Consider the following 72,089-nt stretch of genomic DNA (forward strand, 5'->3'; position numbering starts at 1 on the left):
GCATGCAGGGTCTGGTGTCCTCCGGGTTTCCATTTCACTTTAGTCTGCATGTTTCTCTTTCTGGTCTGTGGCGGTCCCCTTTCCTGTATTAGGTAAGGCTCTTCTGCGTGGTGACAAAGCAGAGGGAGTCTGCTGCGTGTAGTTTCTGGGACGGGATCTGGAGTGGTCCGACTTCTCTATTTCCAGTAAAAAGTGCGATGGTGTTCCAGGACCCAGCGTAATATTTGCAGTGCTGGCCTTTTCATAGGGAGGGCTGTTGCTGTTTCAGTCCTGGGAGTTAGTGCTATCTTGGCATGGGTAAATTTGCTAGGCTTCTGCGTGTCTCTTTTGCAGGGTTATATGCGTTATTTCATGAGGTGTCTGGCAGCGGAAGGGATGTCGTGTTGCCGATACTGAGGTGATAGCATAATTTGAATATGCATTTTGTATGCTGAGCTCTAAGGGGAAATAGCCCAGCTCTGCTTTGGGTGGAGGTAGTGGGGAATTGAGGCAAGGGCAGATTGAGCGGGGGGGGGGGGGGGGGTAGCACGGGAGAGGTTAAAAAGGGGGGAGGGGGAACTTGGGAATAGGGGACAGGAACAATAGGAGCTTAGGGTTTGGACAGCAGAATGGGGGAGAGCAGGAACCTTGAGTGAGGATTGGGGAAAAGTGGAAACTGGGAGACTGAGTGGGGGGGGGGGGGTTCATTGGGCTAGAAAATGGGAATAAGAAGGGCGGGGAGGAGTCGGGAGGTAAGGTTGAGGGGGTCAGGTAAGAAAGTAGAAAACCTATATCTCAGCTGCCCCTGTTGGGAAAGATCTCTGGGCCTCTGCCCCAGATCTTTTAAGTACCTAGTAATGCCCCTGGTGGTCTGCAGACTCTTCCTGGACTACTGAAATCCCTGGATTAATTTTTACTATGCTCCCTGGATTGAGAAATCCCTTTTACTGGCTCTGTTCATAAAATATGTACAAGTTGGCTTTTATTCTATAACACATTTACATGGAAATCGAAGGGAAAAAAACGACTCCTGAGAAAGATAACCTGCTGATTAAACATAAAAAATGATTCATGTGTCTTCTGAGTCATCTTACATATGAACATAAGACATGCCGTACTGGGTCAGACCAAAAGTCCTTCAAGATCTCCGACAGTGGCCAATCCAGGTTACAAGTACCTAGCAGGATCCCAATGCAACATCTTTATAACAACAACAAAAAAAAAGCTGCAGTTACTGTTGAACATTATTATCAAGGTAGCTCGAACTTCTATGCTCTCTTCCAAGATTTCTAAATGTCCTGAAAGATTTAAACTATCCGCTGAGAGATGTGTGTCCTCACAGCCTCTTCCCCACCCCTGCTGCACAATCTTTGCTACAGGCAGCTGGAACAACCTAGTTATGGGAGGGATCCACTCTGTTGGAAACGACAGGATTTCTGTGAAATACCTCCTAAACATATTTCCTGAGTAATCAATGGAGATTTAGGGAAGTTGAAGAGATACAGATTTAACCATCTTCCCTGATTTTCCAAGGCCTCCAACTTCCCTATACATTTCCTACTTGTCTTTAATAAAATCAGCATTTCATTTCTGCATATCCAAAATCTATTGCCTCATATAATCCAGTCTATTCCTGTGTTTTCCCAAGGCATGCTCATGATGCTGGCCGTGCTTTTTCAACTCCCCAGATAAACTTAAAACCTTATCAGTTCTCAGGATTAAAAAAGGCTGCTCCAGAAAGGAAATGGCAAACCATAGAGTTTGCAGTGAAGCCACCTAAAGCAGAGTAGTACTTAATGCTTCTTCCTCTCCCCTTTACCTCCAGTGAATCAACTGTACTAGGTATCTTTAGTTTTATTAAAATTTGTTAATCGCTTAAAACCTAAGCACGTTCCATCAGACAGCATGCACAATTCAAAAAGCAAGCAATCGACACAAATCATGAAACATCAAATAAGACAATATGTAAAATATCATTTAGTAAAACTAGAATAACCAAAACAGATAGAGTGAAATAGCAGGTCATAACATCTCTTTAATTATAAATAAGCCTGCTGGTATAAAAATGTTTTTAGCAGCGATTTGAAGGAAGTAACACATTTCCATAGACAAATCTCCTCAGCGAGAGAGGAGCAGCCACCGAAACAGTACACTCTCTTGTCTCTGAAAGACGGGCATGTTTGACAGAAGGCACATCTAATAAGCCACAATGAGAAGATCTCAACGAACGTGTTGGTTGTTAAATTCTCAAAAGGGCATTAGCCCATGGACAAGACTCAGCATTAATAAGTTTAAAAGCCATGGTAGCAACTTTATATTCAATATATTGCAGCATGGACAACCAATGAAGATCCATGAGAATAGGTGTAATGTGGTCATTATGACGTGCTCCTGATATCAAATGAGCTGCAGAGATTTAACAACAACTTCAATGGCTTCAGTGAGGAGGCAGGTAGGCCCAAATATATTGCATTGCAGCAGTGACTAATGGTAGTCCGAAAGTCAGCCTTTTCTAGCAAGTGTTTCAGTCCAGATTCGCTATAAGTATAGTCCCAAGTTCCTTTATTTTATTTTGAGAGGGGGGAATGTTATTTAGGACCCGTTATTCAGTGCCACCTAGCTGGATAAATAGCGGCTTAGCCAACTAAGTGGCAGCCATTGAATACCTGGCTGCGTTTGGTTAAGTTAATCGGATAAGTTCGGTTAAGTCGATCACTAAACGGCAATTTTGAGGAGGATATGCAGCCGCATAGCCGTGCTGCTGACCATCCCATATAAGTTAGCCGGATACGTTTTATTTGGCTAACTTACCTAGCCGTTTTATTTTGAATATCTATCTCTGAATGTTTTTATTTTGGTTTAACAAATGAGTTGAACTGAAATAAACATTAAACCAAACAAATCCCAAAAACAAAATGAAAAAACAAAACAAACAAAAATTTCCCCCCTGCTCATCCCTAGCAACTAAAGGAAAAAATTAAGTAGATCCCCTCAGTCAAATCAGTACAAAAGAGAACAGTGGGCACTCAGTCTAAATACTATGAAAGCTTTAGTCTTTTACCTGGATATTTCTTCTTGCTCCTTTGAGCATCCAGCTGAGACGTTACCAGGGCTGGGATCCCAGCACCATGAGCCTTCTTTCACAACTCCCCAGGGAATTTTCCCCCTATTTTATATCTCCCACCAACCCTCTGCCCCCTGCATCCCTAATCTGGTCATTGTAGTGGAGGTCCTGAGCCCAGGAGCCATGCACTGCCTTCCAAAAACCCTGAAATCGAGGCCACTGAATCTGGCCACAAGGTGCCATCTTAAGCAATGATCATCGCTCCCCCTCCTTCCTCCCCCCTCCCTGCCATGTAAATTGCCTTATTTCACAACAGAGATTGTATACCAAGTATAGAACTTCTATACCACAATCACTACTTGGTAATAATATTTTAACTTAGATATTCACTGAAAAACAACACAATTTTTATTTTTATATTTTTCAATTAATCAAAAAAAAATTTTTAGGAGATGGAGATGGTTTCATATAATGTATATACGGCAACAATACATTATATGAAACCATCCCCATCTCCTAAAAAAAATTTTTTGATTAATTGAAAAATATAAAAATAAAAATTGTGTTGTTTTTCAGTGAATATCTAAGTTAAAATATTATTACCAAGTAATGTAAATTGCCTTGTCAGAAACTTTCCCTCCCCGAATACAGCTAAACATGCCCACGTTGTTCCAGTTGAGTCAAGACAAGGTGGAAGAAAAGAAAGCAGGGACGGTAACTTTCAAACCGGCAAATGAGTGGACTTTGGTGCGTGCGCGTGGGCACACCGAGATACGCGGCCATTTTATTACTTGTGCATGTATGCTTGTGCATGTTATAAAATACCCTCACCACGCGTACATGTGCCTCCAAATTTAATTGGGCGTGTGATTCTGCGTGAAAGTCGGGGAATTTTAAAAGGGGCACATATCCATGCCATTGCCAGATTTACCAGTTCATCCACCAGTTTACCCAGTTAAACAGCTAGGACCTCCAAACCCCCCTGGTTGAATAGCTTACACTCCCCCCAGTTACCCCAGACCCTTAAACCCCCTCAGGTATGGCTAGTGTTTTATTTTTTAAACTTACACCTCGTCCCTAGCAGAAGTAAACTTACGTGGCAGGGGATCTGGGCACGTGCCCAGGCGTGTAAGAATTTATGCACCCATCTCTTGACCACGCCCCAAAATGCCCATATCCCACCCTGACCACGCCCATGCCCCACCTCTTATTGTAAACTTTTGAGCTGTGCATGCAGCAGAAGATACGCGTGCATCAGAGCGGCTTTTAAAATTTAGTGGGTGCGTGCGAGTCCAACTTGTGCACGTATTTCCCAATTTCGGCCCACATTGGCGGGCCAAAATTGTCACCTTACTTTACCTCAGAGGCGGTAAAGTAAGGTGACAATCTTTTTACAGGTATATCAATGAAAGGAGGAAGGACAAAGAAAGGATTATAAGACTGAGAAGAGAAAAGGAAGACTGTGGCAGTGATGAGGAAAAAGCAGAAATGCTACACAAATCCTTCTGTATTCCCTGAAGAAGTGATTTGAGCAGGGGCCGCTCAGTGGTGGCGGGGGCGCATATGGTAGAGAATTAGATGCCACACTATTTGTGGAAGAGAAAGTGTGTGAGAAACTGGCAGAGTTAAACATGGAGAAAGCTATGGGGCTGGATGGGATACATCCTAGGATACGAAGGGAGGTTAGGGAGGTACTGGGAGGTCCACGAAGGATCTGTTCAGTAGATCTTTGGAGACAGGAGTGCTTATAAGCGACTGGAGAAAGGCGGATGTTGTCCGTCTTCAACAGGAGTGGTAACTGAGAGGAGTTTAGAAACACTAAGGAACGTAGCAAAATGTCTAGTATCAGGCCGTAGGACTCAAGGCAATGTCATTTTACCAGAGGGCGATCATGTCAAACAAATCTGATCAATTTCTTTGATTGGATGACTAGAGAAATAGATCAAAGGCATTAGCTGAATGTGGAATACTCAGATTTGAGGGAAACTTTATATAATGCCCCACATGAAAGGCTCATAAATAAAATGAGCAGCCCTGGGGTGGACTCCCAAGAAGGTGGGCCAGATCAGAAACCGGCGGAGTGGCAGAAGACGGCAGTACATGGAATTCACTGGGGGGAAAGAAGGGACCAGTTCTAGGACCAGTCTATTTAACCTCTTTTGGGACGATACTGCAGACAGGTTAGAAGGAAAAGTTTGCCTTTTTGAAGATGACACCCCTGAGGGAGCAGACAGAATGAGAGGTGGCCTACGAAAGCCTGAGGAATGGGGCTTGATAGTTAAGATTCAGCTTCAAAAAGTGAAAAATCATGCAGTTGGGGTGCAGGAATCCAACAGAGCAGTGCATGGTTGGGTGGTAGGGGGGGGGCTGAGAAGCAATGAAGAAGGAAACCAACGAGCTTGGATGAAGAGTGATCATAGTGCATGCGGTCAAACCTCTACGGCTTGCAGTGCGGACAGGAATAACTGGGCAGACTGCATGGTCCAACTACCATCATCTCCTATGTTACCATGTCCTAATTGCAATTCACTTCAAATAAAGTTCTTTCATATTCCTGCCAAAAATTCTCAGCAGAATATATTTTGGATGGCTAGGGTATGGCCACTGAGAAATTATAGCTTGAGTACTGGCAGCACAGGGCTGCTTATAGCTTTCAACAAGCCATTGCTTCCCTTACTAAGAAAACAATGCGATGGAATCCGTAAGGAGCGCGTTTCTCAGTGGCAAAACGAGAACTTCTTGGTGTCCTTTAAAAGCAGGCTAGGATTTAAATAGCACACATCAGCAGAAAAGAATGGGGGAAACCTACAGTCCACTGACTTCATTGATACCCCATTTATCAGCAATTACTGACTCCATTAAAGGCAGAGTTTACAGCAGACGGAGAAACAGAGCCTGAAATATGTCCCAGCAGATGGACGGAGAGTGTCAGTGATGCCGTATTTCAAAGGCATTTGCAGCGTTGTTATCATTTTACATGGAGTCAGAGAGACAGCAACAACACAGTGGACTTAGGGCCAGCAAATGATTTACTTGACCCTCCATGGTCAGAGCTGACAGCAGAAACCTCATTAATTCCTCGGGTCATTCTGGAAGACATTAATTTGGTTTGGAATCAGAATGAGTGGAGATTTCCCAGACATCCACCAGGAGTTATGAAATCTCTATGGCCAGAGGAAAGTATGTTCAAATCACTTTTTTCATAAATCAAACTGACTTTCCAAAGAAGGATAATGTGCTTAATCAGGGGAGTTATGGAACTTCTTGTACTTATTTAAATAGAAATTATTACTATTTTTTATTTGATTATCGGCTATGGAAGTTTTTTGGGTTTTTTTTTTCTTTTCACTGCTGTTAGCCATTGCCAACATGCCACAGACGTCAGCAGCTTTTGAAAAAAATATATTGAATGCATGCAATTTTGGAACGCACTGTTATTACAGTAAATTAGACAAATTATATATTGCTCTGTCTTTTCTACAAATTGCTTCAGATTGCCAACTACCTTTCCTCTTCATTATCTGTTACTTTATCCTACTGAAAACATCTCTATAAATAATACTGCACGTAGAGTGGTGTTTTTATTATCTATGGTTTTATTACTTGGACCAAAATCTGAAACCCTGGGCAAGAAGCCAGCAGCTAAACTCTATACCAAAAAAAAAAAAATCCTTGCATGCAAGGATTGCCAGCTTTCCATATTTAGGAGGGAGACCCTCCTTTTTTTTGGCCAAAATGGTTATGTGGGGTGTTTTTACATTTGTCTTCCCTCTATAATGTCTCTTCTAAAGCGTTTCAGTTGGGGATTGACACACCTCTCTTTGTGTCTCCCAGCGCACCTCTCTATTGAGAACTTTCCATCCCTGGCCTCTGTGTCCGAAGAACTGCCACAATGCGGACAGCAGACTCTTAATCTGTGCTCCTCTGGGTTGTTCATTCTGCTTATGCACTGTCTTAGAGCGACTCTTCGAACAGACCGACTCAAACAGCCTTCTCCCACTCACACACCCACCACAAAAGTAGAGTGCAAGATACTCCTCAACAGAGGAAAATCATTTTTTCAAAATTGAAAAAAATATATATATTTCCTGTGTAGTCCGGAGCAAAGTGCGCACCAAGGGGACTCTTCTCTCGCTTGAATCATCACAATAAACTACTGAACCTATCAGAGAGCATCTTGGTCCTACTGCAGCTCTTTGAGAGGCTCAGGGGGTTAGAGGCAGTCCAATGCTATCTAACTGCAAGAAGAACCTGAACTATAGATGAAATAACTTTCCACCAAAGAGTTATGTTCTCTGCAAAGAAACCAGCAGGAAGACACCAATTCAGCTTGGCCAAGTTTTATGTTAGTCAAGTTGAAGAGATTTTTTTTTTCATACTTGTATCATGATGAAATCCAAAGATTGCATAAACATGAGATCATGAATACATTTAAACTAGAAATATATGCACATAAAATCAATAATCACAAAACATAAGCATAAAATCATACCTAACATCAAGATTTAAAGCAAATATCCAAGGATAGGTATCAATGTTTTCTAGAGGTGAAACCGTACAATGTTCATCATCCGAAGCCCTGACAATTTGTGCTATTGCTCTGCTCACAAGTTTCAGACTTGTACTCAATGAAACCCTTTTTGTGCCTGTTACCATGTGTCCAATATCGGGGTAATTTTCAGAAAGATTTACACACATAAACCCCAGTTTTATACACACAGATCTGTTTTTGAAAATCAATAAGGGGCCAGTGTGTGCAAAAGTACGTCCAAAACTTAGTATGCACACTGAGCAGAGGCCTTTCGAGGGGGAGGGGGGGGGAGACCAGAGTTGGGACAGAGTCAGCACGTAACACACAGGAGAACCTAACATTCAAACCTATCCGTGGTACATCATTTACGCTCATAAGTGGATGCCCGGAGATTACTACTCATATTTTATAAACTGCGGCGAGAGCTGCAATTTATAAAATGACACATATTTCTGCTTTGAAAGTACATGCGTATGTTTCAGTATGCGAGAATTTTTCCAATGCAAGAAAACACTTAGGGGGTCATTTTCAAATGCTTATCGCATGCGATAAGCCTCTATCGCACGCGAAAAGGGCCTTTTTGCTTGCGATAGCATGCTGGGGGCGGAATCAGGGTGGCGAGGGGAGGAGTCGGGACAGCGAGGGGAGGAGTCGGGGCAGCGAGGAGGCGGACTCGGCAGTGTCTTCGCTGGTGGTGATAAGGTTAGTAACGTTATCATCGCCGGTGGCGCTATTGGGTGCGAAAGCCGGCAGCGAAAACACTGTGGTGGTGCGAAGGCTGCCGACTTTCGCAGGCCCCCCCCCCCCCCCCCGTTTTCACTGGATTCACCATTCTGTGATAGAATGGTGACTCCAGGCCTTAATTCCTCTTCCCATTTTATAAACATGCGTGCATATATTTTGCGCATGAAATAATTGTGACACTTCAAACACCCAGAATTAAGCGCAGCGGAATCTATTTTATAAAGTTTGTCCATGTACCATTTTGAAAATGATTACTTGCATGCATACTTGGAATCCCCAGTTCAATGATATCTCCGCCAGTTCACTCAATCTTTCTCTAGTTCATTTAGACCGAGTCTAGCACTTCATCCTGAGCCCCACTATTTCATGCAGACCTCCCATCCAAAAAGTGCAAACAACAGACAAGCTCAATTTCACTTGCACAAGTCAATTAAGAGGCATAAAAGAGCATGAATAAGTTCAGTAGGGTATACGCATATCCCTCTTACAAAATAGCAACTGCTACACATACTTCAGAACCCTGCTCTGGAATGCCCCAGACTGCCTTTTCCCCCCAGTAAGATGTACACACTTATAAAATAGCATATATGCGCGTACATGCTACTTGCACGCATATATGCTGTTTTTACGCATGGTACACATTTGAAAAATCATTCCATAATTTTTTTATTTTGGAGCAAGTATAACTTTGTGTGAAGTACAAGCGCATGAATCTATGCACCTAAGTCTGCTTTGAAAATCCTCAGTAAAATCCACGTATACAATAATGTACATGCAGACTTTCTCTCTATGCGAGCTGTTTGAACATTACCCTCTATATGCACACAGATGTTTCTGTGTAATTACGGTTAAGTGTATTTTGCACATGTGCTGAGGATACTTTCTTCACAGGTCCGGGGAAATAGATCCCCTCAGCAGCTGAGATCATCAGTTGGCTGTGAGAGTGGAAGGAAATGTACATTTTATTAAATCTGACGGTCTAAAACCTTAAACAGAATTAGACAAGCTTGGAAATTTATCTAGGGAGAGGGTGAGGGTCCTGGCAGAATCCGTGGCAATGTATGATTCTTGATTCTTACTAACAGGCCGATGCAAGACCATGCGCTGGCTGCAGCGCACAGCTCAACACACGATTGGTTGCGCATTTTGGACGTGCATCCTTACCCCCCCCCCCCCCCGATGCAAAACGGTGGTTAGCATGTCCAAAACATGCAGCCAATAGAGCGCGTAACTAATAGCACTCATCACATGCAAATTCGTGTTGATAAGAACTGTCCAAAAAAAAATAAAAAGTGTGCTGGCGGTCAGGTTAGGAAAAGGGACGCTCAATTAACGAGCATCCGTTTTCCTAACCGGCTGTCAGCCACCTGTCCTGGGCGCTCGCTGCTGAGGAGGCGCTAGGGGTGCACAATTTCCCTCAGCACCTCCTTTTTACCAGGGCAGCCCATTTGCAAATTGCATCAGGCTGCCCGGAGAGCTCGATCGATGCACTAATATTGCATCGGCCTGTATATTTGCTGTGATTTGAGGTTCAATCCCTAAGTCAAAATCCAAACTACTTTTTTTTTTTTTTTAGAGAGAGTAATCATGAGCAGACCACATAATGGCTAAAAATGGCCTGCTTTCAAAAATTCCCAAGTTCTGCTGGTACATGCAAACGCATTTGCACAGAAAGTTATACCTGATCCTAAGCAGGTTGGTTTAATTTTCTGCATGTGCATTTACATTCAACAACTGAAAATCAAAAGTATACGCGTAAAAGCTTTCCCTGTCCGAGCTCTGACCCCTGGAACACTTACCGCGAGTCTAGGGAGAAATAGATGCGTGATCCAGTTATGTACATACTTTTCCCTACAATTCCCCTCAACCCCTCAGATAATTTTCAAATGCCAATGTACATGCATAAACTAGGGTTTAGGCACATAAATCCTTTTGAAATTATCCTCAGGGAGCCCAATTTTCAATAATCCACATAAGTCACCAAATGGTCACGTAAGAGGTCCACAGAGACTTATGCTAGTATTTTATGAATGGCGTGGCAGGATATGCACCGTTTATAAAATACTGTAGCAAAAATGATAGAAGTCGAGTGGAACCTTATAGACAAACCAATTTATTAAAGCATGAGCTTTCAAGGAGTCTACTTCATCAGATGCCATTGTTGCTACACCAGACCAACACAGCTATCCCTCTGAAGATTTTTCACCATATAAAATATGTGTATTTCTGCTCTGAACGTATGTGATTAAGTTCCATTACGCATAGAGGGGCGGATTTTAAGAGCCCTGCTCGCGTAAATCCGCCTGGATTTACGCGAGCAGGGCCTTGTGCGCCGGCGCGCCTATTTTCCATAGGCCTGCCGGCGCACGCAGAGCCCCGGGACTCACGTAAGTCCCGGGGTTTTTTGAGGGGGCGTGTCGTGGGTGGGGCCGATCGGCGCGGCGTTTTGGGGACGGGACGCGGCATTTCGGGGGCGGGCCGGGGGGCGTGGTTTCGGCCCGGGTTTCGGCCCGGGGCGGGCCGAAACCACGCCCCCAGACGTTCGCGTTCGCGTACTTTTGTTGGCGCACCAGTCGCAAACAAAAGTATGCTGGATTTTAGTAGATACGCGCATAGCCGCGCGTATCTGCTAAAATCCAGGATCGGTGCACGCAAGGCTGCCGATTTTGGGCAGCCGACGCACCTATCTAAACCCCCCCCCTACCTTTGTCGACGGATTTACGTGTGCCAGCGGGCCGCTGGTGCGCCAAGACGCAACCCGGGTGCGGTTCCGGAGGGCGCGGCCACGCCCCCGGACCGCCCCGGGCTGAAACCACGCCCCCAGGCCCGCCCCCGAAATGCCGCGTCCCGCCCCCAAAACGCTGCATCGATAGGCCCCTCCCCCGACAAAAAACCCCGGGACTTACGCGAGTCCCGGGGCTCTGCACGCACCGGCAGGTCTATGGAAAATAGGCGCGCCGGCGCGCAAGGCCCTGCTCGCGTAAATCCGGGCGGATTTACGCGAGCAGGGCTCTTTAAATCCGCCCCATATTTTACACCTATACTAATTATAGTATAAAAGCATGTATTTTATAAAGAATGTGTATACTTCACTCCCGACAATACATATGTGCTGCTTCAAATCAGCCATTCACTGACACCTCCACCAGTTCACCCTGACCCTCCATCACGTCACCCTAATGCCCCACCATTTCACCCAGATCTGCTATCCAAAAACCGCAGACAGAAAACAAGGAAATAAATGTAACTTTCTATTTATACCACTGTAAGAGGGAGTACTTTTAACTCGGTGTGGGGTTTGGAAGTGGGGGAGGTTTACATACACAGTCAGAGGTACAAGCAGCATTGCTGACATCACTGAAGATTTTTTGCCATTTGAATCAATGAAAAGTACAAGAGGAGTTGATTTGTGCAATGCATTCTCTACCTAACTTCAAACAAGCTAGGTAGAGAGTGCATCAAGCACTCATGCATCGTGAGATGAGAATACAGGACGTGCTAGCACCGCGAGTGTTCAATACCGCGGGGCCAGAACATGAGGAGGAGTTGCCGGATGGGCCTCCTCTTCTGCTGTGGCCTCCTGCTTCTTCTGACGCCGGTGGGATCGGCGGCACCACTAGCCTCTCCCTGCTCCCGATGCCAGCTCACCGGGTGTGCCGCCCTGTGCAATTGCACAGTTTGCACACCCGGTGGTAGGCCTGGGTGTGCGCGCACACACACACACACACCCTTAATGAAGGCCCCATGGCAGTAAATGGAGTGGAGGAGCAGCCTAGTGATTAGAGCAGTGGGCTACGAACCAGGAAACCAGCGTTCGAGTCCTGCTGTCGCTCCTTGTGACCTTGGGCAAGTCACTTTACCCTCCATTGCCTCAGGAACAAACTTAGAGGGTTATTTACTAAAGGTTTATTGCATGCAAAAAGGGCCTTTTCACAGGCGATAGGATTTAAATTAGGGGGAAGAGGTGGCACCGTTGCTGGTGATAATATGAGGAATGTTATTGCTGGCAGTAGCGCAGTGAATAGCTACACCTTTTATGGTGTCGCTATTTGCTGCGAAAGGCTGCAGCCGGCCACACCGCGGCTGGCAAAATCGCAGCGCCGTGGTGTGAACGGCTGTGGCCTTTCGCAGGCCCGCCCCATTTTTCATGGGATTCATCATCCTGTGAGGAATAATGAATCCTGCCCTTAGATTGTAAGTCCTTTGGGGATAGGGAAATACCTACAGTACCTGAATGTAATCCGCTTTGAAGAGCTGAAAAAAGTACAAAAAGCGGACTATAAATCTAAATAAAGTAAATCTAAATAAAGTAACTCCCACACAGCGCTCCCGGATGACTTCAGCCCAGCCGAGCTATTTCAAAATGAGTGCACTTCCAGTCCTCACCTCAGCAATGGGTCTCTGCATACTGCAGCGTGTGTTGCTCCTATGTACTTCTGTTCCTGTGTCTCACATTCCTTGTTCCTGTCTCCTGGTATTCCTATCTCGTCCAGCCTTATCTTACGCAGCCTGTCTCATCCAATACAGTTTCATCTCTGTCTCGTCCAGTGTCTCTCATGTGTCTTCGTCCATCCTCAGCCTGACTTTCTGGTCTTGACCTCTTGCATTGTACCTGACCATGATAGCCTGCTTCCTGGACATGACCTCTTGCATTGGACCTGATTCACCTGTCTTCCCCCTGCCTCGACCTTGGCCTGTCTCCGGCTTCTCCAATCTGCTGCCTGTCCTGACCCCCACATGACTTCAGACTCTTGCTCTTTCTACCACTCAAGGGATCCACCTAAGTCCTGCCAGCCGCTGAACCCAAGGGCTCAACCTGCAGGGAGGCAGCTGGTGTAGGTGAAGCTCCAGTCTGTCCCACTTCAGGGTGCATTCGCCAGCTGTCTCCTCCCAAAATGGCCTTCATCTCTTGTCCCACCTGTTTCCAGACGTTCTCCACTAAGGGACATGCCCACCATATGTGTAGGTACGTACCCACTTGCCCACGTCCTCTCCAACACAAATTAATGCCCCCCACTGAGAATTTGGAATAATATACCAGAAACTTATATGCCCTGTGAATAAGTTTCACCATTAGTTCTATTCTCTTACTGCACAAGGAGATATTGTGGGCCTTTTTCCATATTTCCTTCCATTGAATCACATTCATTTTTATGTGGAGATCCCTGTTCCACAGCACTTCCAAACTAAGCGGGGGATCCCTTGCCATCTGACACTCCATCACTGCCCTATAAAACTTTGAGATTCCCCCCTTGGCATATCCTCTCAGGCAATAACTTGGTCTACAGGGTTAAGTACCTGTTTTTCCCATCCCCTTCTCTTCATAAGTCTCCAGCTCCAGCAATCTTTGATAAAAAGTCTCTGTCTCCCTCAGAACCTGATGATCTTCCTTAAGATCTAGGAATGATCTCATTTCAGTGTCTCATGTTTTTAGTCAGCTCTGGTCATTCTATGTGATTCAGCAGCTAACCTGACCAAACCTACAGAATTATTCTCATTTTACCTAGCCTTATTTCTGTGAGCCAGACTACATAGGTTGCTGTTATCTTCAGTTTATGTACAGAAAGTCTCTGTTAATTGTTTTATCTGTTAATAAAGTTTGGAGTTGAAGAAGCAGCCTCTGTCTACAAGTAAAGATCAAGTAAAGATATCGGTTTAAGTTGCATATAGAGAACACATGATGGTGACAGAATAGTAAAATGAGGGATTTAACCAGAGGTTAGTAAAAAAGCAGCACTCCAGTGGCTCCCACAGCATATTAACTCCAGCGCTTATGTCTCTACAGCCAGGCCTCTCCTTATGGCCATGCTTCAGACATACAGTCAGATCCAGGAGTGGAGCACAGGCTCCAAACATGCTGTTCTCTGACCACTGTGACTTTTCTTGGTCTCCAGCTGATCCACACTAGACTCTAAGTAGTGCCATCTGAACTCTGTCAGTTTTCATCCCTGCTGCAAGATAATTATGGTACCTTGAAGCTTATTACCAGTGCTACAGACACTTAAGCTCTGCATCATAGCAGAGTCTGTGCCTACAGTCAGCATTATCCTGCCTACAGAAACTCCAGAGGTTGAAATCCCACCTCAGCAAATTCAGGAAAGTGGAAGGCCTAAGTAGACTGTGACTCTCATACAGAAGGCCAGAGAAAACTATGGAGCTGTCAGAGATCATTATCATGTTAAATTAGATAAAGCCTGGGAAAAGATTTAGAGTAGCATGTATAATATTACAAGCACAGCAAGTAAACAAGCTGTGAGCCAGCTTAGGTCCACATACAAAAGCTACCACCTCCTATCACAAGCATACCTCACTTTCCTAAAATGGATCAATTCAGACAATAGCTTGCAGGATGATCTTCAGCAATCCATTGATCAGAGGCATGGCAGTTTGATCAGAGAGATTATAGCGGAAGTAGAATTTCAAATGGAATGTTCAAAAGAAACTACATCACAGTGTTCGAGGTCCTCTAGATGCACCACAAAATACTCAAAATCAGTGCTCTCAAGCCTATCTTCAACAAATGCAGCTGCCACCAGAGCACATGCTAAAGCAGAAGCTGCACAGATACATGTATCTTATAGCAGGAAAGAGGCAGCCTTATCACTACAACAAACTAGAGTGGAAGAGCAGGAGCAGATTGTGGCCACTGCTGCAGCATTCAAGAAAGCTGATCTGGAAGAGCAGGAAGGGATTGCTGCTGCCACTACTGCCACTGCGGCTGAACACAAGAAAGCCGAGTTGGAGGCTAACTTAGAAGTGTTAAAACAAGAAAAGAAAGAAGCTGCAGCTAAAGCCCAGGCTGAAATCCTTGAAATGGCTGCAGGACAGGATGGTGGGGATAACTGGATTAGTTGAATTGCCTAAGAGGATCCAGCCCAGTATACCAGAGACTATGTACTAAGCCATTCCACTAGGAATTCCAGATTGCCCTCCCAATACGACAAGGAAGTAACTGATGTTGAGCCAACACAGTCTTCTCATGAAGTAAATGTTGCTCCTGACAGAGACCATCTCAACTCATGCCCTACCATGGATGCATTACCTCTGGCTCCAGATCCAGGTATGTCTGCATGGTGACACACACTACCTCATGCCCAACTCAACTACCCCACATGAACTGAGGTCATGATATAGCTGCAGCCTTGCCTCCACCGAGGGTACCTGAAACACACCCTTCGCACTGCCAGAGTGCACCTGACCAAACTCACCCTACCTTAGGATTCAGACCTACATGCCAGGGGCTGAACAAAGATCCATAATTTCCCAGAGTATCCCACAAGTATTTCATCAGACAGAGGCTGAGGCCTTGGACATGTCAGAACTTGCTAAATACATAATTCATCGCGAGCTTGTCAATACAGGGCTCACTTTTGATGGCCGCCTGGAAAATTATAAAGCATGGAAATCTCTATTCAAGGCTGTCATCTCAGAACTGAACATTACGCCAGGCGAGGAGATTAACCTGTTGGTGAAATGTATCTTCAGAACACGCAAAGCAATTAAGGTCAATGCACATACATAATCCCTCAGTGGGCCTGAATATAATGTGGCAAAGACTTGAACAATGGGTATCCCAGAAGCAATTGAGAGTGCTCTGTTCAAGAGGACTGAGAACTACTGGAACTCGAGGCAGCTAAAGCTGACCAATATCTTCCAGGCCTCAGCTATCTAGACATCTTATATAGAGTAAAGCCAAGCATGAAAAAAAACTGCCATACACCCTGCAGGAAAAATAGGTTTACCAAGGGTCAAAATATAAAATGGTCAATAATGTTGCTTCTCCCCTTTTCGCGATTTCCTTCAGGTTCATGCGGGACTCAGTGGTGATGAGAAATGATCCAAGTTTTATGCTTGATGCATCAGATGTGAGCAGCCCAAGCCATCCCTGGGATGAACAGCCAACTAAAAAGTATGGAAACAAAAAAAAAAACCTGTTGCAGTGCTCAAAACAGAAGTTTCACCTATGGTTTCCACCTTTCCTACTGCCACAAACAAGAAGGTATAAGATCCAGAGAGACACAATGTTCTTTACACAAGGACCCTCTCCCTCCAAAGAAATGGCATGGCTTGAGAAAAAAAGGGTGAACATGCTCGGGGAATTAGGAAGCCTACTTCAGATGCTGATCTTCCACAAATCAACTTTTTTAAAGAATGTAAAGCAGCTATTAAGTGCACAAGAGTGTGAGAATGACAAACGTCTCTGCCCTGCATCCAGATACTGCAAATCTCAACTCCCCCAAAGCTTCTACCCCTGTCCCAAAGGACAGAGGGGAGGGAAATGAACAACTGACAGCATTCCCAGAAGTCATTTCCAAATTCACTTAAGTACATCTTAAGGGACACGCTGAGAGATCAGGAAGGATGGCCAGGTCTGAGTTCTTCACCTTGTTTAACACACTGAGAACACGCGCAGCAACAGTAGAGTCCACTGGGAGGAGGCTGACTTGTTATGTGATAAAAGCTTTAGATGGCAGCATTGATCTACCTCTCCCTACTTTATTGAATACAACCAGATACCAGGCAACAGAAATGAATTACCTATGCCAGAGGCTGCATGTTAACGGCTCCACTTGAAAGCTATAGCCAATCGAATCCCATCTTTAGACCACAATGCGCAGATCCTGCTCCTACTTGGGATATGCTAAGGATTTACAAAGTTCCTCACAACATGCCTGATGCCAAAAGGCATGTTGTGAGGAACTTTGTAAATCTCGGTTAGATTATTTATTTATTTATTTGATAAATTTGTAGTAGATGATGTTTGCTTTGATAGAGTACATAAGCCACGTGGTGCTGATGCTTTTACTATCAGTGTGCTAGAAAATGGACGTACATCTTTTTGCAAACCTTGTCCTAATCATTTCTTCATTAAAGAAATACCTGTCTACAGAGAACAAGCAGGCCATGCTGCACAAACCTACTCGAACACTTTCTCAACCGAGAACTGTGATGAGGATCTTGGCAGGACAGTGTTCCAGGCTACAAGAAATGATAATAAACCTGCTCTTTCCATGGAAGACAAAGTATTTCTGAAGGTAATGAATGAGGAGTTCTTCAGAGATGAGTCAAACAGCTGGGTGGCGCTACTTCCATTCTGAATGATCAGGCCTTGGCATCCTAATAACAGAGAACAGGCCTTGTCCCGGCTTGCTTCCCTGCATCAGACTCTGGAAGGAAAACCAGAGACAAAGGATAATTTTGTGGCCTTCATGAAAATATATATGACTATGGTCATGCAGAGCCAGCTCCACCGCTGAAGGAAGGGGAAGAATGCTGATATCTTCCTACCTTTGTCATATACCATCCTCAGAAACCTGGTCAAATCAGGAATGTATTTGATTCAAGCACTCAGTTTCAAACAGTTGCTCTGAATGATGTGCTTCTTATTGGACCAGGCTTAACAATCTTATAGGAAAGATTCAGAAAAGAGCCTGTTGCTGTAACCGCTGATATCCAACAGATGTTCTACTGTTGTATGGTCCAAGAAGACAATAGAAATTACTTAAAATTCCTATAGTAAAGTTGCAATAACAACAGCAGTAACATTACTGAATACTGTATCAGCGTGCATGTCTTTGTCAACAGCACATCATTGGCCATGGCTACCTATGGATTCAGAAGAACAGCACAAGAAGGAGAAATGGCATATGGTACAGATGCCAGAGAGTTTGTGGAAAAGGACTTTTATGTAGATGATGGACTCAAGATTATGCCTGTAGAGTAAGAGGCCATTGACCTGTTGAAAAGGACATAATAGATGTTAGCCGTCGCTAATCTGAGACTGCACAAAATAGCTTCCAGCAGTGCCAAGGTAATGAAAACATTCTCTTTGGAAGACCATGCAAATGATCTAAAGAATTTAGACCCAAAAGTTGACATACCATCAATTCAGCAAAACCTTGGTCTCAACTGGGATCTCAAGAAAGACACCATCACCATTCAGAATTCAGGAAAAAGCTATATATTAGATGTAGGATCCTATCGACAGTTAACAACGTATATGAATCACTTGGATTTGTAGCCCTATTCACTGTACAAGGGAAATCTTTGCTAAGACAGTTTTCAGCAGAGACATGAGAATGGGACAACCTACTGCCACTAAGCAAGAAAGAGGAGTGGGAGACATGGAAATCTCCCCACAACCCCATATGTGACACCAGGGTCACAAGACATTCAGCTGGTGTCACATATGCCTCAAAGGACAATGCTCTTCTGGCAACAGCAATAACATTAGTAGAGGACGTCAGTGTGGAGCCTATGAGTCAGCACACAATTACAGGCCCTGCCCTTGCACGAGTTTCTATGGTGAAAATAAGCTCTGCATGAGGAGGGATCGAGGCTGCTGCAGGGCTTGTGAGCTTGCACTGGCACCGAGGCTCTGTGTGGACTTTCATCACTAATGCCGTTGCTACTTGCAGATCATTGTCAGGCTTTGGCCTACCCATGAGGGCAAGGGTTTGGCTGAGTGTACTTGGGCCAGTGAAGTGGCCACTGCTCCTTACCTCACCCACCACTGACCTTATCCAAGAGAAAAAATGTTGCCCCTGTCATTGCTCTGCCCTTTCTTCTCACCAGTTGTCATCCAACTTTGGCCTGGGGTCCAAAGGATAATGTTGCTGCTGCTGACCATGGCTAGGGAGATGTTTGGAGGAAGGGCTATTTGAAGGCAGGGATCAGATGCAGGACAGATTTGAGGGATTAGCTGTAGAGGGTGAGAATGGGAATGACAGAAGATCAACTGGGGGATGTAAGCAAGGAGATGAGAGTAAGAGGGGATCAACTGGGGGGATGTGAGAGTTTGAAGAGGAGGAGTTGAGGCTGGGATGTGAGAGAGAAGAGAGATAACAGAAGCTCAATTGGGGTTTATAAAATGGCTTGGAGGTGAAGAGAGGATAGGCTTAGAGGAAGGTCAGAGGAGATGGATGATGTAAGATGGGACCAACTGGATGGGATGGAGGTTGAGAGAGAGGGGATCAGCAGGAATGAAGGGGAGTGAGAGTGAGGTGATTGTTGGAGGGAGACCATACTTCTGGCAATTTGGTCATCCTCTAGGGTCATGTGAATTTTCAAGTGCCAGAATAGGGTCTCAATAGCTAAAAGTATGGGAAGCCCTGCCCTACAAGCTCTTGATCAGTTCCAGATTCCATGTGCACTGTTTCTCTCACTGCAGCACAATACAGGGAAATCTGTGTCTTTTCAGATGCCTCAGTGAAAGTCATAGCTGCAGTGGCCAACTTGAAGAAATTAGGCAAATAAGGTAAGCCCCATGTAGATAAGGCTAAATTAGCTCCATAGAATAGCCACATCATCCCGAGACTTGAATTGTGTGAGGCAGTGCTAGCAGTGGAAATTGCTGAACTGGTGCTAAATGAAATAGCCTTACAACCTGAAATGGTTAAATTCTACACTGTCGATAAGTGGTTTTGAGTCATATATACTATCAGAGCTGGAGATTTTATTTATATGTATGTATGGTCCAAGAAGACAATATATGTATAGCTGTTAGCTATGTTGGACATATCCACAGCGTTCGACACTGTCAATCACAACATACTTATCAAAACTCTTATCACTATCGGTATTTCAGGATTGCACTATCCTGGATTAAGTCCTACCTTCAAAATAGACACTACACAGTAATCATTGATAACAATAAATCCGACCCAATTAGCCTTGACCGAGGTGACCCCAGGGTTCCTCCCTTTCCTCAACCTTATTTAACATATATATGCTCCCTCTTTCCAATCTCCTCACCAATCTTAACATCAAGCACTTCATCTACGCAGATGACATGCAAATTCTTCTACCTTTTACTAACACCCTACAATCTGCTCTTCTAAAGTGGGAATCATGCCTTAACTCTATTAACCACCTACTCACTAACTTAAACTTAGCTCTCAACCCACAAAAAATGGAACTACTCATCATATCCAACAACCTACATCCCCCATCCCCCTATCCCACCCCTCCTCCACCTTCCCCACTCACACTCGCAGCCTAGGCATCAGGATTGACAACCAGCTCAACCTGAAATCTTTTATTAAATCTATCCTAAGTGACTGTTACTTCAAGCTGCAAACAATTAAAAAACTCAGGCCTCTACTTCACTTCACAAATTTCCGCACTGTCGTACAGGCCATCATTTTCTCTAAAATTGATTACTGTAACTCTCTTTTCCTTGGCCTCCCCGCCTCACACATCAAACCTTTACAACTTTTACAAAACGCCTCAGCCCGCATCCTTACTAATTAAAAAAAAAGAGATCATATCACACCCACTCTCATTGACTTACATTGGCTACCAATAAAATCAAGAATCTTATACAAAACCTTATCCCTCATTCACAAAAGTATTCTAAATGAAAACCTCCACTGGATCAACCCTCCTTTCATACCATATACATCCACAAGACCAATTCGATACATCCTTCAAGGAACGCTCCGCCCCTGCCCCCCCCCCCCCCCCCCAATCAAATCCACCAGATTCACTTCCACAACAAAAAGAGCTTTCTCTCTCGCAGGCCCCAATCTATGGAACTCCATGCCCCTCGAACTACGAACAGAAACTTCTACCCCTAAATTTAAAAAAAAACTGAAAACCTGGCTGTTTTCATAAGCCTTTCCCGCAAATTCCTCCCACTGATAACTGTAAATACTCAGAACTGTAAATACCATGACATCAATACTCGTCCTCATGTATATTTCTAATCTTCGATCTCCTCTTGCCTCTATTATTTATCCAGTTATACAATCTTTATCTTTTTTATTCAGTTATACAATCTTTATCTTTTTTCTTTCTTCCGTCACTCCTCAACGTCAAATGTAAATATCGTCTCCTTACATATTCAATCTTTGTTCCATGTTCCTCATATAAGCTTATGTAATCCAATTTGTTGTTCCATGTTCCTTGTAAAGGCCTCACCTTGTTATTTGGTGTCGCTCTCTTTGTTCTATGTAAACCTATACGATGTGCAAACGGATATTGGTGTATAGAAAATTCTAAATAAAAATAAATAAATAAATAAAATATGTGAGCAACAATGTTGATTGCATTAGAAAATCAATCCAGCTAGAGCAGTGGCACTACATTCCCATTCAATTGAATCCTGTTGACTAAGCCACAAGGGCCGACTCTGCAGCTCACCTAAAGCAGACTAAGTGGATGACAGAACCAGAATTTCTTTGGAGCTGTAGTGAGACAGCACTAAACAGTTTGCTTTGAACCGGTAAATCCTGAACTGGATGCAGAGATCTGTCCTCAGGTATCTATTCTGATTACCAGTTTCCAGTTAAAAAGTAGGAACAATTAGATATCAAGTAGGGCAATGCTCATTCTGCCCATTCTGATGGTTTACTCTCAGACCCTTATTTCCTGAATCAACAGATCTGGATTCTCCAACCATACAGACTCTAGCTACCATCTTTATCCAAAAGCCTAATGTGAATCTGGCAGCGCCTGAAGAGCTCATCACCGAGATGATGCCCAGCAAAGGAGGGAAGATCCATACAGTTGAAATAGGGACTACCAGACAAGGGTCTGTAAAAAACTTTGTTAGACCTGTCTCTGAAACACTGCTTTTCTTGGCTCATGGAGAAGCATGAGCACTTTGGACTCCTTACATTACTGCAGTGCTGTTAGTGTTTAGTTAAAGAAAAGCTAATTGTGGAATCTTACGATTCCAGGCAAGTAGTGTGCTATCTCCACAGGTGTCTTTCTGATTATTCGCTGTTGTCCTGCTTTCACAGTGTCCTGCGTCCACAGCAACCATTCTGTTTCTGTTCCTAATGCTGTGTTCATTCTTTATTCTGCATAGTTTCTTGTTTTCTGTTATTTTGCCAACTGGTGGTCAGCCTGCATGTTACACAGCTTCTGCTATATTCAGTGCAGCTAGCTCTAAAGGGTTACCCTCTGACTGGGAAGCAGGGGTGCCTCAGAGTTTTCCTCATATTTTCAGTCAGCTCTGGTCAGTTTATGTGATTCAGTAGCTAATCTAGCCAACCCTGCAGAATTATCCTCATTTTACCTGCTTTGGGCCTGATTCATCAAGGTATTTTCCCATAGACACAGAATGGGAGAAAAGCCTTAATGAATCTGGCCCTTTATTTGTGTGACTTAGACAGTGCTGATTGCTGTTATCTTCAGTTTATGCTCAGTAAGACTCTGTGAATTATTTTCCCTGTTAATAAAGTTTGCAGCTGAAAAAGCAGCCTCCTCTGTCTGTAAGTAAAGACTAAGTTATCTGTTCAAGTTGTGCATAGTAGGGATAGGCATTTGGGAGAAACAAGATAGGAAATGAGATGAAATTTCCTATTTCATTTCGGATCATTTTCAAAAACAGAATGAGTTAAATTCCAAAGAAATTTTGTCGAGATCTCATTGTATTTTGAAAACCTATTTAAGAAAAAAAAAAAGGTTACCGTTGGGCCTAGGCTTAAGCCCAAAGCTGGGACCTCGCCTAAGGAGTAGACCGAGACCCAAAGCAGGGGTCCCAATGTACGTCCAAGCGCGACTCCAGCGCCTAGGCCAAGGCCCAAGGTCTGGGCCTCGTCTAGGTATAGGCCATGACCCAACAAAGGGCCCTTGGCCTATACCTGATTGAGATAAAAGATTCCAAATTATCCTTGTCAACTACTAAGGAAATTGTATATACAAATAAAAATTGTTCTAATGCCAGAATCTAAAAAGTAAGATGGGAAAGTTAGTATAGCACTGAATGAAGAGATAGACTTAATTGGCTTCTCAGTAGCCTGGTGGAAGAAGGCTAACCAATGTGACAGTGCTATACCAGGTTATAATTATATCACAACGATAGGGTGGATCAACTTTGCACTATATGTTAGGAATGGCATAAAGTCCAACATGATAATGACCCTGCAGGACACTAAATACAAAGTAGAATCTTCATGGGCAGAAATTCCATGTGTGACGGGGAAGAGTAAACTGGTAGGGGTTTACCACATTCACCTGGCCAAAATAAACAGACGGACGATGAAATGCTAAAGGAAATTAAGGAAGCTAATAAATTTGGCAGCACAGTAATAATGAGAGATTTCAATTACCCCAATATTGACTGGGTAAATATCACATCAAGACATGCTAGGGAGCTGAAGTTTCTAGATGAAATAAATGCTTCGTGGAACAGCTGGTCTAGGAACCAATGAGAGGAGGAGCCATTTTAGACCTAATTCTTATTGGAGCACAGGATTTGGTGCAAGAGGTAATGGTAGAGGGGGCCACTTGGCAACAGTGATCATATTGCGATCAAATTTGAACTAATGACTGGAGGGAGGACATTAAGCAAATTCACTGCTCTAGAACTTAATATGCAAAAGGGAGACTATGATAAAATGAAGAAAATAGAAAAAAACTAAAAGGCATAGCTACAAAGGTGAAAAGTTTTTATCAGGCATGGACATTGTTTAACAATACCATCTTGGAAGCTCAGACCAGATGTATTCCATGCATTAGAAAAGGCAGAAGGAAGGCCAAACGACTGCTGGCATGGTTAAAAGGTAAGGTAAAAGTGGCTATTTTAGTTAAAAGAACTTCTTTAAAAAATTGGGAAAAGGATCCAAATGGAAAATGCATAAGAATTGCCAAGTTAGATGTAAAACATTGATACGGCAGGCAAAAAGAAAATTTGAAAAGAAGCTGGATGTAGAGGCAAAAACTCATTATAAAACTTTTTTTTTTAAATATATCCCCAGCAGAAAGCCTGTGAAGGAGTCAGTTGGACAGTTAGATGTTCAAGAGTTTAAAGAAGCACGTAGGGAAGACAAGCCCTTAACCATGCCTTTTGTATATAGCATTTAATTTGTATATTGTTTAACCATTTCTATTCTTTCCTCTCTCTTCCTCCTTTCTCCAAGTTCTGCTACCCTTGTTAAATGTAACTGCACCTTCGGTCACCACAGTTCTAGTTTGATGTATATTCTGCACTCCCGTTTTATGTAAACCAGCAAGATATGTTTTCATGATTGCCGGTATATAAAAACCTTAAATAAATAAAATAAATAAATAAAGATCATAGTGGAAAGACTAAATCAATTCTTTGCTTTGGTGTTTACTGAAGAAGATGTTGAAGAGATACCTTTGCTGGAAATGGTATTTAATGGCAATGATTCAGAAGAATTAAAACAAATCACGGTGAACCTGGATGATGTATTAGGGCACAGTGACAAACTGAAAAGTAGCAACTCGCCTAGACCGGATCGCTTACACCCCAGTGTTCTGAAAGAACTAAAAAATGAAATTGCAGATCTATTACTAGTAATTTGTAACCTATCATTAAAATCATATATTGTACCTGAAGACTGGAGGATGGCCAATGTGATGCCGATCTTTAAAAAGGGCTCCATGGGTGAGCTGGGAAACTATAGACCAGTGAGTTTGACATTGGTGCTTGGAAAAATTGTAAAAACTATTCTAAAGAATAAGAATAAAATCACAAAACATATAAAAAGGCATGGTTTGTTTGGACATAGCCAGCATAGATTTACACAAGGGAATTCTTGTCTCACCGATCTGCTACATTTTTTTGAAGGCTTTAAAAATCATGTGAATAATGGTGATCCAGTGGATATAGTATATTTAATTTTCAGAAGACATTTGACAAAGTTTCCCATGAGAGACTCCTAAGAAACTTAAATGTCATGGCATAGGAGGAAATGTTCTGTCGTGGACTGCAAACTGGTTAAAAGATAGGAAATAGAGAGTAGGAATAAATGGTCAGTTTTCTAGGTCGCGATTCCTGAACAACTAGGTCTGTCACCTGAATTATGAGCACATACATAGAGTCAGTGCTCTGTCAGACTCCAGCAACCAATGTTACCCAGTTATTGCCCGCTTCTTAAATTATGTTAATAAAATCAAGCTACTCTGGGCATACCAGATTGTTGCGGTCCTGGCCGCGAGCACCGTGGCCAAGCCCTTACCTCCTTGTCCCCGGACCTGCTTCCTCCTCCGGAGCCCTGGCTTGCGGCCTGTTTGGCGGCATCTCCGCTGGAGCTGCACCGCCGGGAAGGTGCCTGAGGACGCCCTGCTCCAAGGCGCGCGCTCGCGCCACTTGGGCGCCTTTCTAGCCTGTTTCCCACCAGTGGTGACTCCGCCCAGTTCCTGACGACAGTTTTGAATGTCCGGTTCCACTAACGCCGATGGGAATACTTGCTTGCCTGGGAGGGTTGCGGACCCGAGGATAACTCTTGGGAACCGGCCCGTAATATCCTCGACAAGGACTTATTACGGCAGTTCCATCTGGAGCACCCAAGTAAACCTGGACCGGCTAAGAGGGGGCGTAAGAGGGGAGGTACTGTTGCGGTCCTGGCCGCGAGCACCGCAGCCATGCCCTTACCTCCTTGTTCCCGGACCTGCTTCCTCCTCCGGAGCCCTGGCTTGCGGCCTGTTTGGCGGCATCTCCGCTGGAGCTGCACCGCCGGGAAGGTGCCTGAGGACGCCCTGCTCCAAGGCGCGCGCTCGCGCCACTTGGGCGCCTTTCTAGCCTGTTTCCCACCAGTGGTGACTCCGCCCAGTTCCTGACGACAGTTTTGAATGTCCGGTTCCACTAACGCCGATGGGAATACTTGCTTGCCTGGGAGGGTTGCGGACCCGAGGATAACTCTTGGGAACCGGCCCGTAATATCCTCGACAAGGACTTATTACGGCAGTTCCATCTGGAGCACCCAAGTAAACCTGGACTGGCTAAGAGGGGGCGTAAGAGGGGAGGTACTGTTGCGGTCCTGGCCGCGAGCACCGCAGCCATGCCCTTACCTCCTTGTTCCCGGACCTGCTTCCGCCTCCAGAGCCCTGGCTTGCGGCCTGTTTGGCGGCTTCCCCACTGGGGCTGCGCCGCCGGGAAGGTGCCTGAGGATGCCCTGCTCCTAGGCGCACGCGCGCGCCACTTGGGCGCCTTTCTAGCCAGTTTCCTGCCAGTGGTGACTCCGCCCAGTTCCTGGCGTCAGACACCGCGGCCTTGATAAGCTGGCCGCGGCCATTCATTCCTCACCTTGCAACGGGTTAGCTTCCCGGTTTCCTGTTGCGCTGTGCCCCGGAGTGACTCGCTTGGCTTCGTCGCTCCGTTCCTGCTACAGTACCTGCTTGGTTCCTGTTTACCTGCTACAGTTCCTGCCTGGTTCCAGAACCCGTACCCAGTTACAGTATTGCTACTGTCTTAGTCTGGTTCCAGTCCTGATCCACGACCCGCCTAAGTCCCAGCGGCCGGGCCCCTATGGGCTTCTTCCGGGGGGGCTTTGGGTTCCAAGGGTGAAGCCACCTAAGTCCCAGCGGTTGGGCTCCTACGGGCTCCTCCCGGGGGAGCACCAGCTTCCAGGGTGAAGAGCATCTATGTCCCGCCTGAACATCTGCCTCACGGCCTGTTTTCCATTAGAGACATTGACCATCTTTCCCAGTCTCCAGCAGGTCGGCCCAAGGGTCCACTAAACTGAGACTCCCACAACACCAGATATCAAAAAACCATACCTGGGAACTCTGCGGATTTAGCCCGGAGACTCCGGAAATTTGTCTAAATTCCCGGGTCTCCGGGCAGGACAATAAAATCTCCAGGCTGCTGCTATTTCCGCACCTCTCGCAGCACACATGCTGGATCGAGAGAGAGGGGGGGGGGGGGGGGGGGGGGGGGGGGCAAACACAATGACTGTATGTACACCACAGTAAGAGCACACCTTCAACTCAGGGTGCATGGGTTGGGCAGGGATTCATTGGTCTGCCTGATGAATTGATGATTAATATTAAATATTGCTACTGATTATATGAATTGAATAATAGTGATGAATTGGTGATTAAAACAATGATTATGAATATATGAATGATAATTAATGATGGTGATAAATGGCCTGGGGAGGGGCCTGGATCAATGCCTTTTCTATGAGCGAGTGCACAGGTTGGGGATGGCAACTGTGGGGAGAAGCTGGGTCAAAGCTCTTGGTCAATGTGGCACAAGTGAATGGGGAGCATTGCTAGGGAAGATATAGGAAAAAGACTGGAGAGCCGAGGATCAGGCAGGGGTTAGCATACCTGGGAACTCTCCGGATTTGGCCCAAAGACTCCGGAATTTGAAAAGAATTGCTGGGTCTCTGGGCCAATACCGGAAATCTCCGGGTGCTGCAGAAAAACCAATCTGCTTGGACCCGGAAAGAAGAAAGGAACGTCATTGGTCTTGCGCAGCTGAAAAAGGAGGAACTCGACAGTGATTTCTACCATTTCCGGACCTTTTTAACTCTTAACTTCGCTTCCTCGTGACACCACCTGCTCCTGCACAGCCTGTTTCCTGTATCCAGCCACTTGCCTGCCCCATCCTGTTTGCCTTGGCCAATTGACATTGCGATTTCCTGCCCGTGCATCAAACGAGAAGTAAGAAACAGGCAGTGTCCACTTCCGCAGCACAGGAAGAGAAGGCAGAGGCTGCTGCAGCTCCAGGAGCCCAAGTTAGAGTCTGCTGTTGCTAGTGTGTTTTGAAAGGGGGGGAGAGAGAATGAATGAGCATGCCTGTGAGAGTGAGTGAGTGAGTGTGTATTTGTGTAGGAAGAAGAGATCTGAGAGTGTATGTAGGTGAGTAGGAGAGAGCTGAGTGCAAGTGAGCATGGGTGTGAAAGTGAGTGGGCATGTGTTTATGGAAGAGGGAGAGACGTGAGTGAGTGAGTAGTAGAGGAAGGATCAGGGCTGCTGCAAGGCCCATGAGCTTTTACTACCCACAGACTCTTACTGACTTTAATTAGTAATGCTGCTGCCACTTGCAGATCACAGACTGGCTTGGGACTAGCCATGAGGGGAAGGGAGGGTTGACTGTTCATGGGTTGGTTGAAATTGCCACTGCTTCTCTCTCCTCACTCATCACTGAAACTATCCAAGGAAAAAATGTTGCCTTTGTCATCAGCCTGCCCTTTCTTCTCACCAAATATCATCCACCTTTGGCCCAAAGAAAAATCTTTCACTGAACCTGGCTAGGGGAATGTTTGAAGAAGAGGCTATTTTAAGGGAGAGATGAGATGCAGGAGAGGTTTGAGGATAAGATAAGGTGGAGAGGAATTGTCTATGGAGTTTAAGAGAGTAGAATGACAGAAAGGGGATGTAAGAGGAAAGGGGATCAGCTGGGGGAATGTGAGAGAAGGGGTGACGGGGAGGAGATGAAATTGAGAGGAGAGAGAGAGGGGATAGGAGATGATAGAAGATTCGTTGAGGATTATAAGAAGGGCATGGGGTGAGAGAGGATCAACTGGGGGATCTGAAAAGGGCTGGAAAGGATGGGCTGGGGAGATGATAGGAGCAGAGGTTGAGAGAGGAGGTATGCTGGAAGGGAGGAGATCCTCTGGAAGGGATGGACATTGAAAAAGTGGACCAGCTGGAATGCAGAAAGCGTGAGAAGGAATGATTATTGGACAGGGACTGCACCCCTGCTGATTTATGTGGGTCATCCTTTTGGGGTCATGTGAATTTTCAAGTGCTAAATGGGGACATAATGACTAAACGTTGGGAAGCCCTGTTGTAGACCATCTTAACCAGAGAGAACCTTTAAAGAATCGACAACTCCAGAGAAAATAAAAGAAAGGGATCAGAGAATTACCTCTCTACCTGGATAGTGATGGCCCAGATCCTTTTGTGCCCTCTGTGCGGGAAACGGATATAGAAAAGTCTATTGCCCCTATGATAGTAAAAGTCTTCGAGCAATTCAGGGAAAAGCAATGAGGGCAATGTGAAAGAAGCGCTCCAGGAATGCTCCTCTTGTAAGACTACAGAGCATACAGGTGATGCGGGTCTATAACTGGAAGATCTGGAATGGGAACGCCGCCTAGCAATCAACTGCAATCAACCAAGGGAAGGGAAAGATGAACCCTTGGTGGGCATGGTTGAATGTAAAGCAAATAAGCATGTTGACAAGGGTGACTCTCACTTTGAGAATGAAGAGTGGGAATGGGAGTGGCCCATATTGTTGTGAACCTGCAAAGTTGTAACCTGGTGGATGGTCCACACCTGAGATTGGCAGACTTTGTGGTCCCAGTTGAGTTAAATGAAGTCTCCATCCAAGCTTTAATAAATTCAGAGTATGGCAAGACACTTGTGAGAAAAGAGCTAAGTAGACGAATAGGGGTTATCCATAAGAGAAAGGCAACCCTTGCATGTGTATACAGAGATCAACAACAGATTCCTACTTTTCCAGTGGTAATGATAACTGCAGGACAGGCCTCAAATCCCATATCCAGTGGTAATAGGATGGGATTACCCCCAATTTGAGACATTTTGGGACCATCGTCAGGACTAGCCCAAACAGTACAGACTATAAAGGATATCGTAACAAAATAAGGTGCTTGGACCTCGGAAAAATCAGGAAAGAAGGAGCCTTAACCTAGTCCAGGCAAGGATTGTGGGGAGTAAGATTCCCATGGAGAGGGACAAAGAGTCTCGCTTGCTTAAAGAAAGGGGGGGTCAGTAGTGGTTAAGTGAACCTCTAGACCCACAAGTAGAGTAAAAGGGCTTTCTTACCCCAGGGAAGTAGTCCTGGCACAGATAAATGCTCAACCCTATAAGGGTGAGCTGAGGAAAATGGTATGTGACAGGTGGACTACCTGTCACATACCCAGGAACCCCAGAATATCTTAGTACAGGGCTTAGCTCTCTGGACCCAGTCCACCTTAAGAAAGGGAATTCTGGGTAAAGGCTGTTTCCCCTGGCTTGGGGATATAATGTAGACTGAGAGGAGAGCAACGGGAGGCCCCAGACTACAGGAACGAAGTAAGAAGGAATAGGCAGCCCCTTAACAATAACTGACCTGTTTGTGTTTTTGTGTAAAATGGGAGAAGGTCTTTCTTTTGCATAGCTGCCTGAATCTGTGTTGTGTGAACTGTGAATAATGGTGGTTTTGTTGGACTTTAAAAATAAAGCACTTATAAAAAGAAAAAAAGCCTTGACCACTCATTTCTGCGCCACACCAAGGTCTGTTGGAAAGGATCAACTTGTTTCACTCCTACTTTCAGAAGTAGTCACTGTCCGCTTACATTCTGCAGTGTGCCTTTTATTAAAGAAAAGCATGCCATGCCATGCAAACTTTAGAAATAGTTCCCTGCTACACTGTGAGCAAGGGTCTCTGCTCGTGTTAGATAAATATTCATAAAGGTTCCTCTAAAGTTAGATTTGCTAGCTTCAAATGCAGACCTTCCTCTCATGAATACTTCTAAATGCATGACCTGGTTCCTTTACTGCTGGCAATGAATGTATTATAATTTATCAATGATTGCATTAAATTTACTTTTCCAAGGATTGGGATGGTTCATAAGAGCATAAGAAAATGCCATACTGGGTCAGACCAAGGGTCCATCAAGCCCAGCATCCTGTTTCCAACAGTGGCCAATCCAGGCCATAAGAACCTGGCAATTACCCAAAAACTAAGTCTATTCCATGTTACATTGATAATGGCAGTGACTATTCTCTAAGTGAACTTAATAGCAGGTAATGGACTTCTCCTTTCACTCTAAGGTCATTGATTTGACTTTGGACCAGGTCATTGTAGACTTGCCATCTGATGATTGTCCAATAACCTACTGTACATGAAATGAGTTTGGGGGGGGGGGGGATCCTTCATCCAACTCCTAATTACCAAAGCCATTTTCACAATCTACCCTGTTAGTTGACAGCCTCTGCATCAAAGCTCAGTCTTGAATGAGCGTGGAAAATGAACTATCCTCTCACTGCCGATCTTGGTTGAGAGATGCCCTAGGCCTCTGCCACTGCTTTATTTGTACTACGGATGCTAAATGGAGGACTCTGGTTGACAGATCTGCCAGTTTAGCACCTCTCATGAGCACTAAGTTCAAAAGAGTTTATGTCAGAAAAGAAATACATCTTCCAAGAACATAAATGAAGCTGTCCTGTCGTGCAAAGTTCATGTTTGCTTCTACTTCGTGCAGGGGTATACAGTGAACTCATATACAAAAAGCTAAGAACAGAGGGGACATCACTCCAAGGAAAGTAGATAACTTTTGCCCCTGGAAGTAGAAGGATTACTTGTTTAGATTATCTTCCTTTTCCCTCCCGAAAAGCCCTTTCCCAACCGTGATATGTTACTGAATGAAGTAACCACTTCACAATTAACTGGTCGCAGGGCTCCTTACTTTACCTACCCGGGTGTAGCATCCTGTTTTTCTCTTAACAGTATTTAATCTTGACTCCCTAGTACAAGGCTTCCAGCAATGAAAACAAATAGTGAAAGGGGAATTATGTTTTCTCTTTTTTTTTTTCTTTCCAGTCCAGAGACACAGCTGAGTAAAACATTTAAAAAAAAAAAAAATGCATTTATCATGTTCTAGAAAGGGTTATCTCTTTCCAAATAGACCATGCATTAGTACTTTTTAGTCATTCAACACTGGACACTCCCTATCAACAATAGTCTGCTTAAAGAGGAGAAAAAAAAGCTCATTAATCACCAAAAGAAGCATTTTAAGGGAGTTGGACCATAAAAATAGTTCATTAGTAGGCCATAAACTATTACTACCTAACCGGTCATGTCTTCTATCTCCTGCTAGTTATACCCTCCCCTGACCCCGCCAACATAGTCAAAAGGCCGTCTACTTTCCTACTACAGTACACGGTTTAAATACTTGAAAAATATTTTAGTCCTAGAAAATGCTATATCATTTCCTACTTTGCGGCAGTAAGATTATAGGCCACATGTAACTAAGTAGTTTCCTACATTTTTGCTGGCCAGCACTTTAAAAAAAAAAAAAAGCCTGGTTGATTGCAGTATGCCAATAAACACACTTACTAGCAAAATGCTATAGAATGAAAAAAAATAAAATGGGGCTGTAATTGATGGCGCCTAATACTCTTGTTTTGTTCTTCACCTTTGAAGTCTAAAGGCACACCCAAAACAGCATTAGCAAATCGACCCCATGCTCCTACATTCTTCTTTCTTCACCAGCTCTGTCATAAACCTATATGATAATGGAGGCGCTGACGACCGGTCATAGTTTCCTTTTTAATCTACCTCCTCTCCAACCCCCTGCCCTGTTCACTGGAGGGAATGCATAACTGTGCTACCACTAGGTGAGCTTCCTGTGAAATGGCACTGGAAGATGCCGGAGATGCTGACGGTTCAAAAAGAGGCGCCTGGGTGAGTCTCTTATCAAACATGCTTGGTAGAAAGCACAGAATTGCCAGCTTTCCAAGTTTAGGAGACTGGTTCTCTCTTGTAAGATGAAAGCTTGCCATTTCTCCTAAAAAAAAAAAAAAAGAGTATAAATCAAATAAAATTAATTTAGCATTCATGTTCAAGACTGAGAGCAATCACAGAGCTATAAATTGGGATGGCATTAATATCTATCGAGGGGTAATTTTCGAAAGGATTTGCACATGTAAAAGTAGCATATGTCATAGCAATTTTTAAAAGCTCATTTACACATTAAGAGGTGAATTTTAAAAGCCGGGAACGTGCCAGAATCAGGAGATACACGTGTATGTAGGGCGTGTGCACGAGCGCCGGATTTTAAAAGCCACCGACATGTGCGCGCATCTCCCACTACGCAAATTCCTCAATCTGCCTCAAAAAGGGGCGTGGTGTGGGGGGGCATGTGGTTTGGGCAGGTCCAAGAGATCTGCCCCCAAATACGTATGTGCTTCGGCAAGCACCCAGGTCCAGTGCCGCGTAAGGATACTTTTGCTATGGAGGAGGTGTAAGTTAAAAAAAAAAAATCCAGCCGTCCATGAGAGGTTTAAAGGGTCTGGGATAACTAGGGGGGTGCAGGCTATTAAATCAGGGAGGGGGGTTGGAGGACCTATCTCTAACCTGAGCAAACCGGTGGATGAACGAGTGAAACTGGTCACGGTGTGGACACGCGCCTGTGATAAAATTCCCAATGTGTGCAGCTGTGTGCGCGCCCAGTTGCAAAATAGGGCGCAGACGTATGTGCGCCTACGCCATTTTATAACATACGCGCCTACGTGCTCGTGTTGCAAATAGCCGCGACCCTTGGCATGCGCCAAAGCACGCGCATCGATGTGCACCCCTTTGAAAGTTACCGTACCTAAGTGCACTTTCATGTTTGAAACCTATTCACAATTCAATGGCATAAGCACGGCAATTTTCCACATCCCACTTACACGTGTAAAGTACATTTACACTCATAAAACCCAGTTCTAAGTGCGTAAATCCTTCTACAAATTACCTCCTAATTTAGCATTAAACATGTGTTGAAGCAGCTTGAAAATGCAAACATGTTTATATTACCAGGAACACTGTGTTTGTTTCCAGTAAAATGGATTTTGCATTAAAATTTCCGTGGGTTGATAAAAATGCAAAATTCTGCTAATCAACTCTCTTATATATAGCATGGTTTGCGATAATGCAAAAATCTGTGGGAATGCTTCCGTTAACTACATGCATTGTGTTCGATTTTCAGGCCCAGGATTTCAGTGCATTTAATGCGCTATTCACTTACAGGGTAATGTTATAAAAGCATACTTAGAGGTAAAGTCTGTAGCAGATATTTTATAAAAAAAAAATATGTGCATACGGTGCTTATGAAAACATTTATTTGTCCACATCCATCTAATCACCAGTTCGCTGACACCTCCAGCAGGTCACCCACACTTTCACTGGCTCACTTAGACCCTGCAGCATTTCACCTTGACTCCCTCCCCCACCACTTATGCCGACCTCTCGACCAAAAACTGCAGAAAAAAGACAAGTGCAATTGTAATTTCTGCAACTGAACTAGCAAGGGTAAAAGCATGTGTATAAATCTGGCAGTGTCGGTGTGTATACCGCTTACAAAACGCTAACTTGTTCGGGAACTACCGAACCCCAAAATTCTCTACTCTGCTCCTTTTTTCATTTAAGTTTGTACGCGATGCTGCTAGTGCATGAATACCTGGGGATTTTACAAAATAACATTTGTGCGCGTGCATGCTACTCACGTGCCTAACTAAAAATCTGCAGTAATAACATGGGTTAAAAGTGCACATTATCATGCGCGTTTATTGTATTTTGCTAACTGGGCTTCGGCGTGTCTCCTTATTAGGCCAGAGAGCCTTATCACAGCCCTGATGATGAAGATCGCACTTCTGGAACAAGAAAAGGTTGGGGGCAAGGTAAGAGGTCAAAATGGGTGCCCATGAAAAATGAGCGTGCCCTCGGTTCATATGAATCCCAACCTTTATCACAGGGAGATCTTAATGGCAAGGATGTGGCTTAAAGGGAATTCCTAACCTCATCCTCCAGAAACAGATCTCCCTCCTTGCTGGTGAAGCACGACGTTGCGATGATCCTGTCAGCTCAAGCGCAGCTTTCCTCCTCTTGAGGACGTGACACCTTTGCAGTCTTGGACGGTATTCTAACGCCCGTGTTGATTTTCCGCTTTCACTCTTTCAAAAAAAGGAAAACATTATAGAAGCGGTAACTCGGGAAAGCGAGAGAGAAAAAAGCACGGTGAAGAGAAGGAAGCGGAGCCTTTGCAAGTTTCTAAGGCTGCCGACAGTCTGTGCCAGGCCTCATTAAGATCGGCGAGCCAGGAAGAAACTTGTCATAGAGATCAGACCAAGCTGAGAGCAATGCACTACCCGGTGCCATCCTTTATTATATCAGAACAATAAAATAGTTATTCACTCGGTATCAAAGATTAGAGCAAGGAGTGAAAATATACCCCGAGGAAGCAAAACTGGGCAATGCTAGGGTTTTTTGATCTTTCCAGATGAAGTCACACAAACTAAAAGGCCTATTTTCTTTGTCATAGAGTTTAATGTACATTTTCTTAAAGGAACATACAGAAAATGGCTAAATTTGCCCTTTTCCTGCATTTGCAAAATCCCTCCCTCGGCCCGCACCTTCATTTTTCTAGATTAAAAAAGGGGGAAATGATGCAGATCGGGCAACTTTTTGTACAGAAACTCTGCCATTTAAGTTGGTGGTTGGTGTCACAAAATTTCTTGAATTTTGCAAAACATTCAGCAAACAGAAATTGCATTTTGTTTTGTTTTTGTACCTCCTCATCGAAGATTAACTGCTGCCTCCTTCTCATGGTAGACATCCATTTTAATAATACAATGTTCATTCTCGCTGCAACTCTAGGTGTGAGCAAGCTTTCAAAAATGTCCCGGAACTGTCGCTCATGATAAGTGATCGGGCTGCACAGACAAAATGTGCATAGCGAGGTCAGCTTTACAAAGGAATGTGGAGGGCAGCGAGGCGCTACCCGGGTAAATGCCCCAGGTTAAAATCTGCCCTCCCCTCCATGTGCTGTTTCACGGGTGAAAGAGATGAGCTCGGGGATGCAGTCAGGCCTGGGAAAAAAAAACAAAACACATGTCCAGGGATTTCATTGCAATATCCCCCCCCGAGTGAGTGACCACTCGCGTTTTGCAGCCTGCCGATGCCTTTGTACCCTAAAATGTACTTCTAAAGAATCAGCTAATCATTTAAATATATGTACAAGAAAAAAGCCCTTCGCTTATAAATTATCAAAATATACCCACTGGGATGAGTATTATATATGTACTTTGCATTTTGCCCAAGTAAAATATCATATTTAAGAGTAGAGGGATCCAGAAGCATGTGTAGGGTCTACAAGGGAAATGTTTTTATTATTCTTATTCACTTCATAATCTTTTTGGAAACCATTTATTCAAATGGAGCCAGTACCTATTCCTTATTGGAACACAGGGAAAGATGAAGGCACTCTTGCTGGGGCTTAGTTTTGGCTGGCAGATTTTTTTTTTTTTTGCATAACACTGCAATCCTCACATTCTTCTACGGTTACTGGAACAGGTTTCATTTTTCCCCCTCATTACATACCCACGGGCCGGCTGATTTTGTAACGTGAACCCTGGTGGATGACTCACTGGGGTTCCATTAACTTTATCTTCCTCTGTTTTTACAGTAATTATTAGACCAGAGTGATTTCTGTGACCATGCGTGAGTTGAATTGGAGAGCACTTCCTGCTCGGGGAAACCCCACTTGTTCTGCCTAGCCTTGCGCACGTTGCATTGATTATAGGCACTGGAGCCTAGCAGATAGTGTTATCGTAGGCAAAACACTTATGAAAGGCCGACATTAGGAAAACAAAGTCAGTTGGGATCAAAGCCATGATTCGGATCCAAGTTTCAGCTTGGCTCAGTTTATGATGCCAGACAATTAAATAGACTAAAACAGTCATATAAGATTATTTCTCCCCGAGTTGACCTCGAGCCTCCTTTCAATACTATGGGGCCTATGTTTCAACGTCTGCCCTTACAATGCTACAAATGTGGAAATCTGCCCCAGTACCGTTCACATAATCCATGCTCTCACCCAATATCTTTGTGTCTATCTTTCTGTCACAGAGAGGGTGGTGGTTGCAAGGAGGTGGTGGAAACATAAACAGGATCTGAATTAAAGAAAGCAGGGGATAAATGCAGGGGATCTCTGAGGGAGTGATGGGATTTTTAAGGGCTGCATAAATTGGATGAATGGGCAGACTAGATGGGCCAAATGGTCTTTTTCTGCTGTCATGTTTCTTCTTTCTATGTTCCTATGACCTCTGGAGGGAAAATAGTGGAAAAAGGTTCAAATAGTGACTGCCCTAAAAGCTGATATTTAGGGGTCATTCAGCAAAAACAAAGAAAATACATGTTATGGCCTAGAAAAAAAAAAATGGAAAGGTGAATTTTAAAAGCCTGACGCGGGCCAAAACAACGAGATACGCACACATGTCAGACCGGCGTGCGCCGAGCCAATTTTAAAATCGGCTCGGCGCATATCTCCCGCCGAGCGCACAAATAAAAAAGTTTACAAAAGGGGGCGGAGCATGGGCGTGGTCTGGGCAAGGCACGGGCATTCCGGAATTTAAACTTTAAACTTACGCGTAAATAATTACGCTCCCTGACATGCGCCAGGGTCCCTTTACTTTACTGTAGGCAGATCAGCAGGGTTTTAAAGGTCGGGGCTAACGGGGGAAGGGAGGCTTTTAATCAAACCGGGAACGAACTGGGAAACCTGGTAATGGCCTCGGCATGCATGCCTTCTAAAGTCCCCCCACTTGCGCAGTTAAAGCGACATTTGCGCGCACAGGCACGTGTGCATGTAAAATTGAATGCACGTGTACGCGCGTCCAGGCTGCAGCGCAGCTTTATTTATTTATTTATTTATTGAAAAGGTTTTTATATGCCGCATATACACGCACAAAGTGGAGCTGGACGGTTTACAATTAAAAGGAACATGCATACTAATCAAACAAGGAATAGAAACAAAAATAAAAGTGTTGAATACTAAGCATGAAGTACAGACTCTGAATAAATAAAGGCGAATGACACTTTTTAACTTCTTGTTAGTTTGATGTTATGAGCTAGGAAAGGCTTGTGAGAATAAGCACGTTTCTAAGGCGTTTTTGGAGTCATGTTTTCTGGTGAGCTGTCGGATGTGGTTGGGCAGGGAGCTCCATACTTTCGGTCCGGTGACTGAGAAGGCACGGCTGCGTGTTAAATTCGGTCTGGCAGTTTTTACTGTGGGAATTTGAAGGAGATTTTTGTCGGCAGAGCGCAGATGACGAGCTGGTTGATAAATTCGGAGAGTGGAGCATAACCGTATAGATGAAGTACTGTTTAACAAAGTATGGATTATCATGAAAATTTTATAATGGATTCGCTGGCGAAGGGGTAGCCAGGATGGGGGTTATATGTGGTTTCTACGGGGGGGGGGGGGGGGGGGGGGAGGTAAAGAGTCTAGTGGCACAGCTTTGAATTAGTTGAAGCGGTTGTAGTGCATTAGTCAGGGAGGCCTATGTATAATGTTATAAATGTTATAAAATGTGCGCGTCTCTGGGAGCAGACCGACGAACGTGTGCACATGTGAGCCTGCTCGCTTGTTTAAAGGTTACCATCCCTGAGCGCACAGCAGGAGACACCATAGATACTCCATTAATGCTCCCCTCCTCTGCCTACAGAAATGGCCATGATGACTTACCCAAATACAAAATTTACTTTTCTTTGCCACTGGGAGCCTTCAAACCTAAACATATTCACTCCAGCTCTGAGCTGGCATAGCACAACAGGCTCATGACCACACCCATGCGTCTTCCATGATGCAGTATGCTGCATTCCCAGAGGCTTTTCGTGTTTTTCTGCCAGCAACACCGGTAGCTTACATTGCGTACATGCAGAGCAATGCAAGAAGTCACCAGGATCACAGTGTACTGCGATTCTGGCACAGAGAAAGGGTTCTTCCAGGAACAAGATGATTGGGAGGGTCAGGGTAGAGGTGAGAGAGAGAGGACAGGAGCTTTCTTTGAAAGGAGTCTTAACCAGGGAGGGGCGGAGGAAGAAGAAGGCACTGACCATTACTACTTTTCTTTTCAGTTCATACCTGGAGGGTTTGGGGGAAAGGTCTGCAAGCCACTTTTTTTGCAAACTTGAGCATGGGGTAGGGATTCGGGCCACTAGGCCTGTGGACTACCTTTTATTTTTAGAGTCCATTACTACTTAATCAGCTATATTATTTTGAATACAGCCGGTTATGGCTAAAGTTATCCAGCTACACAAGGCCGGATAATTTTAAACCTGACCAACGATATTCAAAAGCTAGCTACTTAGGTTTAAAGTTACCCGGCTACCTTTAAGCTGACAACTTTAATCGGGGATATTCAATGGGACGTTTATGCCACTACATATCTGGAATAACTTATCCAGCTAAGTTTAGTTACATTTAGCTGGATACGTTATCTGTTCGTCTTTTTTTGAATATTGGCATCCAAATCTTTGAGGATTATCTGAATGACAAATAGTCTCCCTCTAATTCCAGTGGCATAATGTTCTACAATTTTGGCTTGTGGCAACATGTAATAAAGTAACATGGGCCAATCTAAATGAATTCATTGAACCTACCAGTCCATTGTATTCACAAGACAAATGGCTCCTGTTGTCCATAGAGGCCAGAAGATAAGAATTAAGATTTTAAAGAGGGAGTCATACATGATTGGTAGCCATGTAACTCCTTAAGAAGGGGGGAGACATTGTCTCTACCCATTCCCCTTGTCATCACTCAAGCTGCAGAGTTTTGGACTATTTACAGCTTTTGATTGTTGTAACCAGGAGAACAATGAATAGGGAGTTACAGTAATCCAGATGAGATGTTACAAGAGTGTAGCCCCCATGATGGTTGACCCCTGATAACAGTTCCAGAGGTCTCATTTCAAATTTTGGTTTTAGATGGACACAGTTACTATAACACAAGATGTAATTTCAGGGTTTCCTGCATAGGGGGATAGTTTCCTTTCAAAGCCCTCACATTACTCCTAATGTTTCCCACTTGTAAGTCTTTTGCACACAGCATTGATAGCATAGAGAATAATGAAGTCACTACTCAATGAATCACAAGGAGAGTTGTTTTGTGGTTTCCCACATTTCTCTTTTACTGATAAGGTGCAAATGATGATTTCAAGTCTTTACAGCTGTACACTTCATTTTCAAGTTGTTAAAAGTGTTTTAGTAAGTTTGTGACTTCTTAAGATCTGTGAGGGAGTATACCGGAAACTCCCTCAAACTACCTTAAGGAACCGGCCACAGAGATCTAGCCGGGTCTTCTTTAAGGATCAGCCTCTCAAGGGATTCTGAGCCCAGGGAGGATCCTTTCAGCCTAACATAAATTAGAAGGGCCCAGAAAAGTTAGAGAGGCCCCAGAGAGTAGGCAGAAACTTACCATATGCTAAGACCTGTTATGTCTAAGAACTGTGTATTATTTGAAGCTAAGGTGAGCCATGTTGTTTGTTTTGAGTTGACTTTTCAGGATTATGTATTACCTGAGCTAAGCTGTGCTACATTATTGGTATTGAATTACCTTCTTTCACTGTAAATAAAGTGCACCTAAGGAACAGCCAGAGTCTGCCTCCTTTTTCCTCTGGCTGTCTCCAAGTCGCTACCACTCAAGTTACCACACAGTCTCATACTTTCAGATGTTATATCAGATTAAATTAGTTCTTTTAATTATTTGATATCTTCCCTCCCATTGGGTTCTGGGTAAAGCTTTTGTGCTTCCCTCCCATGGTAGTTTGAAGTATCAAAGATGTACTTTAGTCTTTTATCTCCTACCTTCTCTTGTAGCATCAAGGGTGATACCTTTCTCTCCTCAACTCCCAAATCATCAGTAAATATTCATGAGCCATAGATGTGATCCATCTCCTCTCCTTCTTTCCCTTTTCTCCTTCTTCCTCTCACAGGATGGCTGGAAGTCCTCCCCTCCTTGGACCTTGGTGTTCTCAGATTCCTCTTTCTAGAAGGGGACCTCTCCCACTGGATTGAAGAACAAAATGAATCAAGCTTTACTGAGTCCCAAAAAAAGATTTGGCACTCCAAACTCAAATAAATGGAATGAGAGGGTGGAAAGACACTCCCATCCAAAAGAAAGAAATCAACAGAGGTCTAAATTAAGTCAGAGCTTAGCACCAGACCAGCTCTCTCCTCAAAAGCCAAAGGGATCCACGTAGGTAAAATGGTGATCTCTCTCTGTATACACCACAGGACAGTTCCACTGCAAGTATTCCACAAGGGGGAGCTGCAAACACTTCACCCCTAAACTGTCGCTCCCTATACAAAATGGTAAAGTCTTAACTAACTCCAGTAGAGAGCTAACAGGATCCCTACAGAAGGATCTGAAGAACTAATTTTAACTCATCTGAATTTACATAGGGACATAGCTGTCATATCATCTGAAGCTTTCTAAATGCAGTTTTGGAGACATTTAAGGTTTGTTACTCAAACCTTACATGGGAGTCTAAAACAAAATTTAAACCACATGCCCCCTTTTTGGAAAGTAATTCCATGTCATTAAACTGTGTAGATAATGGTAGAGAAGTAGCATTTTGTTTCCTGGCCCAAATAATTTCAGTTTTATTTGCATTTGATTTTATTTCTCTTCATGCAACTGGAGATTGTTGCTAGACTCTGATTTGCTTTTTTGATAGCTATACATGATTCAGCCCCAAGCAGAAAAGAGCTTAATATCATCAGCATAAATCATGTATCTTAAGCCATGTTGCTTAATAATTTGCCCTAATGGTGCTAAATATACATTAAAAAGTACTGGCAATACCACCACGCCCTGAGGGACCTCACAATAAAAGTCCCTAATCCACCCCCAAAATTACTTTCTGCATTTTTGCCTGCAGATGTGGGAGATGTTACTGCACAGGCACCTCTCAAATAATCCAGTGAGTGAGGGTTTTGAAAGTGGGTGAGAAGTCCGGTGGGATCAGAAATGTTGAATACCCTCTACGAGAGGTGAATTTTAAAAGCCAGGCGTGCGCCAAAATCAGGAGGTATGCGCACATGCAGGACAAGCATGTGTCCACCCAGTTTTAAAAAAGTGGGAGGATGCGCACACGTGCCAATGCAACGGGCATCTAGCGCTGGAGAAAAAAGGGGGCGTGATGGGGGCGGGGCATGGGCATTCCAGAGGAGGGGTAAGCGAAGTGCACGCAAGTACTTACGAGCCTGGGCGCATGCCCAAGTACAGTGCTGCACAACTTTACTTCTGCTATGGAGGAGGTGTAATTAAAACAAAAAAAAGGCATCCCTGAGCAGTTTAAGGGGTCTGGGGTAACAGGGGGGAATATAGGCTAAAGAACCGGGGAGAATTGGTGGACAAACTGGTGAAACTGGTCATGGCACGGACGCGCGCCTGTTATAAAATTTTCCCGCTTGTGCGGCTCATACCCGACTTTACGCGGCTGCACGCACCCACTTACAAATTGGGTGCATAAGATACGCGGGCCTAAGCTAATTTATAACATAGGCACATATGTGCTGGGTCAGTGGGCTCATGCCAACACACATGCGTATATGTGCCCGTGTGCCCATTCGCCCCGAGTGCATCTTGCTCATCCACGAGTGCCAACAGAGCCATTTCAATTCAATGGCTTTTATGGAAACCTGATTGCTGGGAATCAGCCAATTAAATGTTGAAAGAAAATCTGTTAATTGATTAGCCATTATACTTCTTCCTACAATCTTTCTTCTGAAGGACAAGTTAGGAATAGGCCTAGGAGGTAAGATGGAGGGGAGGAGAGGTTGCAAGGAAAATCATTTGACCTTTGAATGAGGGGGAACTACCCCTCCTTCTAGTTAAAGCTCCTGAAGCTTTTCTAGAAGCCCTGATTCCAAGAGTCAAATTAGTCATGAACACTGTTTATAGAGGGCCGATATGAACAAAAGAGACAGAATGTGTTCCGTCCACTGCCTTGGCATGAGTTTGACCAGAGGTCTGAAAGTCAGATTCCTCATTAGCTGCAATCTTTTTCCCGAGTGAGGCATCCCACCCCGCCTTGAAGACCGAACTGAGCATACAACAGCATCACTCTACTGTCACTGTGTGCAAATTCTCAGCCGACACTCTGCAGAAATGCCTAATTTTGCTGTTCTGTGCTTGTCATATGTTATTTGTCACATTTCCCTCATGTCTGTGAAATTTCCATAACACATTTCCCTGATACAAGTTAAATGTATCTCACACATGACACGTAGCTGCCAATGTTACTTCTTGCTGCCCACAATTAAAATGATCTCAACTATATATATTGAGTTTACTGGTTCTGAAGAACAGTCAGAAATGTACATAACAGTTCAGTTTGTTGTCTTGATGAATCTGGCTGGCTCTCCTCTCAAGAGCCAACAACTATTCAAGATTACATTTTAAGGGCTGATTATATTACAGAAACTTCTCTTGGCTTGACTCTTCCTTTTAGGATACACTGAGAAGATGCAGCAAGAGAAGACCATGGTCAGGGCCAAGAAAGAGCCTCTACTTCCTCTTGCTCTTCATTCTCCTCAGTGTTGACAGTTGTTCTCATAAGACCATTTGACGTGTCATGCTAAGTCAGATCAATGGTCCATCGAGTCCAGTATCCTGTGTCCGACAGTGCTTAGCCTAAATCACTTGGAAGTAACCAGCAGATCTTAATGGAAACATCCCATCCCTGTTACTCACTCCTAGAAATAAAAAGTTACAATCTCCCCATCTGCCTGGCCAATGATTGTTAATGGACCTTGTCCTCCAGAAACCTAACCGATGCTTTTTTTTAAATATTATTAACCTTGACAACATCCTCTAGCAACAAATCCTAGATTAATTGTGCATTGAGTGATAAAGAAATGCTTTCTTAAATGTGTTTTAAGTCTGCTACCAGTTAGTTTCACAGAATGTCCCCCAGTCCTCAGGGCCGGTGCAAGGGGATTAGGCGCCCTAGGTACCTTCTGCCATGTGCCCCCCCCCCCCCCCCCGGTCACACCGCCACCCCGATTCCTACCTCATTCTCGATCGTACCCACCGAGTATGTGGTTTTCTGGGCCATGAGCAGGTTGGGCACAGCTCTTGGCCCGCTGAATCTCCACTCCTCTTTGCCGCCGCTCGCAGCCCCACATGGCTCACGCCCCCTACTGGTTGGCACCCTAGGCCCAGGCCTAGTTCTCCTAGTGCTTCCACCAGCCCTGCCAATCCTAGTACTTTTGAAAGGGTAAATAACTGTTTCTTATTAACCTGTGCCACACCACTCATAATTTTATAAACCTCTAGCATATTCCCTCAGTCATTCCTTCTCCAAGCTGAAGAGACCTAACTGTGTAGCTGTTCTTCGTAAGGAGGCCATTCAATCCTTCAATCCCCTTTATCATTTTTCTTTCTCTTCTCTGTGCCTTATTTAGTTCTTCTATATCTTTTTTGAGATGGTGGGGAGGGGCACCAGAACTACACAAAATATTCAAGCTGTGCTCACACCATAGATCTATATAGAGGCATTATGATGATCTCAATTTTATTCTCATTTCCTTTCTACTGTAAACCGGTACGATAAGACGTGGTCTTGAGCATCGGTATATTAAAATAATTTAAATAAATAAATAAATAAATAATAAATAAATAATTCTTAACATTCTATTTGCTTTTTTGACCGTAGCTGCACACTGAGCTAAGGATTTCAACATATCACTTACAATGACTCCAAGGTCCTTTTCCTGGGTGATATCTTCTAATATGGAGCCCATCGGACATTTTGTACACACAGTTAAGGATTATTTTTTCCCTAGGTGCATTACTATGCTCTTGTTGACATTAAATTTCATCTGCTTTTTAGATGCCCAGGTCCCAAGTCTGGCAAGATCCTCATTCCTTTTCCATTTGTTAATAAGTTAAACAACACTGGTCCTAGTACAGATCCTTGAGACACTCCACTATCTACCTCTTTCTTCTGGGAAAAATTATCATTGGGCATGTCTAACCCCTAGGGCCAGCGTGACCATTAAGCAGGACTAGGGCGCCAGAAGTGGGCGGGGTGGTGTACACCATTTTCAGCATCAACCAGATTGGGCTGCGGGGAGAAAGAGTGCAAAAGGACGGTAAGAGGGAGAACCTGACTACATATATCTATCTATCTACCACTGTATGAGGGGCACTTTCAACTCAGGGCACACAGTGGTACATTGGTCTGCCTAGGGAGCTACAGACCCTTGCAAAAGCCCTGCTAACCCCATCTTTGAGTGAAGGGAGGTGAAAGCTGTACAAGAGACAGGGGCTGTGCAGCAGATAAGGCCTGAGTAAGAAGGGATAGAAGGGATTGGATGACCATATCAACCCCACTGATGTCTTTAGTGATCTCACAGTTTTGTGGAGCAGCTCCACATAATTCATCTGTTTGGACAGCAGTGTGATCGAGAAAACAGTGATATAAGTTAGGTATGACTTCACCCTTTATAGATATAGATAATGGTGTGCAACTGTCTTCTTTAGGCATCATGTGCCTCTTTACAATTAAAGAGCTTTCACTCAGTGCGACTTTAGCCATCTTCACCTGTATCTTTCTCAGTGTCTCTATTTCTATCTGCAATATTTATTGCCAGAAGGACTCCAGAGGTTTGTCATGTGAGGAAAGTTGTAGGAGATGATTTCAGTCCTGTACTTCTCCCCCAGGAATTGGTGGCCCTCATAAGTGTATGGCTACATAGAAAAAGGGTACAGTGAGCAATCTTTACATCTTAGTGTTAATTCAATTCTGAACACATCCCATATTTCCTATTTCCTACTGTTTTCTATCTGATTTTCTGACCAATAACACAATATATAGCCATTCCTTCTGCCTAGTGATATGTGAGCTTTAATTAAAAGTTTGCAAATTAGTTCAGTGGATCCGTAAGAAGTTTGCATGTTTACTCTGATAGCTGTTTGCAGGATTTCACAAAAAGCTGCTTGGAAATGCTATTCTTTCCCCATTGTTTGCTATGGTTTTGAGCTCCAAAAATGTTTTGGGTTTTTTTTGTTAATGAGGTATTGTGATGATTGAAAGTGTGGGCAAATGTTTTCGGCTTCTTCCCCTTAGCTCAGATTGACTTCACAGCTGGTGCATGCTCAGTCTGCTTCTTCCACCCATTTCCAGATATTGGTGACATCAGAGGGAATGAACAGAGAGACGTATGTATATGGTAACAAAGTTGATAATATATTACGTGATTCCACACAGGGTTCAGTTTGAAAACCAGCACAACGGGGGTGGTTATTCAGTTGTCCTATGATATGTGGGGCCTACAAGTTATGTTGTTAGGGCATGGGCGGATGGCTAACATAGAAGATGACTCATTTTTATTCTCCAGAGTCAAAGAGTAGTTCTTAGCCTACTCCTCAGAGATTGTAGATTGTATGCATTGTATTTACATGGTTTGGTGTCATTCTGCTTATTTTTGTAGCCTTTGCAAAATCTTTGCTTTGGAGCCCTTCTCAGCACTTTTGCACAATGGAAATCATTCCTTTAAAAGTTTTCTGCTGCAGCTTAGGGTGCATTCTTTACCCACATTGAACAATCATTTAATTGGGTGTATGCAGATGCTTTCATCCAAACAGGACTGTGCCACACACTACCATTTTTAGCACCTCAGAAATTGCTGCTCCTGCAGTGGATGTTCTAAAAAAACAACCCACATTTCTGGCACCTCTGCTGCTTGAAGACGGGAGAGATAGGTCAGCAGTTATTACTATTATTACAAAATTACACTTAAGTAAACGGAGTGCAGGAGGATAACATTTCACACAGCTAGGGGAAGATGGGAACCTTGGCTTCATCTTTCAGAGCTCCTCCTGTCTCGTAGCTCAGAGCTTTAACCACCAGACCATACCTCCCACCTATTTCTGACAGAAATATCTGATCCTAGACAGTCACTGGATGTGGAACACCACAAAACCCAGCCTCCAGAAAAGTGAGAGATCCTGGTGGAGGAAATCATTAAACATGAGTCAGGGCTGTGGTACCCACTACAGCCAAAGTTAGCTTCTCAGCGAAAGCAAAAAATGTAAAATGATGTCTTAGCGAAACAAATTCATCGGGGCCCAGTGGATCATTAATGAAGCAGCGGAGCAGTCTTAAAACCGCAACCTAAGGAAATGAATGTCACTGACTGTGGTGCAGGTAGTCCTGCAGGACAACGAAAAGCAATCCAGCTCCCAAACTGTCCCGTATTCCCTCTGATGTATAGGGACAACCTGAGGCTGCCCACGGATTACCCAAAGGCCTGAAATGGGCAGAGATCTTCTTTCCCTAGGAGATTTAAAAAAAAAAAAAACACAACCCAAAAAACAATTAAAATACAGGTGAGAACTGAGAGCAGGTTTAAGATCTTTTCATACATACTTGTCACTGGAACTGTCTTTTCCATGCTCAGCTTTGCAGCAGCCTGAGGGCAAATTCTAGGGCTACAAGCTCAGTATTTTGCCACCAGCATTTAGAAATTCCACCATCGATCTGCAGCATGCCTGTAGGCGGTAGTGAGAAATATACCCATATACTGGCATTTCAATAGTAAAACTAATAATAATAATAATAATAATTTCATAGAGAAGAAATGTATTCCCTTTATCAATAAATAGTAAAACCCATTGCTACAGCTTATTACAGCTATCTAACTATTGACTAGAATATATTGACACTTTGACACAATATATAGGGGACAACCAATATTCTGTCCTTGTCCATGGCTTGGTGGGATTATATCAGAAGATGAACTTGTCTCTATAATGACAATACAGTGGCAAACAGATTCAAAAGGTCACCACTAAATATATGATGCCAGCTCTTAAGAAGATAAATATTATATAGATATTATAATTTGGATGATCATCCAGTTTTGAAGCTATTTCTTTTTTGTTTTTTTGTTTACATTTATTTCTAACCCAAAGTTGCCTTTCTGTCCCTGAAGACCCTTTTCCTCTCTCTCCCCTAGATTTATTAAAATGCTATAAATATAGTGGAAATAGCAATAAAAAGGGGCGTGGCTATGGACATTTCTCAGCTCCCGCATCGCGTAGCTATTTTTCACGTTGTGAGCAACATTATCGCGTCACGCGCTTTGTCAGCGCATCGCACGTCATTAGCCAAAGTGCATGCTAGTAGCTGCATCTCACGTTGTGTTATGCACATTGCGCAATATCTTTCTTTTATATCTATATATATTTTATATATACCCACTTCCTGCAGCTGCTTCTTTGAGGGTGTGTCACGGCGTGGGTTAGAGGAGAGGAGGTGAGTTGTGGTTTAGTGGATTAGGAGTTCTTATAGCGATTTCTGAGTATGTTGTGCTGTTCAATTGACTGTTTTTCCTTGTGTTTACCTTGACCTCTGTCTTTTGTCTACCTGTGTGTGACAGTTTTTGTTTGTCAAGTTTGTCTGTTTGTCTTTTTCTGTGGAGGAGTGAAGACATGTGTGGAGAAGTGGTGGTTGTGGAGCGGATGGAGCATGAGAGGCGTGGGGAAAGAGGAGAGGAGAGGAGAGGTGTGAGGGGAGGAGGGAGGAGAGGAGGAGGGAGGATGAGGGCAGAAGTGCTAGGGTAAGGAGGAGTAGGGATAGGGCCAGGAGTAGAGATAGGCATGAGGAAAGGGATAGGAGGAGGCGGGAGGGGGAACGGGATAGGTAGGCGAGGATAGAAGAAGGAGGATGGCAGGCTAAGGATAGAGAGAGAGAGAGAGAGGGCAGAGGGGAAGGGAGTTTGCAGGGCAGGGACAGGAGGGGGTTGGACGTGGGAGTGAGAGCGAGGAAAAGGGAGGACACCTCTCCCTAAGGGGAAGTGGCACCCCATTCTGGCAGCAGGATGCCCTCGGCAGAAGGATCTCAAGTTCAGCATCGAGAACAATGAGATGATTATCGCTGGTGTCCTTGAGCATTATCCCTCCTGGTTTGGAAACCATGAATCCAGGACCTCCAAGGCATTGAAGGGCCAGATCTGGCACAACACTGCACAGGCAATATCCAGGTGGCGTGACGTCAAGTGCAGTGCTGAGCAGGTGGCCCACAGGTACAGGGACATAAAGGCACAGTTAAAGATGAAGGTCAGCAGCCACAACAAGTACTTCCAGCAGCTCGACAGAGAAGCCCCGTGCCCAATAGTGCTCATGCCCATGGAGGAGTGCCTCATCCAGCGGCTGGGACCAGACGTGTTCGAGGGCATGGCTGAGCGGTTACACACCACGCGAGCCAGAGCCAGTAAGTTCACCTCAACTGTTAATGGCAAGGCTGCTTCAGTTGTGCACATCATTTAGTATAACGTACTCACATTGGGGTAGATTTTTAAAAAGTACGCCCCTGTGTACTTTTGTTCGCACACCAGGCGCAAACAAGAGTATGCCGGATTTTAATAGATATGCACGTAGCCATGAGTATCCTTTAAAATCCGGGGTCGGCGCGCGCAAGGCTGTGCAAAATCGGCAGCCTGCACGTGCCGAGCCACGCAGCCTGCCTCCGTTCTCTCCACCCCCCCCCCCCGCACCTTCCCCTCCCCTCCCTTCCCATACCTAACCCACCCAGCCCTATCTAAACCCCCCCTACCTTTGTTTGAGAAGTTACACCTGCCCGAGGCAGGCGTAACTCGCGCACACTGGCCGCGCGATTCCCCAGCCCAGGAGCAGTTTCGGAGGCCTCGGCCACGCCCCCGAAAAGCCCCTGGGCTGAAACCACGCCCGCGGCCCCGCCCCCGAATTATGTGCCGCCACGACACGCCCCCCAGGAAAACCACGGAAGTTACGCACGTCCCGGGGCTTGCGCGCGCCGCCGAGCCTATTCAACATAGGCTCAGCGCGTGCAGGGGGAACTTGGGGCAGATTTTCAAAGGGGTAAGTGCGTACCTTATGCGCATACCCCTTTGAAAATCTGCCCCATAGTCTGAGATGCAAAGTGCTCATGTCATGCCAAATGTTCCATGTGTGTACCTCTTATCTTTGGTACTTATGTTTTCTTCTTTGTTTCCACAGCTCTCACCCAGGCCTCTGCTGGTCCCAGCTGTCAAGCCTCAAGGAACAGCAGTCAAGCCCCTGGGACCAGCAGAACAGCTGCAATGTTAACTGCACCCTTGCTTATGGATGCAGAGACCCAATTCAGTGAGGAGGAGCAGCAGCAGCATCACAGCCCGCTCCTGGATGTCCTGGCCTCAGCAAGCCTGCTAAATGTCAGTCTCAGTCTCTCTGGCTTAATGGATGAACCCAGCCTGCAATGGAGCACAATGCAGTCAATGCAACCTTGGTCAAGCTCACCACATCGCCAGCACGAGGCAGCAGGCACTGAGGCGGACCAGACCACCAGCCACCTCATGCTCCTTCTGGAGGCCGAACCATCATCTGCCAACATGAGCACAGCACCAGCTCTATCCCCAGCACCAGCTGTACCCCCAGCATCAGCTCTGCCACCAGAAGCAGCTGATTTTACTGGAAAGGAGCCATCGTGTGCAGCTATACCAAATATGGGGGCAGAGCTAGTAGGCCTAAGGAGGGCTGTCTATGGGCAAGCCCAGGCCATGCGTGCCCAGACAGCAATGCAGGCACAAGGTTTCACTACAGTGGTAACATCAATAAACAATCTCACTGCTGTCATGACCCAGATTCTGCAAACAATGCTGGAGCCAGCACCTGTGCCTTCCCCAGCCTCACAAGACTCAACCCCATGCAGCAGCCTCCATTCAAAGAGACGACTGAAGGGGGGGCACCTCAAGGACATGCCACCCCCAAATGGCAAGTCACGGTGTGGCAAAAGTGCATGAACCCACCCAAACACCTGGCCTCTAAGGCCGAAGAACAAGACTTGAAGGACAAACCTGGCCAGGCCTCAGTACAGAGTTCCTGTGCCGGCTAGATGGAAGAAGCCTGCTGGGCCTGTCCCGTCTTTAGAGTTCCTGTGCCGGCTAGATGAAAGAAGCCTGCTGGGCCCGTCCTGTCTTCAGAGTTCCTGTGCCAGCTAGATGATAGTGATAGTCTAATGCGTGTCACTGTAGTCCTGCAATCTACTTCTAATGCCATCCTCTATGCTCTGCCCGTATGCCAGCCTCTTTGAGGCCGTCTCCAGTCACGGTTCAGCTGCTGCCGCTGCCTCATCATGTCTCGTGCTGCTCCTGATGCTGATGTCTCATCTCATCTCAGCCTGCTGCCACTTCCATATGCTGAATCTTCTCCTGAGGCTCCTCTCTCCATGCTGCTGTGTCTTCTCCTGGGGTTCCTGCATCCATGCTGCTGTGTCTCCTCCTGGGGCTCCTACCTCCATGCTGCTGTGTTCTTTAGTCCTGGTCATCTGTCTCTAAGCTGCTGTGCTCTTTGGTCCTGGTCATTTGCCTCCATGCTGCACTCTGCTGCCTTGGCCATTAGGCTGTCCCCTTGAATGCATTCTTTCAACATGGACTGTATGGGCCTTCACTTGAACTCTGCTGCCTTGGCTCTTGGGCTGCTCCCTTGAGTGTACGCTTTCAACATGGACTGTATGGGCCTTCACTTGAACTCTGCTGCCTTGGCCCTTAGGCTGTCCCCTTGAGTGCATTCTTTCAACATGGACTGTCCAGGCCTTCACTTGAACTCTGCTGCCTTGGCCCTTAGGCTGTCCCCTTGAGTGCATTATTTCAACATGGACTGTATGGGCCTTCACTTGAACTCTGCTGCCTTGGCCCTTAGGCTGCTCCCTTGAGTGCACTCTTTCAACATGGACTGTATGGGCCTTCACTTGAACTCTGCTGCCTTGGCCCTTAGGCTGTCCCCTTGAGTGCATTCTTTCAACATGGACTGTCTGGACCTTCACTTGAACTCTGGAGAAGGTACAGAGAAGGGTGACCATAATGATAAAGGGGATGGAACAGCTTCCCTATGAGGAAAGACTAAAGAGGTTAGGACTGTTAAGCTTGGAGAAGAGACAGCTGAGAGGGGATATGATAGAGGTGTTTAAAATCATAAGAGGTCTAGAATAGGTAAATGTGAATCGGTTATTTATTCTTTCGGATAATAGAAGGACTAGGGGGCACTCATAAAGTTAGCATATGGCACATTTAAAACTAATTGGAGAAAGTTCTTTTTCACTCAATGCACAATTAAATTCTGGAATTTGTTGCCAGAGGATGTGGTTAGTGCAGTTAGTATAGATGGGTTTAAAAAAGGATTGGATATTTGGATAAGTTCTTGGAGGAGAAGTCCATTACCTGCTATTAATTAAGTTGGCTTAGAAAATAGCCACTGCTATTACTAACATCAGTAGCATGGGATAGACTTAGTTTTTGGGTACTTGACAGGTTCTTATGACCTGGATTGGCCACTGTTGGAAACAGGATGCTGGACTTGATGGACCCTTGGTCTCACCCAGTATGGCATATTCTTATGTTCTGCTGCCTTGGTCCTTAGGCTGTTCCCTTGAGTGCATTCTTTCAACATGGATTGTCTGGGCCTTCACTTGAACTCTACTGCCTTGGCCCTTAGGCTGTCCCTTTTAGTGCAATCCTTCAACATGGACTGTTTAGGCTTTTATTTGAACTCTGCCTGCCTTGGCCCTTAGGCTGTCCTCTTGAGTGCACACTTTCAACATGGACTGTCTAGGGCCATTAGGTTAATAGCACATAATGGTGCTGTTATTAGCTCTAACATTAGAGCTTTACTGTAGCTATTGGGGTGCCACTTCCACTTTCTATGTTCTTTGCTGTAATCATAATTGTGCAGAAAGGATAGGATGCAAAGCCTGTATATGTAATGATGCCATATCTAGCAATGTATGTACAGGTCTACATGCAATGTGCTGTTTACTTAATTTACAATGTCATGTGCTATTTACTAGCTTGTTCTTGCAGAATGTGATTACCAAAGACATTGACTTGCTTTGAATCTGTTGACTACATTTGTTTCGTAATAAACTGGTCACAGGTTAGAAATATACATTTTCTGGTTGTGCCTTCTCATTTTGTGATTTTTTCTTAAGGGTTGTGGTGGTCAAAGGTATGGTCTCCACATGACCTTGCATGCAAGTCTGCCCTAGCATATTACAATTAGGCACTTATCTGGCAGGCATTACCATATGGCCTGCGCCATACAACTCAAAGCTCACTGTATGCTCCCAAGGAAGAAAGCAAAAGCTAAACTGGAAGCTCCTTACTGTGGAACTTCACATTTGGTTCCTGTTGCCTTCTTCACTCAACATACTGTTAGCTAAGTATTGGGTACATGGGCCTGTATGTGAGATGGCCGCTAGGTAGCTAGTGTTCAGCTCCATATGCTGTCGGGTACAATTGGTGTCAAAATATTTGGCTACAGGTGCAGTAGCTATGTCTTCACTCTGTGGGGGCCAGAGAGTACATTCTGAACATGTCAAGCTTGTGTGGTGTAACTTTATCTTGGGCCCCCTTTCTTGTGTCCTCAGTAGAGTAAAAATGATATGTGTCCCTAACCCTTTTTATGGTTCACACTACACCAAATAGGTCAGCAACTTGCAGGCTGCAGGAACATGGTGCCATCTGCCATGTGACATCTGAGGAAGAGTGAGGGAGTTGTGTCGTGTACAGAATGGGGACAGGTGAAGAGCAGACGGTCTAGAGGGCTGCGGCTGCTGCTATTTGGGACTAAGCACAGACTGACTGCCACCCCTGTACTGGCCTCGCCTGTGGATCTGTCTAATACTTTGTAAGCTTAGAATGAGATAACAGGGATTAGACTGATCACAAGACAGGCCAGTACAGGGTTGGCAGCCAATCCGTGCCAGTCTGCCTGGTCCCAAACAAAGCATCTACAGCACTCTAGACCATCTGCTCTTGGTCTGTGACCATTCTGTACACGACACAACTCCCTCACTCCTCCTCGGATGTTACATGGCAGATGGCACCATTTTCCAGTAGCCTGCAACAAAACAGCAGTGCAAAATGGCAAGGTTGCTTATTTGCAAAGTTAAACGCCAAAAGTTTAAAGGCAAACCTGGCCCCTACATTACTCAGCAGATTTATGCCACCCCTTCTATGTCTGCAGAGTAAAACAAATTAGCTACATATGCCTGATTCCAGATAGGCATACCCTGCCACTGTATACAGATGGTGAGTATGTGTCAAATGAAGTGGCCTGCTGTGCCACCCTCTAGGTCGACTGTACATGTTATGGTCTACTGAAAGGAGGCTAAAGAGACCATTGTCCTAAAAAAGGGACCCTAAAATCTGAGTCGTGGCAAGCATCATGCCCCTGCAACACCCCCCCCCCCCACACACACACACACACACACACCCATAGGTCTCAGGAACATGCTGCCACCATGCCCCTCCAGCAACCCAATTCATAGGATAATCCTAACATTGCTAGCATGAGGGAGCCATTGCAACTCTGCATTCCAGCCATCCCTGCATCCCCACATTCCTTTTAACAACCTCACCCCTGCAAAACATGATAGGCCTCCCTATCAGCAGAACGTCTGAGAACCCTGCACAGCCCCATGTTACCGAACTATTAGCACCACTCCTGGTACTAGACGGAAGATCCGCCAAGTGGGAGGAGGGAGGTGTGAAGTTATACCAAACTGTCACAATGCATATCAGAGTTGTGACACAGCCAATTGTCACTCCCCTCCCCACCCCCTCCTCCTCTCAACACAAGTTCTTACCAGTGATAGGGGGAAGGTCAGAGTACAACACATGAGGCCATTCAGACCACAGCCCTTACTATCAGATCAGTGAAGACACCCTTGTCATGAGTGGAAGCAATGGATCACTGCTGGGCAAGGACAGTATGTCCAAAATGAATGCCCACACACACTGCCTGCTGTGGGGTATGCATTGCAGAGTAAGGGAAGAAATTGCAAGGCCTACATTACCCCACACACATAGATATTGACAGAGGTTAACATCGCACATCACTTACAGACACACATACACACGGCAATGTGTAGGTTCCTGGACACTTTGTAATCAAGCATCTGTGATATCAGTGACGGCCTGGTCCCTAACAGCTAATGATGTAGTCGGAGTCATTACTCGGCATACACCCTTATCCTCAATGGCATGCCAGACACAAATCTGTCCGAGGCCTATATGGTACGTACTTTGTCTCAGGTACTGACATGGACCCCTCAAGGCCTCAGGTGACACTAATTGTGTGTCTTGCAAGAGACCAACACAGAAAGTGCATAAGCCATCAGGGCAACCACATGAGACACAGCCTATAGGACAGCTACTCCTCTGAGGGGGCCACAATTTAGGGCTGTCATGTGGACTAGCAAGGGTCTCTAACTCTAAACCATCTGATTGTGCCTTCATCACCCTGGACTCTGTCCTTTCTGTATGCAGCTCATCTCAGGAATCGTACACCTATGTGCTTTAAGGGTGGCAACAGAAAGCATATGGAGTGTAACAGATAGTAGCTATCACTACTAACACACAAGTTGTCATTAATTACAGGTACATAGATACAGCAGCACAAGATGACTAGCCCTCAGCTGTATGGGCCAAGGCCAACCAGCACCATCACATCTCCTTATTGGGCAAAGCTAATCACTTCAAACACACTTTTGTGATGGGTTCAATTAGGGGAAGCTTTGGTTAGGAGACATTACAGTCTTTCCAAACCATATTGTGACATTGACAATGGGGACATGAATTTATAATACAGGTAAAGGCATGCCACCATCTGATTCCATGTCCTGCCTTCATACAGTCTGAACAGCATCCTTGTCTAGGCTCCCTGAGAAGTCAACATTACCAACCTGACATCCCAACTGACAAGGCCCTCACTGTCTGGACATGATAGTTTACATTTAGCCTAGGCAGCTGGAGGCCAGTGAATGTGTGTATGGTTGCACCAAAACCCTCACAGGTATGCTGGCTTGCAAACACCAGTGAGCATTGTGGGAATGACACTATCCTTGATATGCTCGCTAGGAAAGCCTGTTACTGCACGCCTGCTAGATGAGCACTCTGAAGTGTGCAGTGGCTCTGCCACAGCTGATACAGTGCTAGCATCAGTGACTTTATAGGCCCTTGTGACACTAGGCATCCCATGTACAGGTGCTTATCATCAGAAGGACAAGGATGTTCGTGATGGAAGGAGCCCATTAAATGTATTCTCTGTAGATTGACATCGTAGCTTAAAGTTTCTCAGCTAGCTGGGCTTCACATGATATCTAGAGCTTGTGATCTCCAAGTTCCAAGGGCAGCTGGAGTCCCAGTACAGTGATGAGGTCTGGCAGAAGGCATTTGGCAAACTAGGCAGTTGCCTAGGGCACTGAAAGCAAGCAGGGCGCCACAAGCGCCACAGTGGATGTGAGGGCATCGCACAGTGCCTGCACAATCTCTCTCTTTCTGCCGGAGAGAGAGAGACACCATGTGGTAGGTTGACGTCACCATCTAGGATGCCTGTACATTCTTGCACAGTCACTGATAGCTATGCCACTATGCCCACAACATGTGAGGTGTAGGACTGTGTGCAAAGCATAGGCCCAACCAGTCTAACGTAGCAAGCTAGGGCAAACTATGTACAATGTCTTGGCACGCCTACACAAACACTATGTAGACACCTGGCTTTTTGACAGGCACAATCATTCTGAAAACCTTGGCCCAGACACATGTATTAGTAGTCCCCTTTACTTGCCATTAGAGATGTGAATCGGAACCAGAATCTGATCGGTTCCGGTTCTGATTCAAATCTTAAAATTTTTATCGTCCGGCTCGATTTTTTTTTTCTTATCGGCTGCGCCCGATCCAATAACAAAAAAACCCTCCCCCACCCTCCCGAACCCCCCAAAAACGTTTTAAAATTACCTGGTGGTCCAGTGGGGGCACGGGGAGCGATCTCCCGCTCTCGGGCCATCGGCTGCGTTAATAAAAATGGCGCCGATGGCCCTTTGCCCTTACCATCTGACAGGGAAGCCGTGCCATTGGCCCCGGCCATCCAGTGCTCCTACCATGTGACAGGGGCCAGCCAATGGCACGGCTTCCCTGTAAATCACCTGGACCAGATGGTATACACCCCAGAGTTCTGAAGGAACTAAAAAATGAAATTTCAGACCTATTAGTAAAAATTTGTAACTTATCATTAAAATCATCCATTGTACCTGAAGACTGGAGGATAGCAAATGTAACCCCAATATTTAAAAAGGGCTCCAGGGGCGATCCGGGAAACTACAGACCGGTTAGCCTGACTTCAGTGCCAGGAAAAATAGTGGAAAGTGTTCTAAACATCAAAATCACAGAACATATAGAAAGACATGGTTTAATGGAACAAAGTCAGCATGGCTTTACCCAGGGCAAGTCTTGCCTCACAAATCTGCTTCACTTTTTTGAAGGAGTTAATAAACATGTGGATAAAGGTGAACCGGTAGATATAGTATACTTGGATTTTCAGAAGGCATTTGACAAAGTTCCTCATGAGAGGCTTCTAGGAAAAGTAAAAAGTCATGGGATAGGTGGCGATGTCCTTTCGTGGATTGCAAACTGGCTAAAAGACAGGAAACAGAGAGTAGGATTAAATGGGCAATTTTCTCAGTGGAAGGGAGTGGACAGTGGAGTGACTCAGGGATCTGTATTGGGACCCTTACTGTTCAATATATTTATAAATGATCTGGAAAGAAATACGACGAGTGAGATAATCAAATTTGCAGATGACACAAAATTGTTCAGAGTAGTTAAATCACAAGCAGATTGTGATAAATTGCAGGAAGACCTTGTGAGACTGGAAAATTGGGCATCCAAATGGCAGATGAAATTTAATGTGGATAAGTGCAAGGTGATGCATATAGGGAAAAATAACCCATGCTATAATTACACAATGTTGGGTTCCATATTAGGTGCTACAACCCAAGAAAGAGATCTAGGTGTCATAGTGGATAACACATTGAAATCGTCGGTTCAGTGTGCTGCGGCAGTCAAAAAAGCAAACAGAATGTTGGGAATTATTAGAAAAGGAATGGTGAATAAAACGGAAAATGTCAGAATGCCTCTGTATCGCTCCATGGTGAGACTGCACCTTGAATACTGTGTACAATTCTGGTCGCCGCATCTCAAAAAAGATATAATTGCGATGGAGAAGGTACAGAGAAGGGCTACCAAAATAAGGGGAATGGAACAGCTCCCCTATGAGGAAAGACTAAAGAGGTTAGGACTTTTCAGCTTGGAGCGGAGATGGCTGAGGGGGGATATGATAGAGGTGTTTAAAATCATGAGAGGTCTAGAACAGGTAGATGTGAATCGGTTATTTACTCTTTCGGATAATAGAAAGACTAGGGGGCACTCCATGAAGTTAGCATGGGGCACATTTAAAACTAATCGAAGAAAGTTCTTTTTTACTCAACGCACAATTAAACTCTGGAATTTGTTGCCAGAGAATGTGGTTAGTGCAGTTAGTATAGCGGTGTTTAAAAAAGGATTGGATAAGTTCTTGGAGGAGAAGTCCATTACCTGCTATTAAGTTCACTTGGAGAATAGCCACTGCCATTAGCAATGGTAACATGGAATATACTTAGCTTTTGGGTACTTGCCAGGTTCTTGTGGCCTGGATTGGCCACTGTTGGAAGCAGGATGCTGGGCTTGATGGACCCTTGGTCTGACCCAGTATGGCATTTTCTTATGTTCTTATGTTCTTATGTCACATGGTAAGGGCAAAGGGCCATCGGCGCCATTTTTATTAGTGGCAGCCGATGGCCCGAGATCGCTCCCCACGCCCCCACTGGACCACCAAGTAATTTTAAAAGGTTTTGGGGGGGTTGGGAGGGTGGGGGAGGCTAAGGGGTAAGTTTTGAAGGGTCGGGTGGGTTGTTTTTTTTATCGGGCCATCAGCGCCATTTTTATTAGAGGCATCCAAAATGACGCCGATGGCCCGAGAGCGGGAGATCGCACCGGGCCCCCCCCGGACCACCAGGTAATTTAAAACATTTTGGGGGGGTTTGGGAGGGTAAAGGATTCGTTTTAAAGGGTCGGGGTGGGTTTAGGGGTTGTTTTGGTGTGCTGGTTTTCCCGCCCTCCCCCCAAATAACTCCCGTACCCGATTAACGATTTTTCATGATAAATCGGGGAAATTTTATTGTATCGCGCACTCTAATGATTTTTGACGATTTAAAAAATATCGGACGATTTTTTAAATCGTCAAAAAATGATTCACATCCCTACTTGCCATACACTTTTTCATAGTACGGTGAATTGCAGCATTGTCAAGATGAACCGTTACTAGGACAACGTGGTTTTTTCACACACAGTGCCAGACAGAGGAAGATTAAGTAAAAGAAAGAATGTCAAGAGGAGAGGTGATGCAACATTCTGCTCGGCTCTGTTACATGGAAGGGGAAGTAGTAGTTGATTGCTAACAGGCAAAGTGGCGTTATATCAGGCTTTGCCGAAGTTGGCTACCACTCAATGTGTTGTCCTGTGCCTCTGCGGGTGGACATGGTGGATTCTGGAGTAGGTCCCGAAGTATATCTGTTGGTAGACCATGATGTAGGGCGAGATTATGGAATATACAGCATAGCAGCACTATATCTGCTATTCTGGGTGGTGCATACATTAAAGCTCCACCCATTTTGTCCAAACAGCAAAATTGACTTTTCAGAACTCTGAAGGTGCGCTCTATGACATGGTGAGTTGAACATAAGGCCTCGTTGTACGTCATCTCAGCCGTCATGTTAGGAATAGCAACGGGGGTGAGAAGCCAGGTCTGACAACCATATCCAGAATCTCCTGTGGCAAACACAGAATGGCTGTATCACTCACCCCATCATTAGTTGGACATATGAATGGCAAGCCACAGCATGTTATAAGACAGTATACCATTACCTCTGTGTTAGCTGGGTTATTCTAATAATGTTTCCCTACCCTAAGGCCATGCCACTGTATTTGTTGACAGTATCTGACCAATATAAGACTTGCACATTCTGTGTCAGCTGTTCCCGAATGGCTAACTGCATGTGGTATTCCAACCGTGTGTCTGTCACTCATAAAGAAGCAAACAGTACCAGTTTGTAGCAGTCATCAAACCATGGAGCTGTACCTAGCAGAAAAGCTTCAGGCCCCTGGGATGATAGTGCAAGTCCCCACCTGCTCGTTGGATGTCCTCCCCAGAAACACATTGTTCTGATGTTACACAGTTCTATGCTAGTCCAAATAATGTGCCTGCCACTGCTTTTGTTATATCTGTGTCATGGTGAAGACCATGTGTGTTTGAGCTACTCACTGCCCAGCAAAGAGGCTCGTGGAGGGAAGATGCGTTCCCCGTATCTCCTGTGCTGTAGACTCCTGCATATGTGGAATAGATTGCAAAAGCACTGCTCAGCCTTGTTTTGCTGTAACGCAGCAATGACTAAAACTTTTTTGAGCTCAGGTTACCATTACGTGGCCAAAAAATGAAAGAGAAGGAGTGATTTCCAGAAATGGGGCACAATGGGGGGGGAAAATCTTGAATATAACAGTGAACCAAGCACAGAAATGATAGAGAGGAGAGTGTGAGGAGAGTGGGACTTAGCAAGGGGGTATAAGAAGAAATGAGGAGCTTTGAAAGAGATAAAATATTTACACTGAACGAGGAACCACCGGTTATTAGGCATAGATATGCAAGAATTGCATATCTATGCCCGAGCGTGAGCCCGAGCGTGAGCCAGTGAGCATTTGGGCCCTGTTGTGGGCCCAAATGCTCACTGGCTCACGCTCGGGTGCTGAGACTTCCTGAGGAGAGGCTGGATATTCCCTTTCATGTTCAGCATGTTGTGGTTGGTCTTCTTCTTCCTCTTCTTGTTGTTGTCTGTGGCGATCCCCCCTCAAGCATCCCGTATCCCCTCACAAGTACACTTGCCACAAACATAATAGATGTAGGAAGGCAGGCCAGGTGGGAACAGCTGTTTTTATTGGCCCAGGAGGGCCTGGTATATATGTTTGCAATAAGGCCCAAAATTATCGCACACAATAATAGCCGCGAACCACGGTAACGGCCGAACGCACGTCATAAAACCTTTTTTCCCCCATACTGCCCAAAAAATAGGTGTAGTTATTTGACGTTAATTCCTTCGATACTGTGCATTGATCGGACACGGGAAGCGGTAGAAGACACTCTTTTGCATTTACTCCTCCCAATTTCCTCCCACTTGCAATCTCAAGTGTATATTTGCATACTCAATTGTGATATTTATCGCACACGTTAGGGCTTCATCGTGGACATTAGGCCGTTATCACACACATTAAGGCCCTATCTCGAAATGATAAATTACCTAGTCTATGAGGTAAATTCTAAGACCCGTGTGTGGGCGCACATGTGAGTGCATTTGCCAGTGCATGCACATGAACTCAACGATGTTATAGTATTTGTGTGTATATGCGCGTATTATAAAATCAGCTATACACACGTGTACGTTCTCACAATTTTATATTGACGTGCGCATATGTGCATAAATGCCGCCTCACGTACGTACACCGACACAATAGCCTTTTTTCTCAGTTTGCTCCCAATTCGCCCCAGTAAAGGAGAGGACTTCCTAATCCACCCTTATACCCTATTACCCCAACCGTTAAAACCCCGCTGACTAATGTTTTGTTTTTTTTGTTACAAGACTTACACCCTGTCCATAGTAGAAGTGACATTACGTGGTAGGGGACCTCAGCGCGCTCTTGTGCGCGTAATTAGTTACGCACTGGATTCATGCTACAGACCCTGGCCATCCATGTCCCGACCATGCACCCCCCTCCGGACCACACCCACATCCCACCCCTTTCTGGCAAAAAGATTTTTGTGCACATAACAGGAGATACATGCATGGCCATGGGCCTTTTAAAATCCACGCGGAACGCGCGAGTCCAAGTCACGCCCGTATCTCACGAATTTGGCCCACACAAGGCTTTTAAAATCGAGCAGTATGATTTCTCATTACAGTACAGGACATCTCCTCAGGGAGAGGAGGCAGATGAGGGACAAGAGGATACAAAGCTCATCTCTCACTGACACCGTGCCAGCTGCTCCCGACACCGGCCTAGCCCTCCTGTTATTGGGAAAGCTGGCTGGGCACCTGGGCAGCGGGAGACAGGATACACAGCTTGAGAATTCACTGGAGGATGCAGGAGACTTGGGGGGCTCTTTGTGACCTTGTCTACTGTACCTTCTGGCCTTTCTATCTACTTTGCCTCTTTGCAGCCAATACAAAATACAGTTCCACGAATCATTTGCAATTCTTGCATATCTATGCCTAACAACCATTTTTGAATCCCTCCGGTGGTTCCTCGTTCAGTGTAAATATTTTATCTCTTTCAAAGCTCCTCATTTCTTCTTATACCCCCTTGCTAAGTCCCACTCTCCTCACACTCTCCTCTCTATCATTTCTGTGCTTGGTTCACTGTTATATTCAAGATTTTCCCCCCCCCATTGTGCCCCATTTCTGGAAATCACTCCTTCTCTTTCATTTTTTGGCCACGTAATGGTAACCTGAGCTCAAAAAAGTTTTAGTCATTGCTGCGTTACAGCAAAACAAGGCTGAGCAGTGCTTTTGCAATCTATTCCACACAGGGACAGTGCGTCCCAATAGGCGAACTAGGCAGTCACATAGGGCACCAGCCATTAGGGGGCGGCAAAGAGCAGCCATGTGGGGCCATGAGCGGAGCCCATCCCACTCATGGCTGAGAGGAGTAGAGACTCAGCCGCAAGCAGCAGATTCTCAGCGGGCTGCAAACAGCGCCCATCCTGCTCGAGGTGCAGAGAAGCAAAGTCTTGGCAGGCCACGAGCAGAGTCTCTGTTTGTGTGTGTATGTGTGTGAGTGAGAGGGATTGAGTGTGGATGAGAGAGCAATGGTGTTATTGAGAGAGAAGGAGGAAGCCTGTGTAAGGGTGCGTGTGTGAATGAGACAAAGAACCTAAGTGCCTGTGTAAGAGAGGGGGCCCGTCTCAGGGAATGAGGTCAGGGCCAGAACCGGGGCCTGGACCGGAGGGGAGGGGAAGACAGGGCAGGCGCAAGGCAGAAGGTTCACCTAGGGTGCCTAAAACCCTTGCACCGACCTTGATTCCACAAGCAGAGATGGAATAACAGATCTTTCACAATGTAGTTCAAATTTTCGATGCAGGCAGGATAAACAGTAGAAATCAGTTTGGTCTCTGTGCATATTTAGCTTCCAGTTCTGATGGGTTTCTGATTGGTGCTCTCTACAGTTGCGTCAAGGCTTCCTAGGGGGTAGGCTTCACTTGTAATTACCTTTTCACACAAAACAGTACATAGTCATAATCGGTAATGCTTTGCATTCACCAAAGCAAAGCTAGGCATGGAGAACAGAAGATTCAGCTCTGCGGCACCTTTACTTCAAGTGTAAAATTTTCACAGCATGCACAGCCTCAAATTATTGTAGCCCAGTAGTTGTGCTGGAACCTGTTTTCACTGTAACTGACACAGTTTCCAATGCTTGGCGGAGGTTTTTTTTTTTTGTTTTTTTTGTTAAACTTGCCTTTGCTGCACATGTGGCTTGTTTTTTTGATTTTGTGACTGGATCACGCTACAAATCACGTTGACAGCTGCCAGCAGTACATTACAGACTATCCTCATGCTTGAGAACATTCGCGTCTAGTATTTGGAGTTTCCTATCCCAGTTATATTTATCAGTTCCCATCATATGCTGGCAATTGTCTTGCACTGTAAAGGCGCTTGGTGTGCCAAACATGGCCTTTGTGCGACAGCCTCAATATATAATGGAGAGGACATGATGCAAACATAATCGCAAAATAGCCTTTTGTTTAATCCTTCTCATTCATCAAAACATTTTACAAATCACAGACATGAACCAAAAATTGGACGGTAAGAGGCACCATGCACAGCCTCTATATGACTGTTTTGTTTCTAAAAGAGGAAGAGAATCTGTGATTTGCTGACTGGTCACTTATTTCTACATGTCTTTTTCTTCTATTTTGCAATACACAAATGCAGAAGGATCTCATTTGGTAAACCCCTTTGGTTTCATTAGATTATGACAGTAATAAATGTGACCACTTCATTAGTCATTCACGTACATACTGCTGATCTCAGTCTAGGTCCATGCTCTTTGAGTTAAGTCATAAAGTGCCAAGAAGCAGAGATGTATTGCTTTATCTAAATGTTCATATATCCTGTTATATGCTTATTTTGCATAACTTTAGTTTTTCTTCTTTTCTCTGAATTTTTGTCTGCATGTGTTCGTTTGCATAATTCTCTGGGTAGGACTAATGTTGTCACATCAATGTTGGGATGGACAATGGACAATCTTAAGGATCATTATTGAGTCTCTGGTTTCTTAGATACAGCAGAGTTTAGCCTTTTGTAGAGTTGGCATTTCTAACTAAAGTCATGAGCAACAGCATTTTCATTGTCTTCTCCTTAGGAGTATCACCATGGTTATAATCATCGGGAATCCTCAAGAACTCTGTCCTGAAACTCATCTCACCCGAGCACCAGTCCAAAGGCTTATCAACAGTGCTGCACTGCACAGTGCTGTTTAAGAAACCCAGATTTTAATCCCTAACTGGAAATTTGCTTCTTATACTGGCCGGGGCTACAGACACCAGCAGAGAGAGCGTTCACAGCCTCAGGGGGTGAGAATCCCAGACAACATGCAACAGTGTCACCTAGTGACTGGCTGAAGGGCACACCTGTGCTGAATTACGGAGGGACTCACAGTCTGTGCCTCACAACCAAAGGTCTATAAGTGTGTTGGCAGGGTTAGACATGAAGGGATTAAAAAGGAGGTACAAAGCTCAGGCAGCTACGAATGTAGACTCATGGCTCCATAGCCACCAGTGGAGGTCAGTTCCAATTGAGGTGAAAGCCTCAAAGGAACAGGAAGATGCTACAGAGTCAATAAAATTAATAATTTCATCTGTACTATATTATCATATTTTGTTGCATCATTTTTATGTTGTATTTTAGGTTTATGCAGTGCTGTTCATAGCAGGAAATACACTTGAATAAATTCTCACCTGCTGCAATGTATAGGGTTGCCATATTTCAAGTTCCCTCCTCCCCATTCTCCTGGGTCCTCTCCCTTCTCCTGCCCCTTCCCCCAGTCCCCAATCCTTCATACATTTCCCAGCTTCTCTTCTACAGCACAGCACCGCTCCATGCAGTGCTGAAAGTCCCACAATACTTCATGTCCCTGCACAGTTCATATACTGCCGAATTAGCGCTGCCTGGCAAAGAGCAGGCTGATGTTGCAGGAGGCGGCAGTGCCACTCTCCTCCTGCCAGGTCCAGAGTGAAGGACCAGGTTGAAAGAGGCACAGTACTTGGGTACTGGGTGAGGAGGGGTTTGAAGGACCAGGGACTGGGGATGGAAGTGAGGTGAGAGCAGCACCAGCTTCCCTTTCAGCTCCATGCCATCCTCAGCTGTACTTGCCTATCAGGGGACCTTGCTGGGATGTTTGATGTGGAAAAGGGTCCCTTTTGGTCCTTTGATCTCCGTCTGGTGGATCAGCAGAGAAAAGCCCAGACGTTTGTTCATTTTTCATAAATCCACTCAGGCAGAGATTTCGGAGGCCCAAAAAAAGAAAGCCCATGTCCAGGATAACTTGGACATATGGTAGCCCCTAGCAATGTAATAATTCATGGTGACTGCTGTGGTCCTAGACGTGGGCCGCTGTAACTCCACGAAGCAAAATGGAAGATGTGAGCCTTCAACCTACAGGGGCTTAATATCTCAAGACAAGGAATGAATATAAGAGCTACAGATGGTTAACCAGTAAGGGAAGACTTTCAGGGTAAATGGAGTGGTAAAAGGACTGAAAAGTCAGAATAGAGATGAGGAGAAGATACACATATGCGTATGCTTAACTGTACTTAAAATTATTATAGCCCCCTGCTCTCGTGACCTCATTATAAAGTGGGTGTACAGGGTGCAGGTCTGCTCCCATACAGGAGGGAAGATATGCCTCTAGGTCTTTGATGTTAGAAAGTTGGACTTAAACAAATCACTCTTCAACCTTAAAGGTGGTGTTCCAACAAAAACATTACTTAAAATTCAATTTCTTCAATAGTGATGATCTAACACAAAGTGCATTTACACTGAGATAACTCGGCTTCTTCCATCTCCTTCTAGGACACCCCTTGCTACCTGACTTCCAATGGCTTTGCTCTGCTGCTTTTTGCAGGACAATCTCCTCTCCTCACTTCTCTGTAGAGGGCGAACTGGATGGGTACAAATTCCTCTCCTTCTCCTCTGCAGCACAAGGTTGCGCAGTACAATTTTGGCACCTGGTCAGACCGCGTGGAAGAGCCAATATGAAAACTCCTTCTCCTGGAAGAACTCACAGCAGGCAGGTGTGTGGTTCCCAGATCCCTTTCTGGCGAACTAACAGTAGAACTTGCTTGAGTTCAAAAGGTAGAAATTTCCTCCCCTGAGAAAAAATTCTAAGAGTAAGAGCTACAGTTATCTTTCACCCTTGGGAAGCTCTTACTCCTCCTGTCCCCCACTTTAGAACGAAAATGGAAAGTTCAGAACTACTTTCCCCTCTACTCTCCAAAAAAAAAAATTAGGAAGAAAGTCTCATTTCAGCTCCTGTGCTGTATTTGCACCTCCTGCAACTCATATGGGATAAAGAGAAACCCGCTTCCTCCCAGAATTCCTCTTACTCCTGAACTCTCTAAAAAGAACCTCTAGGGGTCTCACTCTCCACATCCCATTGCAGGAACAATCCATTCTGGCGACCTCCGAAAGGGGGGGTCATTCCAAGCCTCCAAATCTATATCCTTTGTTAAAGGGACAAACCTTTCTTAAGGAAATCTAGGGGTCCTTACATTCATTTCTGTAAGTATCCCTTCCACAGCCTAAGTGCTGTAGGAGGGAACTCTGGGTCTTTTACTTCTTGTGGTGCCGCGTCCAGTTAGAGAAGGGCTGGATTTTCGTGTTCCAGGCTATTGGTCCTAATTCACACTTGTTATCCTGGGGGCATGATTTATTTGGATTGGAAATCATGGATCACAAAAGTTCAGTCCTAGCAATTTTCTTGGATTGAATTAATCAAAAGCATCATGCTTTCATAATGTAGGGATTGACCAAGTATGAGGAGTTTTCAAAATATGAAGCAGTAATACCTCCTCAGAAATAAAAAAAAAAACAAAAAAACAAATCTGAACAAGAGAAAAGGAAATCATCATGACTTTTGCTTGTTTTAGCCACTGACTGCATTTTTTTTTCTTGCTAATAATAATGTGCTGATTTAAGCAAATATTATATAGAACAGGAGCCTCAGTTTGGCTCTGTCCCTTACTTTGAATATATGGCAGCGCCATGTTAAGAATTAGGCCATGACCTCATGGAGTTAAAGGGTTTGCATACCACATATCTCAATAATGCTTCGCTTACCACTAGCACAGCCCTTCTTCCATGGCCCAAAAATAATGCAGGATTTCCCCATTACATCCTTACAACTCATTTTAAAAGAGAGAAGTATCTACTGTAACTTCTCCGAATGAGAACATTAGTTTAGAACGGTCTTCAAGCTTGTGGTGGAAATGAAAGATAAGCAGGGTTCCACAGGAATCAGCCATCCCTGGCCTTTCCAGCCTGTTGAAAGGGAGAGAGTTCATGTTGTTAAAACTGAGGTCTGGAATGTTCACAGCTTGCCCTGTCAAATGGGATTGAGGTTTTTTTTTTCTTCTCCAAGCTTGTTCCTGTTATTATATCTGCAGGCCTCACACAGAGACAGGAGATAGGCTTTGGGTTCTGTATTTACAAGGCCTGCCATGGAGGATCGTATACCAGTTGCTCCATGTGACTAAGATAAATGCTATTGTCCAGATTATGGGCACTATCTGACTTGTCTATCATTTTCACTTGATTAGCTGCAACTTGGAACAAGCTCTAGGGGTGAAGAGGTGCAGGGGAGTTGTCCACTTAATTTGCTGGGCTGGTCATGCTTGAAGACCACAGTGGGTGAAAGGGATAGGATAGGAGCAGTTAATTGTCGATTTTCCTGCAGGGGTGGGCCAAGCAAATTAATTGTTAGTGCTCAGAACAATTAGAATAACAACATGTCAAGCTAGAGAGAGAAATAGTATGCATGCATCTTTACCAAAACGTCTTCTGCTCAAACTGATGAAAAGGCAAAGCGATAGAGAGAACTATGAGCCTGAGTCACCAAAATAAGAAGACATTGGGAGGATAATTTCTAAAGTTTATAACAACCCATGTAACCTATGCCTTGTATAACTGACACCAATTTGCAAAGTGACTTTGTACACCTAAGTTTACTTTGAAAATTATCCTAAAGGACGCACAGAAACTGACCCACCCAACATTAAGCCTGCTCTTGCAGGGCACAATACTGTGCAAGTTAAATTACGCGCATTCTTTTTAAAATCAAAAAGCATGCTTGTAAATCCCAACTCTGTCCCGGTTCTATCCCCAGCAATAAAAATGTACACGAAATTGGATTCCGAACATATTATTGTGTGTACAAGCCCCACATGGTTTTATAATGAGCCATTCGCACGTGTAATCCCACCCCGGTGTGCGTGTCGTGCACAGGGTGGGGGCCATAAAAGTATTTGTAGGTTCTTTGGGGCAGGAACCCTGACCATCTCCCCTTTCCCCAGGGTGTGGATCCTTTGTCTTGGGGGAGGGGGGGGGGAGGGTTCCTTTCAGGTTCCAGTGCAGGGGTGGCTGACATCCTCCTGGTTATCCCTGAGAGAGGGGTCACTTCTCTTCCTGTGTGCTGTGCGCCAAATAAAGACTCTGGATGCACGATGCACTGGATTAGTGTCCAAACTTAAATTTACTGAATAAGATAGTTGCAGATGGCACAAGAGTCTTTCTCCTCTCATTACAGTATCCTACCACCCCCCCCCCCCCCCCGAGTTAGGTGAGATGGAGGTCTCGATGGGCAGGGCAACCTTTAAGCTGGGCAGGAAAACCCCTGCCACGGATTGCCAAAAATCCTGTCCTTGCACAGAGAGTATCTCTTTCCTCTCCCCTGGGGCTGAAGACATCCTCTGAAATCCTTATAGTCCTGTTACTCATGGTTAGCAGTTCTTCCACTCTTTAGTTTTGTTTCAGTCTCTCACTCTCAACTGGACCCATTATGGGAGGGAACCCTGGAAACAAGTTCTCTTACCCTGCTCCATTGCAGGTAGGAAGGGGCAGCCAAAAATCTTCCTCCTGGATGTCTCAACTTAATATCCTTTTCCCTTAACCGAATATAACACCGGAGTTCCTCACAACGGGTCACCACCTCTGAAGGCAGGTCTTTCCTATCCCTGGGCGTCCCCGTGCCCTGAATCCAAGAAAGGCCCAGATGTCCAGTGAGGCTCCTACCATGAAAAGCTCAAAATCCCCCAAAACAACCCAGAGGGGGTATCCAAACCAGCTAGGGAGTAGACCAGCAGGACCACCCTCCCGACCCTGGTCAGGATTCCCAGGCTGGATTAAACCGTTCCCTCTGACTGGGCCTGAAAAGTTCAACAAAAGATAAGCACCTACTACCTCCCAACCTTCCAAACATTTAGACACAACTGCCTCCAGACTCTCAGGAGAGAGCGGTTATAAAGCCTCCAAAGGGGACAGCCATTCCCAGGCCCCTCAAAGAGAGAAACTGAATTTGAATGGGTGATTCACCTCCCCCCCCCCCCCTTCACCCACCACCACCACCACCATCAACCACTAACCTGTTCTACCTAGTGCTTCCTTGGGCAAACTGGTAACCAAAGAATGGCTCTTGGTTGAATACGCATAATCAAATGTATGTTTTATTTCCGAGAATGGCTGTTACAATGACCCCCTAAACTGAAGAAAACTATTCAAAGTGTTACTTCTCCATTTCATCTTTATTTCTGGAATCTGTTAGATCCGTGGATTGTCAACATTCTGTCCGCCACATTCATTTTCACCAATGTGCGGGTTTATCGTCTTTAATGAGAATTTGAATGCACTGTTAGGCATAACCCGCTGTTTTCACCTGTTGTTCAGGGAGATATAATGAAAGATGCAGAGCTGCAAAGATATCTTAATAAGGTTTTAGGGAATCATATTTGAAGACAGGCTGGTACTTTTCTGCCACGATTTTAGGGTTTCTTGCCCAATCACAACCTGCTCCAGTCTGCTCACTGCTATTTATGACAAAGGAGGCTAAGATACATTCATAACTACTGCACTGGAGATGAATCAAATTTCTTTTTCTTTCTTTATTTAGTAATTTTGGCCTCAGCAATTTCTTAACAGAAGGCATGGAGGTAACCTGCACAGAGTGGCAGTTACTACCCTTAATAGAAGGCATGGGGGTAACCTGCAACTTGTTGGGCAGACTGGATAGACTATTTGGTCTTTATCTGCCATCATTTACTATACTACTATGTTTCAGTTCCACTGGACCTCCAACTCAACCATAGCCAGCCTCCCTGTTAGGGTACAGCTCCATGAGCCTTCACACAAAACTACCCAGCGCCTTTGCCCCTATACCTATTAGGGATGTGCGTTTGCCACGAAATAGGAAATATAAACGATATTTCCTATTTTGTCATGGTTCGGGGGCGCCGAAACGATTGGAAAACCCACAAAATTTATGTGGTTTTCTTATCATTTTTGGTGGGGGAGAAAGGGCACATTTTAAAAAAAAAAAACCCCAAACCCACCCCAACCCTTCAAATTTAATTAATTGTAACCCCCCACTCTCCCAATCCCCCAAGACTTGTCCGACCCCCCCACCAAGACTTACCGAAAGTCCTTGGTGGTCCAGCAGGATCCTGGGAGCGATCTCCTCCTCTCGGGCCATCGGCTGCCACTAATCAAAATGGCGGCAATGGCCCTTTGCCCTTATCATGTGACAGGGGCTGTCGGTGCCATTGGTCGGCCCCTGTCACATGGTAGGAGCAACGGATGGCCTGTGCCATTTTTTAAGATGGTGCTGGCTGTCCATTGCTCCTACCATGTGACAGAGGCCAGCCAATGGCACCGATAGGCCGTGTCACATGGTAAGGGCAAAGGGCCACTGGCGCCATTTTGTTTACTGGCAGCTGACAGCCCGAGAGCAGGAGATCGCTCCCGGGTCCCCCGCTGGACCACCAGGGACTTTTGGCAACTTTTGCGGGAGTCAGGAGGGTGGGGGGGTTGTAATTAATTAATTCTGAAGGGTTGGGGTGGGGGGGTTTCGGTTTGGGACAGCCAAAAAAAAAATCGGCCCGTACCGCGGGAAATGAAATTTCCTGCGGTGGGCCAATATCGAAGGCCGAATCAAAAGGTTCGGCCAAATCACATCTCTAATACCTATATCCTTTCCCACGTACTTTAGCCTAGTTTTCACAGTGACTGCCTTCAAAATTTGGAATCGTGGGCCCTGAATCCAGCCAATAGGAATCACTGAACCAAAAAGCAATAACTTAGACTTATGACCCAGGGTGCTGTGAAACCTGCCTCCATATTGCTGCCAACTCTGACCACCTCAGGAGCAGAGTCCTGATCTTGATCCTTGATCTTGCGTAGGCAGCACTGTGCGCTGCCACTGAGCTTCCAGGTTAGGCCCCCATAAAAATCACATTTCTGAATTAAATTTGCATTTAACCCATTATATAATATTATTTATTTATTTAGGAACACTTATGAATCACCTTATAGATTACAGTAAACCTCTTAAAGCAATGGACATCAAACAAAACTTTCAGACATCAACCTGGAAGAACTATTTAAAAACCATTAAACAAGGGTTAAAAACCCAGGACAAGAAACGAAGTCAAGCAGAAGCGACCTGCTGTTGGTTGACTCTATGCCAGGTTAGATGGACACCCGAGTTCTGAAGCCTTTTATTCATTTTCAGTTGGAATTTGATATTCCCCACCTTGAGACAATTTCTCAATTGGAAAGAGGTTAGGAGTGGTTGGAGTTGGAACTGTAGACCCTTGAGCCAGCTTGAGAGCAGATGGATCCACTGAGGGAAGGCTCGTAGCCGGGAGGTGGTGCAGAACCAGGCCCTCGTTCCCCGCAGGTTGAGCCCTTGGGTGCCAGGGCCAGCAGGACTTAAGCGGAGGGAAGTCCAGTAGATGGTCCAAGTCGAGAGTGGCAGAGGTCCAGAAGAATGGAGATGGTCCAGGAGTTGAGGCGGGCAGCAGCGGTGCAATACGATAAACCAGGCCAGAAGTCAAGGCAGGCAGAAGACAAGCAAGAGCCAGAGAACACGCCAAAGGTCAGGACGGGCAGAAGACAGAAGAATCAGGATACCAAGCCGAAGTCAGAACCAAGGAGACAACCGAAGGCAGGAACAGGAGAAGGAGTGGAACCACGGGAGCAGGAACACAGGAAATCAGGAACAGGCACTGGGCAACCAGGAACACGGGAATCGGAGTCAGGAACATGCTGGAACACAGGAAAGGAGACTGGAACGCAGGAAGGGGCAACTAGCTACTCTCACGAGCTGACCTATTGCCAAGACAAGGAAGGGATGCAGACAGTGGGCTTAAATAGCCCCAGCCAATGATGTCAGCGTTGGGGGCCGGGCCGATGTTTCCCGCCACGGCCCCTTTAAATCCCCAGCTAGGCCATGTGCAACTAAGGGTGAGGAGCCCAGGATACAGTCGGCGGTGTTTCCCTCGTGGGGAGAACGCCGTAGCAGAG

Source organism: Rhinatrema bivittatum, chromosome 3, assembly GCF_901001135.1.
Source record: "Rhinatrema bivittatum chromosome 3, aRhiBiv1.1, whole genome shotgun sequence".
NCBI classification, from domain to species: Eukaryota; Metazoa; Chordata; class Amphibia; order Gymnophiona; family Rhinatrematidae; genus Rhinatrema; species Rhinatrema bivittatum.